Below are 72,089 nucleotides of genomic sequence, written 5' to 3' on the forward strand. Positions count from 1 at the left end.
TAATATTTTTACTATACAGTAGATATATTTATTCTTCAATTTCTATTTCTCATAAATGTATAAATGCCTCTGATGATTACATTCATATATTATTACTATTGTTGAACAATTAATTGTACTCCTCTCGGTTATACGAATTAATCATTAAATTGGTAATATTAAATAACCATAAATATATACTTGAACTAAAACATGCTCTTTTTAGTAGGTCTCTTTCTGTTACCCTACTTGTTATAACTGATTACTACAATATTCGCCTCATTCGATTAGAAATAAGTGTAGAGCCAATTTTAACATATAAGAGTTAGATGTCTTTTTTTTGGTAATGATAAGAGTTAGATGTCACTAAATAAAAGTTAACATCTATTAATACAAAAAATAACTATATTAATTCTCCCGCCTATTTTGATTACAGAATTAATAAGAAGTTAATATATAGTACGAAATAGATAGATGTTAACAAATTAAATAACACCTAACTATAAAGCAGATAAAATTTAAATGAAAAGCTTCCGCTCAAGTATGTGAAATTGAGGAATAATATCTACTATTATATAAAAATATTAAGATCCGTCATTCTCCCAACACAAGAAACGTTACTCCATAATGGAGTTAGTACTAACAACGGAAATATTCTTGCCCATTAAATAAGAAAATAGAAAGAAATATTCAACAAAATAATTCTCCCTATTTAATTAAAAATAGGAACTAGAGTAATTTCCAATACTACAATTTATTCGGAACTAGAAATGAAGCCAGAGTAATGGCTAAAAGATGAAAAAGAAGCGAAACTAAAGAACAAAGAGAAAGGGAAAGCTTACTACTCAATATTACACTTCTAATATTTCTTTTTCGCTCCCCCTAGATTTCACGATTGATGCCTTTTTTTATAGTTTAGCCATGAAAAACTTTTCAATACACTCTTGGATATGAACTTGTCATGGCTGATTGTAGCCTTGTTGTGCTTGGTTATGATCTTCTATTGTAGGTTAGTTATGGATCGGTTATAGTTTGTTGTAGCCGGTTGTGGGTCGGTTGTCCTTTGTCATGGAAGATCACTTTATACAATGTCTTTCTTTAGCACCAAATTTTACTTTAATTTAGCCTGTCTGTTTTTCTACTTTTTCCTCTGTAATCTTCTCGTTCTCGGACCAATCCTTCTTTAACTTTTCCTGCATAATTTAGACAAAAGTATGGAAGAAATATGATAGTTTTTGTGTTTTTACAAAGAAATTATATGTTTAAATATCAAGTAAAATGCACCTATCAAATTCTCCCAACTTGAACTTTGACTCGTCCTCGAGGAAATATATATATATATATATATATATACACACACACACACACACGCATTCACAACTTTGCAACAGTTAATGATTCCACCTGAAATTTCAAACCTTTTGAACTTTGTGGAACTTGCTTTGTATCTTCACTTTTACTCTGCAAGTATCACTGTTAGACATCTTTGAGTTTCAGAAAAAAAAAACAAGAACACTAAATCAGTTATTTACAATAAACCATAGGCTTGCCTTTCTTGTCAATCGCCACTAATGTAGATCAATGCTGGCTTTAGAATCTTTTAGGACTTTTATTAGCTTATAATATTAGGCTTTGGGCTGGTAGGATACAAAAAATATATATGAAGTGACTTCTTTTTCTTCTTCTTCTTTTTGGTGGCTTGATTTTCAAACATAGATGACTTTGTTCGAGAATTGGTGTTGATATGAGGATTTTAAATTTGTATAGCCCACTTGTCACGACCCCAAAACCGAACCCAGTCGTGATGACGCCTCTAGTGAAGACAAGGCCAGCCGACACTTCCCATTTTCCAATTTTTAGCAGTTAAGCATTAAGAAATAGTCTAAACATGATAAAATAATCCAATATAGCCATTAATATCATAAATACGCAGAAGAACAACCCAACACAGCCCTAACTGGGGTGTCACTAGTCATGAACATCTACAAGTTATAATACAAGTCTGCTAAGTCTATAAGCTAGTACAAATGTTTGGAAAGAGATAGAAAGGAGAAACACGGGACTGCAGACGTCAAACAGCTACCTCATGGACTCCGATATCTGCCCGGAGCTCTCAACTTGCACTAGCAGGATCCACAATGCCTGAATCTGCACATAAGGATGCAGGGAGTAAAGTGTGTACTCCAACTCAGTGAGTAACAAATATAAATAAAGACTGAAAGCAAGAAATCACGTAACGCACAAAGCATTGTATAATGAAGCCGTAAAACTAGTAAATCAGTGAAAGATAGGTAAAATTCTTTATCTCAAATGTAGTTTTATGAAAAGCCTTTTTCCAATGATTAAGTAGGTAATTGACAGTCAATTATGAAAAGTAAACACATAAAGACTCGCCCCTCGGGCATAATATCAACAAATTCGCCCCTCGGGCATAATCTCAGAATAGTACCAGCCCCTCGGGCTCAAATCTCATATCACAATACCAGCCCCTCGGGCTCAATCTCACATCATAATGGGTACAGACTCATAGAGGGGCCCCTTACGGCCCAAGCGCAATATCAAGCCACCTCATGGCGTATACATCTCAGGCCCTTGGCCTCATAATCAATATCAAATTTTTTCTCACAGCATAGGCCCTCGGCCTTACTCACAAGTGCATCGGGCAATAGTAAAACAGTGTTTCTCAGCCCAAACATCATTTAAAATATTATTTAAGTCTTAAAACTGAGTAAACATGGCTGAGTATGAAAATAGTGGAAAATAACATGACTGAGTTCAAGTATAAAGTCAAAATAGTGAGGAAATATCAATAGAAAGCGGTAAAGGGTTCAAATAGTTGGCACTAGGCCCAAATATGGCATTTAACCCAAATAATAATGATAGCAAATAGTTTTGAATCAAATACACTGTAAAATCATCAACCGGGACGGACCAAGTCACAATTCCCAATAGTGCACGACCCCACACTCGTCATCGAGCATGTGCCTCACCTTAATATAGCACTACGATGTGCAATCCGGGGTTTCAAACCCTCAGAACATCATTTACAATCATTACTCACCTCGAACCAGTCAAATCTCTAGCTCGCGACGCCTTTGCCCCTCGAATTGGCCTCCACTCGCATCGAATCTATCCAAAATCAGAAAAAGGACGTTAAAATAGGCTAAGGAAATAAAGCCCAAGCGAAAACAATTAGTAAATGACACAAATCCCGAAATTACCAAAACCCGACCCCCGGGCCCATATCTCGAAATTCAATAATTTTTGCATCAATAGATTCATTATCTTCCCACGAGTTCATACATATCAAAAGTTCTCAAATCCGACCCCAAATGGTCTTTCAAATCCTCAATTAAAGGTCTAAATTTCCAAGCCCTAGTTCTTCAAGTTTTTGATTAATTTCCATGATTTTCTAGGTGGAATTCACAAAATAATCGAGTTTTAATTCCAAGAATCTTACCTCCAAGTGATTCCCCTTGAATCCCTCTTCAATCTCTTTCAAAAAGCTCCAAAAACAACCAACTATGGAGGAAATAAACTTCACATTCGCAGACAAGACGACCTTGTAAACTTCTGCCCAGGCCTGAAAATCCTTATTCGCGAACGCGGTCAAAGCCTCGCGTTCGTGAAGCACAAAAATAACTTTGACCAAAATCCTCTTACGCGAACGTGACAAGACCCTCGCGAACGTGATGCTTTACCCAGACGAACCTTCACAAATGCGTTCCATCCATCGCGAACGCGATAGGTTAATTCCACTGAAGCTCAGCCTCTCAATTCCTTCTATGCGAACGCGACTACACGCCCGCGAAAGCGATGCACAATTTCGTAGCCCTTCGCGAATGCGTAACCTGCCTCACGATCATGAAGGATAATTTTCCACCTCCCTCAGCTGACCCTTCGTGAATGCGAGGGTCCACTCGCGAACGCGAAGAGTAAATACCTACAACTACTGAACCTGCAATTTTTGCAACTTTCTTAACTTCAAAATGATCCGGTTGACCACCCGAAACTCACCCGAGGCCCCGGGGACCTCAACCAAAGGCACAAACATATCCCAATACCTTATCCAAACTTGTTCCAATCTTCAAAATACCTCAAACAACATCAAATCACCAAAACACATCGGATTCAAGCCTAACTTTTTAAAATCTTCCGAATTCCGCTTTTGATAAAAAAAACCAACCAAACCACGTCCGAATGACCTGAAATTTTGCACACACATCCCAAATAACATAGCGTAACTACTGCAACTCTCGGAATTCCATTCCGACAAATATATCAAAATCCCACCTGCCAACCAAAAATCGCCAAAATATCCACTTCGCCAATTCAAGCCTAAATCTACTCCGAACCTCCAAAACTCATTCCAATCATACTCCTAAGTCCCAAATCACCTCCTGAAGATAACCAAACCACCGGAACTCACATCCGAGCCCTCAAACATAGAAGTCAACATCTGGTTGAGTTTTCCAACTTAAACTTCCTTAAAAGAGACTAAGTGTCTCAAACCTTACCAAAATCATTTCGGAATCGATCCGACCAACCCGATACCACAAAACACAGATGAACAAAACATAAAGAAGCAGAAATGGGGGAAACAAAGTGGTAACTCATGAGACGACTGGCCGGATCATCACATCTCTGCCCTCTTTATTTCTCTAGAGACTTCACATACACCAATTCACAAATCGTCATCCATTAAACATGAGGCAAGACAATGAAGAAATGGATTTATTTTTTTATTTTTTTATTTTTTATATATGTGATAACAAAATTTGTATACATATGTGTACAAGTAGGCTTGATGTTATAAGGTAAAGATGAACAAAAAGGATATTTAGGCTCAAAATGGGATACTAAGGATAAATTTCATTTGGTAGTTATAAAGAAAGGTTGAATCGATCCAAAGATCGCCTAATTCATTTTCCAAAATCAGCACTTTTCTAGGATTTCGCCTTGACTAACAATAGAAGCAAGTTCTAGTTATCGAATATATTGATTTGAGCATACCTTGATTTTATCTAAATAGTCAAAGTTTCATTACAGTAGAAAACTTACATCAACAAAAATGGAGGCATAAAAATAGAAGTCTTCAATGTTCTATGGACCTGAAATATTCAGATATGTTGCCAAGAAATGAGCAAAGCTTATTCATGTGCAAATTATTCTGAAAGTTCTTTTCTTTCCCCTTTTTAGTTTAAACAAAAGTGTACAAAAGTTTTTTTTTCATTTTATGTTTTTTGGCTTGGAAGTACAACTTTCTGGTACTACAATGGCATAAAGTTAATGACAATACTATTTTTAACGTTTCTTGCTTTAACTCACAATGTCCAAGTTATTTTGTTTTTCAAAAAAAAAGTACTAAAATAACGAAAGATAAGAAAATAAGACATTTTAGTTGTAAATGTTCCAAGTACTAAAATAGCTTACATTAAACATACATTCAAGGTTTCATTAGAACCAACAGGTTAGATTATGTACAAGTTATTACCATAGCTATCAAAATTATGTTACCTGTTGCAACCTTCTTCTTCATACTAACCTGAAAACATAAATCAACAGGTTAATCTCATGACTAATACAACAAAAATTTAGAACCTGTTGCTATAGAACCAAACTATCAACCTTAGATCTGCCATTTCATGACCTATTTACATACAAAAAAGCTACACTTATCAGCATTCCAAAGCACTCCATTCTATCTGCAACAAAAAGCATTAAAGAAGAAAGTTTTTTTTTCTAAGGTTTTGTTGAAAAAGAAAAAAACTTCTTCTTCCAGTGAACAAAAACACAAACATCCACCAACGGGTTTCTCCAAACAAGTAAGAGAAGCTAGTCAACAGCTCCAAAATTATTATAGAGAAAAGATAGCCAGAAAATTACCATCTCCCATACCTAAACCGTTCATTCTCCTGAATGAATAATTTGTTGTTTCGTTCTTAATTTTCAAGACCATTACCTTGAAAGAGATCAAGGTATGTATTGACTTCAAAGCCATTTTCTTGTTGAATAGGAACTGACAAACCTCTAGTTCTGGCAAATCCATGGTTAGATTCCATATTAGAGAAAACAGAAAAGGGCTGACTGCTAAATGTCATCGGCCTTGGTGTAGTTCCACTTCCCTGTAACGACCCGGCCGGTCGTTTCATGAGTTACCACTCTATTTTTTTTATTTCTGCTTTTTAGTGCATTGTTCAGCTGTATTTTGTGTTACTAGGTTAGTTGGATTGGGTTCAGAGAGGTTTTGGTAAGGTTTGAGACACTTAGTCTCTTTTGAGTAAGCTTAAGTTAGAAAAGTCAACCGGATAATTACTTATGTGTTAAAGGGATCGGATGTGAGTTTCAATGGTTTGGATAGCTTTGGGAGGTGCTTTGGGACTTAGGAGTGTGATCTGAAAGTATTTTGGAGGTCCGGAGTAGATTTAGGCTTGAATTGGCGAAATTGGATTTTTGGCGTTTTCCGGTTGATAGGTGAGATTTTGATATAGAGGCTAGAATGGAATTCCGGAAGTTGCAGTAGGTCCGTTGTGTCATTTGGGATGTGTTTGCAAAATTTAAGGTCATTTGGATGTGGTTTGGTAGACCTTTTGATCGAAAGCGGAATTTAGAAGATTTTAGAATTCTTAGGCTTGAATCCGATGCGAATTTGGTGTTTTGATATTGTTTTGAGTGTTTCAAAGGTTGGAAAAAGTTTGAATGATGTTATGGGATATATTGGTATGTTTGGTTGAGGCCCCGAGGGCCTCGGGTGAATTTTGGGTGGTTAAACGGACCATTTCATGTTGAAAAAGATTTCAAAATTCTGTTGTCGGGTGTTATAGACAATTGGCCTTCGCGTTTGTGAGTAGGTCCTCGTGTTTGCGAAGGGTTAGGCTGGGAGGCTGTGAAGTTGGCCTTCACATTTGCGAAGGAGGTCCCGCGATCGCGAAGGGTTTAGCTCATTGGTCATCACGTTCAAGAGGGTGATACCGCGTCCGCGAAGGGTTGAGTACTGAGGCATCGCGTTCGCGAGGGTGTCATCACGTTTGCGTAAGAGCAAATTCTGGTCAACCTAAGTTTGTGCTTCGCGAACGCGGGTGGTTGACCGCGTTCGCGAAAAAGGATTGAAATGTCTAGGCAGAATATTTTAAAAGCTCATTTCTGCGATTTTGAGCATAAGTTCCTCCATTTTTGGGCGATTTTAAAGCTTTTTGAAGGGGTTTGAAGAGGGAATCAAGGGGGAACACTTGGAGGTAAGATTTATGGACTTTATACTCAATCCTAATGTGTTTTATATCTAATTAATCATGGAATTTAAGCCTAATATTAAATAACTAGGGCTTGTAATTGGAGACCTAAAATTAGGTATTTGAGGGATTATTTGTGGTTGAATTTTGGTGGTTTTGATATGAATGAACTCGGTGAGTGATAAGGAGTCTATTGATGTAGTTTTTATCGGAATCCGAGACGTGGGCCTGGGGGTCGGGTTTGGCCAATTTCGGGATATGTGTTGTAATTTGATTTCATTCGAGTGGGCTTTATTCCCTTAGCATATTTTGATAATTTTGCACTGATTTTGGTTAGATTTGGAGCATTCAGAGGCCAATTCAAGAGGCAAAAGCATCGCGGGCTAGAGTTTGGTCCGGATAGAGGTGAGTAATGATTGTAAATGTTGTCATGAGGGTATAAAACCCCAGATTTCACATCGTTATGCTATATTGAGGTGACACACACGCTAGATGACGAGCGTGGGGTCGTACACCATTGGGGATTGTGACTTAGTCCATCCCGAATGACTGTTTTACCGTGCCAACTATTTGGACACTTAGGATTTTTACTCACTATTTTAATTTTATATTTGTACTCAGTCATGCTAAATTATACTGTTTTCATAACTCAGCCATATTTACTTTGTTTTAACCCTTTAAATGATATTTTGGGCTGAGCATCATATTTTACTGTTCCCGAGTGGTTTTTAGAGATTTCTGACTGAGTAGCGCCAAGGGCCTGTGTTGTGAGGACTATTATGGGATCGGGCTACACGCTGCAGCAATGTTGTACTGATTATGATTATGAGGCCGAGGGCCTGAGTTGTACGCCACAAGGTGGTTTTATATGAGGCCGATAGCCTATTTTATGCCACGAGATGGCTTGATATTGTGTGTGGGCCATAAGGGGCCCCTCCCGGAGTCTATACACTCCTAGTGAGCGCGGGTATTCATTGTGATATGAGATATAGTCCGAGGGGCTAATGTTGTTCCATGTTATTGCCCGAGGGGCTGATTCTGTTGACATTATGACCGAGGGGCAGATTTTATATGTTTATCTTTCCTAGTTGCTTTTCATTTACTTGTTAAATTGTTGAAAATGTGTTTTAAAGAAGCTTACTCTAAACCAAGGTGTTCTATAAGATTTCACTGTTTTATTGCGTTTATTTGGTTTTATTCTGCTTCTTTATAGCATGCTATTGTGTTTTCACGTGATTTCTTATCGCTCAGACTTCATTTATTGTTATTACTCACTGAGTTGGAGTACTCACTTTATTCCCTGCACCTTGTGTGCAGATTCCGGAGCTTCAGGTCCCGCCAATGAGGGTTGATTGCTCAGTAGGCTATTCGGAGGTCACTAGGTAGTTGCCCGACGTTCACAACCCAATGTTTCTCTCTCCTATTTTATTTCCCTTATCCTAGTTATATAATAGATTGTATAAACTCTTTCATACTCTTAGACTATATTAGATGCTCATGAATGGTGACACCCCGATGTAGGGCTGTATTTATTCCACAAATTGTACTATTTCAATGTTTCTTTGGGATTTAGTCATGTTAATGACTTAAATTATGTTATTTTAATTGCTTAAAAATGAATTGGGTGTTGTGTCGGCTGGCCTTGTCTTCACGAGAGGCGCCATCGAGGCCGGGTCTGGGTTTAGGGTCGTGACAAGTTGGTATCAGAGCCTAGGTTACATAGGTCTCACGAGTCATGAGCAGGTTTAGTAGAGTCTCGCGGATCAGTACGGAGACGTCTGTATGCATCCTCGAGAGACTGCAGACCCTTTAGGAAAAACTTCATGCTCATGAAATTCTTGTCGTGTGAATCTTTTGATCCAAGTACTTAACTTTTGTTATTCTATTCTCTCACAGATGGTGAGGACACGCGCTACCGGTCAGGATGGATGACCACCAGTTGTGGCAACTAAAGGCCGAGGATGCAGTAGTGGTCATGGTAGGGGTAAGGGTATGGTCCGCATAGTAGCTAGGGTAGAACCTGCAGATCCACTAGCTGCCCCAGTTCAGGATCAGGTCCTAGTTGTGGATGCTCCAGCAGCACCAGCTCAATCACCATCTGTGCCCATTGTGATTCTGGGTCTTCAAGAGTCCTTGGCTCAGATTCTATCAGCATGCACTGGCTTAGCTCAGGCGGTCTCAGTTACTATATCTGTATCTACTTCTCAGGCCGGGGAAGGCACTTAGACTCCCACCGCTTGCACACCTGAGCAGGTCATGCAGGTACTTCAGACACCGGGGGCACATCCAACCTAGCCGGTTATAACTGCTCAGGACTATGTAGCTCCTACCATGCTAGAGGACGAGCAGCATAGGTTGGAAAGGTTTGATAGACTTCATCCGACCTTTAGTGGTGTAGAGGGAGAGGATGCTTAGGGTTTTTCGGACAAGTGTTAGAGGATGATTCGACAACGGGTATTCTGGAGACCAGCAGGGTTGCTTTAACTACTTTTCAGTTTTCTGGAACCGCTTTCACTTGGTGGGAGGCTTATGAGAGGTGTAGGCTTGTTGGTGCAGCACCCTTTACCTGGCAGTAGTTCTCCATTCTCTTTTTGGAGAAGTATATACCGCAGTCTCGTAGAGAGGAGCTACATATGCAGTTCAAGTAGTTGCGTCAGAGAGAGATGACCATGACGTAGTATGAGATGAGGTTCTCAGAGTTATTTCGTCATGCTATTTGGTTGGTTCCGACAGATAGAGAGAGGATTAGGAGGTTTGTTGATGGCCTTACATATCAGCTTCATATTCTCATGACCAGGGAGAGGGTGTCTGGTGCTACTTTTGAGGAGGTTGTAGACATTGCTCGTGAGATTGAGTCAGTTCGTCGCCAGGAGCGAGATGAGAGGGAGGCCAAGAAGCCTCGAGGATCTGGTAGTTATGGTGGTGCTCCTTCGAGAGGTCAGTTTCAGCATGCAGAGGCCGTCCATTCAGGCATGCTCAGCCAATTCGCCCAGGTTATCGTGGGGCGTCATCGGTTCATGGTTCTCACAGTTCTCATCAGGGCCAGTCATCACTCAGTGCCCTTCTAGCTTAGAGTTCGTCTTGTGCTCTATCAGTTTAGGGCTCTTTTATGCCAGGTGCATCTGCTAGTCATTCCGGTGCTAGGGGTTCCCTTCAGTCCCTGTCTCCAACACCCGTGAGTTGCTATGAGTGTGGAGAGATGGGTCATATGTGGGGGCAGTGTCCTCATCATCTTGCGGGTTCATCTCAGAAGAGGAGTGAGCCATCGACTTTAGCACCAATTACTTTACCACCACCCACCCACCCAGCTAAAGTTGGAGGTTAGTCAGCTAGGGGTCGCCCTAGTGGGGGAGGTCGATTAGGTGGCGGTTGGGCCCATTTCTATGTACTTCCAACTAGACCCGATGCTTTCGATACTATTATTACAGGTATTGTCTCAGTCTGCACAGAGATGCCTCTACATTATTTGATCCCGATTCCACTTATTCTTATGTATCATCATACTTTGCTCGTTATTTGGATATGCCCCGTGAGACTCTTGTTTTACCTGTTCATGCTACTCTGGTGGGCGATACTATTGTTGTAGACATTGTGTACCGGTCATGTGTGGTGACTATTAGGGGTCTGGAGATCCGAGTGGATCTTTTGTTTTTGTATATGGTGGATTTCGATGCTATTTTGGGCATAGATTGGCTATCTCTGTATCGTGCTATTTTGGACTGTCATGCTAGACAGTGACATTGGCTATACCGGGTGTGCCACAGATTGAGTGGCGAGGTTTGACTGATTATGTTCCCAGTAGGGTAATTTTATTCTTGAAGGCCCGGCGTATGGTTGGGAAGGGTTGTCTTTCGTATTTAGCCTTTGTGAGGGATGTCAGTACAGAGACTCCCAGTATTGATTCTATTCTAGTTATGAGGGATTTTTCTGATATGTTTTTGTAGACCTGTCGGGCATGCCCCCGGACAGGGATATTGATTTTGGTATTGACCTAATGTCGGGCACTCAGCCCATTTCTATTCCAATGTATCTTATGGCACCAACAGAGTTGAAGGAGTTGAAGGAGCAGCTTCAGGAACTCCTTGATAAGGGGTTCATTCGGCCTAGTGTGTCGCCTTGGGGTTCTTCTATTTGTTAAGAAGAAGGATGGCACTATGAGGATATGCATTGATTATAGGCTGTTGAACAAAGTAACAATTAAGAACAAGTATCCTTTGCCTTGCATTGATGATTTATTCGATCATCTTCAGGGAGCGAGGGTGTTCTCCAAGATTGATCTCCGTTCAAGTTATCACCAGTTGAAGATCAGGGACTCGGATATTCTTAAGACGACTTTCAAGACCCGATATGGTCATTATGAGTTCTTGGTGATGTCTTATGGGCTGACCAATGCCCCAGCAGCGTTCATGCATTTGATGAATAGCGTGTTCCGACCTTATCTCGACTCATTTGTCATAGTTTTCATTAATGATATTCTGGTATATTTGCATAGTCAGGAGGAGTACACGGAGCATTTGAGATTGTGTTGCAGAGATTGAGGGAGGAGAAGCTCTATGTAAAGTTCTCCAAGTGTGAGTTTTGGCTTAGTTCAATGGATTTATTGGGGAACGTGGTGTCCAGTGAGGGTATTCAGGCTGATTTGAAGAAGATAGAGACGGTTTAAAGTTGGCCCAGACCGTCCTCAACCACAAAGATTCGCAGTTTTCTTAGTTTGGCAGGTTATTACCGTCGGTTTGTTCAGGGATTCTCATCTATCGCATCGCCCTTGACCAAGTTGACTCAAAAGGGTGCTCTATTCAGGTGGTCGGATGAGTATGAGGAGAGCGTTTAGAAGCTCAAGACTGCCTTGACCACAACTCCAGTATTAGTTTTGTCGTCAGCGTCAGGTTCATATACCGTGTATTGTGATGCTTAGAGAGTTGGTATTGGGTGTGGGTTGATGTAGAATGGTAGAGTTATTGCTTATGATACTCTCCAGTTGAAGTCACATGAGAAGAATTACCCTGTTCATAATTTGGAGTTGGCTACCATTGTTCATGCATTGAAGATTTGGAGGCATTATTTGTATGGTGTGTCTTCTGAGGTGTTTACTAATCATAGTAGCATCCAACACTTGTTCAAGCAAAATGATCTCTATTTGAGGCAGCGGAGATGGTTGGAGTTGCTAAAGGATTATGATATTACTATATTGTACCATCCGAGGAAGGCCAATGTGGTGGCCGATGCCTTGAGTATGAAGGTGGTGAGTATGGGGAGTTTGGCATATATTCCAGTTGGGGAGAGACCTCTTGCAGTTGATGTTCAAGCCTTGGCCAATCGGTTCGTGAGGATAGATATCTCGGAGCCCAGTCGGGTATTGGCTTGTGCGATTTCTCGGTCTTCTTTATATGATCGCATCAGAGAGTGCCAGTATGATGATCCCCATTTTCTTGTCCTTAAGGACAGAGTTCAGCACAATGATGCCAGAGATGTGACCATTGGTGATGATTGGGGTGTTGAGGATGCATGGCCGGATATGTGTGCCCAATGTAGATGGGCTTCAGGAGTTGATTCTGGAGGAGGCCCATAGCTCACAGTATTCCATTCATCCGGGTGCCGCGAAGATGTATACGGATTTGAGACAGTATTATTGGTAGAGGGGAATGAAGAAGGACATTGTGGGATTTGTAGCTCGGTGTTTCAATTGTCAGCAGGTGAAATATGAGCATCATAGACCGAGTAGCTTGCTTCAGCGGATGGATATTCTAGAGTAGAAGTGGGAGCGGATCACCATGGATTTTGTAGTTGGGCTCCCACGGACTTTGAACAAGTTCGATGCTATTTGGGTGATTGTGGATCGGCTGACCAACTCCGCGCACTTCATTCCTGTGTGTACTACCTATTCTTCAGAGCAGTTGGCAGAGATCTATATCCGGGAGATTGTTCGTTTGCATGGTGTCCCAGTTTCCATCATTTCAGATAGGGGCACTCAGTTTAATTTGCAGTTTTGGAGGTCTGTGCAGCGAGAGTTGTGTACTCAGGTTGAGTTGAGCACAACTTTTCACCCTCAGACGGACAGGCAGTCTGAGCGCACTATTTAGATATTGGAGGACATGTTATGTGCTTGTGTCATTGATTTTGCAGGGTCATGGGATCAATTTCTACTGCTCGCGGAGTTTTCTTATAACAACAACTACCAGTCGAGTATTCAGATGGCTCCATATGAGGCTTTGTATGAGAGGCGGTGTAGATCTCTAGTCGGTTGGTTTGAGCCGGGTGAGGTGATTTGGTGCAGGATGCTTTGGAGAAGGTGAAGGTGATTCAGGAGAGGCTTTGTATAGTGCAGTCGAGGAAAAAGAGATATGTTGACAGGAAGGTCCGAGATGTGTCCTACATGGATGGCGAGAAGGTTCTGTTGAAGGTTTCACCCATGAAGGGTGTTATGAGATTTGGAAAGAAAGGGAAATTGAGTCCTCGATTCATCGGGCCTTTTGAAGTGCTTCGGAGGATTGGGGAGATGAATTATAAACTTGCTTTGCCACCCAGCTTGTCGAGTGTGCATCCGGTATTTCATGTTTCTATGCTCCGGAAGTATATTGGAGATCCGTCTCATGTTCTAGATTTCAGTATGGTTCAGTTAGATGATGATTTGACTTATGATATGGAATCAGAAGCTATTTTGGAGTGTCAGGTTCGAAAGTTGAGATCAAAGGATATAGCTTCAGTGAAAGTGCAGTGGAGAGGTCGGCCCGTGGGGGAGGCTACCTGGGAGATTGAGCGGGAGATACGGAGTAGATATCCTCACCTAATTGAGGCTTCAAGTATGTTTCTTGACTTATTCGAGGACGAACGTTTGTTTAAGAGGGGGAGAATGTAACGACCCGGCCGGTCGTTTCATGAGTTACAGCTTTGTTTCCCCTATTTCTGCTTCTTATTGCCTTGTTTAGCTGTATTTTGTATTACCGGTTAGTTGGCTCGGGTTCTGAGAGGTTTTGGTAAGGTTTGAGACACTTAGTCTCTTTTGAGTAAGCTTAAGTTGGAAAAGTCAACTGGATATTGACTTATGTGTTAAAGGGCTTGGATGTGAGTTTCGAGGGTTTGGATAGCTTTGGGAGGTGATTTGGGGCATAGGAATGTGATCTGAAAGTGTTTTTGAGGTCCAGAGTAGATTTAGGTTTGAATTGGCGAAATTGGAATTTTGGCATTTTCCGGTTGATACGTGAGATTTTGATATAGAGGTCGGAATGGAATTCTGGAAGTTACAGTTGGTCCACTATGTCATTTGGGATGTGTGTGCAAAATTTCAGGTCATTCAGATATGGTTTGATAGACTTTTTGATCGAAAGCGGAATTTAGAAGATTTTGGAATTCTTAGTCTTGAATCCGATGCGAATTTGGTGTTTTGATGTTGTTTTGAGCGTTATGAAGGTTGGAACAAGTTTGAATGATATTATGGGATATGTTGACATGTTTGGTTGAGGCCTCGAGGGCCTCAAGTGAGTTTCGTGTGGTTAAACGGACCATTTCATGTTGAAAACGATTGCAGAAATTTGTTGTTGGGTGTTGCAGACAATTGGCCTTCGCATTCACGAAGGGTTAGGCTGGGAGGCTGTGAAGTTGATCTTCACATTCGCGAAGGAGGTCCCGCGATCATGAAGGGTTGAGCTCGTTGGTCATAGCGTTTGCGAGGGTGATATCGCGTCCGCGAAGGGTTGCGTATTGAGGCATCGCGTTCGCGAGGGTGTCGTCGCGTTCGCGTAAGAGGAAATTCTGGTCAACCTAAGTTTTTGCTTCGCGAACGCGAGGGGTTGACCGCGTTCGTGAAGAAGGATTGAAATGTCTGGGCAGAATGTTTTAAAAGCTCATTTTCGCGATATTGAGCATAAGTTCCTCCATTTTGGGCGATTTTGAAGCTTTTTGAAGGGGATTGAAGAGGGAATCAAGGGGGAACACTTAGAGGTAAGATTTATGGACTTTATACTCAATCTTAATGTGTTTTCCACCTAATTAATCATGGAATTTAAGCCTAATATTGAAGAACTAGGGCTTGTAATTGGAGACCTAAAATTAGGGATTTGAGGGAACATTTGTGGTTGGATTTTGGTGATTTTGATATGAATGAACTCGGGGAGTGATAAGGAGTCTATTGCTATAATTTTTATCGGAATTCGAGACGTGGTCCCGGGGGTCAGGTTTGGCCAATTTGGGGATTTGTATTGTAATTCGATTTTTTTCGAGTGGGCTTTGTTACCTTAGCATATTTTGATGGCTTTGCACTGATTTTGTTAGATTTGGAGCATCCAGATGCTGATTCGAGAGGAAAACGCATCGCGGACCAGAGTTTGGACCAGATAGAGGTGAGTCATGAGGGTATAAAACCCTGAATTTCACATCGTTGTGCTATATTGAGGTGACACACACGCTAGATGACGAGCGTGGGGACGTGCACCGTTGGGGATTGTGATTAGTCCATCTCGAATGACTGTTTTACTGTGTATTTGATTGAAAACTGCTTGCCATCATCATGCTTTGGGTTGAATGCCATATTTGGGGCTCGTGCCAACTATTTGGACCCTTAGGCGATTTTTACTATTATTTCCTCACTGTTTTGATTTTATATTTGTACTCAGTCATGCTAAATTATACTGTTTTCATAACTCAGCCATGTTTACTTTGTTTTAACACTTTAAATGATATTTTGGGCTGAGCATCATATTTTACTGTGCCCGAGTGGTTTTTAGAGATTTCTGACTGACTAGGGCCGAGGGCCTGTGTTGTGAGGACTATCATGTGATCGGGCTACCATTGTGATATGAGATATAGCCCGAGGGGCTAGTGTTGTTCCATGTTATTGCCCGGGGGGCTGATTCTGTTGACATTGTGCCCGAGGGGCGGATTTTAGTGTTTATCTTTCCTAGCTGCTTTTCATTTACTTTTTTTATTGTTGAAAAGGTGTTTTAAAGAAGCTTACTTTGAACCAAGGTATTTTATAAGATTTCACTATTTATTGCGTTTATTTGGTTTTACTCTGCTTCTTTATAGCATGTTGTTGTGTTTTCACGTGATGTCTTATCACTCACTCTTCATTTATTGTTATTACTCACTGAGTTGGAGTACTCACTTTAATCCCTGCACTCTGTGTGCAGATTCAGTAGCTTCAAGTCCCACCATTGAGGGTTGATTGCTCAGCAGGCTATTCGGAGTCCACTAGGTAGCTGTCCGGCGTTCGCAGCCCAGTGTTTCTCCCTCTTATTTTATTTCCCTTGTCCTAATTATTTAATAGTTCTATAAACTCTTTCATACTCTTAGACTATGTTAGACTCATGACTGGTGACACCCCGATGTCGGGCTATGTTTATTTCATAAATTGTACTATTTCACTATTTCTTTGGGATTTAATCATGTTAATGACTTTAATTATATTATTTTAATTGCTTAAAAATAAATTGGGTGTTGTGTCGGCTGGCCTTGTCTTCACGAGAGGCGCCATCACGACCGAGTCTAGGTATAGGGTTGTGACATTCCCCTGTTTAAATCTATCATTGTTGTGGGAAGTGGTGTTGGTACAAGTACATGTGTTCCCTGATAGAGATTTTCACCTGTAACATTAAGGCTACCACCACCTGGAACAGTAAAATGAGGGAAAAAACTTGGAATATTAGAACTTCTCATAGTGTTAGCAATATTGCACATCATAGTTCCCATTGTGTAGATCATGGGAGAGGTATATGCAAATTGATTTTGCAAAGTTTTGCATATGAGATATGAGTATTTCTAGCTTCTGTTAATTCTTTCATGATGTGTTCAACATGTAGTGACAATACTGCTTCACACACTACTTGTTCACTTATGAAAATCTCCCAATTGTTCATCAATTCTGTCTGCCTTTGTAACAATACTTGCATACTAACCAGAATATCAGGAACGAGGATGGTAGCCGTGGTTCCAATTTCTGAATTAAAAGGTTGTTTTGGCTCATTCTCCGCTTCGTTTCCACTATCAAAAAGCATTTATTCATGTTCAACTTGAGTTGGACCAGTAGGAGGTCTCAAACTATGGAGAAAGTCACTGCCGATGAAGTAAGAATTTTCAGTCTTCGGTAAATCACTCAAATCCACATCAAATAAGGAGACCAAACGAGTGATAGTTGAAGGAAAATACAAGCATTCATAATCAGACTTGATCCGACAACTAACCATACCGTTGTTAATCAATATCCCCACATTCACAGGTAATTCATGCATAATCGCATATATCGAAAGAACTCATTCTATATTGTAGTTCGAGGTATTCAACTACGGGATTAAGTGAGAACTAACGAATCTACCCCAGGCTCTTGCTAATTCAAGCATACATGAATAGTTAATACTCAAAGGACGTTCAACAGTTCTCAAGTAAACTTTAACACCATTAGGACACAAGTCGCCCAACACAAGTCTTACAAAATCTACATCTTGATCATCCATAAATTTCTTGGTTTCACTATCATCAGTGTTTCTCAAGTTAAAAATATCATTTATAAATTCAGCATCAAAGCGAATGATTTTACCTCTCACGGTTGAAGTACAACTTACTGGATTAAAATTGTTGTAGAACTCCAGAATTATGTTTCGATTTTAGTCTTCCGGGCACTGAACAAAAGACCTCTAACCAAAAGCATTGACTGTTTGTAAATTTTTTTGTGCCTTCAAACCATCAGAAGGGAAAAGCAACATCTCATATTCTTCAACCACTCTCTGATTTTCTGCTCTTAGTCTCCATGATTCCGAGTCAAGGATTTCCCTTTTAGAGTTATTTGAGTTATTTGAAAGAGTTACTTGTGCAATATTCATTATTTTTCTTTTTCAAGTGAAAATCAAGTGTCTAACCTGATTTGTGTATTTGGAAAATTGAACAGAGAAGAAACAAAGAGGTGTAAAGATAGTGAAATTTGTTGAAGATAAGAAAAAGAGAAGACAAAAATTCTTTTTTTTTCTTATGTGATAGCCATGGCTGAGAAATTACAGAGATGGGTGATGTCCTGTAAAATGGGGGCTGAAGCAAGAGAAAGGAAGGGTTTTCCTTTACTGTGGAATTGTTTGTTTGGTTTGTGGGAGAGATAAAAGTGAGGTTAAAACTTCTTATTTATTTACAATTCCCCTTTTTTTTGGTTAAAACCACGGTAACCAATTTTTAGGCGGTTATTTTGATAAGTTTTACCCCTGAACAACCTTTGCCAACTGAACGTGATCTTTCATTTGTTTTGAGCAATTTTTTTAAAATCTTTTTTTTTACCTTTGTTATTTAATTAATTTTTATTTTCTTTAACTATGTCATAGCAAACTGCTAAAAATTACGCAAACATACAAAAATAGAATTTTTTATTTTTTTATTTTTATAGTAAATTAAAATATATATATACTTAATTAAAATATTTATTGTTTAAGCAATAAGGATTGTTGAAACCTGTTTGTCAAATGTTCTGGTGGCATAAGGTTTCAGACGATGTCCGTTCACTTTGAATTTGTTTCCCCCATTCATGTGTTGTATTTCAATAGCACCACCATAAGGGGATACTTCAGTTATGACATACGGTCCAGTCCATCGTGACTTAAACTTTCCTGGAAATAATCTCAATCGACTATTGTATAACGGAACACTATCTCCAACTTTAAAGCTTTTATGGCGAATGAACTTGTCATGTCATTTTTTTGTTTTTTCTTTGTACAAATTAGTATTTCATATGTTGTAAGTCTAAACTCTTCTAACTCATCAAGCTATAGTAGATGATTTTCCCGGTAACTGGCAAGTTTAAATTTAATAATTTTATAGCCCAATATTCTTTATGTTCCAACTCTATAGGTAAATGACAAGATTTTCCAAAAACTAGTCTATAAGGAGATGTGCCTATTGGAGTTTTGAAAACAGTTCTGTAAGCCCACAAAGCGTCATCTAATTTTAGAGACCAGTCTTTTCGAGAAGAGCCAACAGTTTTTTCTAAAATTCTTTTTAATTCTCTGTAGGATACTTCTACTTGTTCGCTTGTTTGAGCATGATATGGAGTTCCTATTTTATAAGTATCTCCATATCTTGACAACAAAGCAGCAAATTGTCTATTTATAAAATGAGTTCCTTGATCACTTATGATAACTCGTGAAGTTCCAAATCTAGAAAAGATATTTTTCTTAAGAAAATCGCAAACAACTCGAGCATCATTTTTTTAGTAGCAATTGCTTCTACCCATTTTGAGACATAATCAACAGCAACTAAAATATATTCGCAACCATTTGAAAGAGTAAAAGGACCTATGAAGTCAATGCCCCAAACATCAAATATTTCACACACAATAATAGAGTTAAGAGATATTTCATCCCTTTTTGAAATGTTACCGGTTCTTTGACATTGGTCACAAGGGGCAACAAAATTTTTTGCATCTTTGAACAAAGTAGGTCAGAAAAAACCAACTTCAAGTACTTTAGTTGTTGTCCTTCTTCCTCCGTAGTGTCCTCCTATAGCTCCATCATGGCAGTGACTTAAAATGTTGTTCATTTCCATGATGGAGTACAAATTTTATTCATCTTTGAAGTGAATAATAGAGTTGGCCTTTTAGTAGTGAGTACAGATTTTATAGTACTATAATTTATCTTGTATTCCACTTCAAAGATGAATACAAGTCCCAGTGATTTTATAGTACTGGGAGTACAAATTTATCTACTCTAACGAGGACATTTTCAATTATTTCTTTGGGCCTTTTAGTACTTTGATCAGCTAATTAAAGAGACACACCAGTATCTTTCATTTCACTAAGTTTTAATTTCCTGAAAATTGAGAAAGACATTAGATTTATTGAAGCACCCGAATCACATAATGTCTTTTTAAAGTGAGCACCTCCCACAGTACAAGGAATTATAAAACTCCCTGGATCGCCAAGTTTTTGTGGAAGCTTCTTTTGAAGTATAGCACTACATTTCTCTGTAAGCTTAACAACTGAAACTTCTTCCAATTTTCTTTTACTTGACAAAATTTCTTTGAGAAATTTAGTATATAAAGTCATTTGTGTCAAAACTTCTATGAAAGGTATGTTAATATAAAGTTGCTTTAAAATATCTAGAAACTTTGAAAATTGTTTGTCAAGATTTCCTCTTTTCATTTTTTGGGAAAACGGGAGGGGTACAAAGTGAGGATGTCACGACCCAAAATCTAAACATGGTCGTGATGGCGCCTATCGTATTACAAGGAAAGCCTATTCCCAAAATATTACTATTAATTTGATTATAAGAATTTAATAAAACATTTGCAATAATTTAATTCCTGATAAACTAAACCAACTGTAAATATAAATAATATAAAATACGAAAACGAGCCCCAAACATCGGGGTGTCACTAAGTCATGAGCGTCTAAAACTATAAACTAAGATATATAAACTGTCTAACTGTCCAAAAGAAGAAATGACAAGAGGAGTAACAAGGTCCTGCGGACGCTGACAGCTGCCTTGCAATCTCTACAGATAGCCGGCCTGAAATCAACGATCATCACACTCTAACATACTTGGATCTACACATAAAGTGCAGGATGTAGTATGAGTACAAACAATTCAGTAGTAATAGAAATAACTAAGGAACTGAGTAGTAGTGACGAGCTAAGTAAAACAGTCCAATTATTTATTTTCACAATTTAGAATAAACATAAATAAACAGGTAAATTCCATAAAACCAACAAATGCCAGAAAGAAATTTAATAGATAAATGCAGCAACAACAAAAGTAAATGCAACCTCACAGCAATGTCACTCCATCACTCAGCACTCGCACTCAACACCCAACACTCAACACTTAATACACTCAACACTCTGCGCTCACTAGGGGTGTGTACAGACTTCGGAGGGGCTCCCAAAGCCCAAGCGCTAAGCACGGACAACTCACGTGCCATCATATCAATACATGGATCTGCACGGTCAACTCATGTGTTACGCGGACAACTTACGCGCTATGGTATCAATACCTGAACCCGCACGGTCAAATCACGTGCTACGCGGACAACTCACATGCTATGGTATCAATATCCTCACAACCAGGCACTCGGCCTCACTCAATCATGTATCACTAGCCTCACTATCATCAACAAATAAGGAGACACAACCCACATCAAATATCACAGCATATTAGCAAAAAATAGAGACTGAGGTAAATATGTAAAATAATTTCTATGACTGATTACAAATTATATGAGCATGAATAAAGCCTAAGCATGATCTCTAACATGGAGGTAGACAAGTTCAACAACAAGTAACTACGTAAATACAGATGATGGCCATGAGGCCTCACGGGACGGACCAACTCTCCATCCCTCGAGGTATGTACCCACACGCCCATCACCTAGCATGGGTATCACCTCTAAACAGTCACATGATGTCAAATTCTCCGGGTTTATATCCTCAAAGCCAGAGTTAAAATTGTTACTTACCTCAACTACATAAAATCCTACTCTGGGATGCCCTCGTCTCTAGAATCGATCTCCAAAAGCTCTGAATCTAACCATAATCAGATTAATACCATCATCATGTGCTAGAGAATCAAATTCCACAATAAAAATTACAATATAAGCAAGGAATCTGAAATCGGCCAAAATCTGGCCCCAAGGCCCACGTCTCGGAATCAGTCAAAAATGGCAGAATAATAAATCACATTCTCTCCCGAGTCTAACCATATAAAATTTATCAAAATCGGACTCCGTTTGGTCCCTCAAATCCCTACCTCAAACTCTCCAAAACTCAAGCCCTAACTCCCTCAATTTCACTTTGAAATCATCAATGAAATCCCAAAAAAGAAGATGAACTCATGAAATATAACCAAAATTGAGTAAAGAACACTTACCCCAATCCATATGGTGAAAATCGCCTCCAAAATCGCCCAAATCCGAGCTCCCCAACTCAAAATATGACCGAATGAACAAACCCTAGTGTTATATATTTTTTTGCCAGCTATTCTACCTCGTTTCTCATACCAAATGATCCCAAAACTCGTATTTTATTCCTCCAATGGATTTCTTGTGAAATTCTAGTCAAGTTAGGCTTTTGAATCACCTAATTTGATCTTGTAATGAATGAGATATGTAGGTTTTAATATTTGCAAATAGTGCAGATTTTTAAATATGCTGCTAGTGGCAATTTCATAATTACTCTGAAAAATCTGGCAACTTAATTCTTAGTAAAATGACCATAAAATTCTCATACGATGTCCAAGTTCGACAATTCTTTTTTCTACGGGTTCAGAATTACGATACAGATCTAATGCTTCAATCAAAAAAGAAATAGGAGATCATTTATTCAATATGATATCATTTATGCTTGAAGATCTTCTAGTAAAATGATATGAAATGATATTGAAAATGAGTTGTACGCTGTGAAACATACTGTGTTGAAACTTAGGATCAGGTTGTACGCCGCAACAGGTTTGAAGTGTTGTAGTTGTTTGTGGTTGTAGAGTTTATTCTCAATATTGTGATATGAGATTATGTTATTCTGAGGCCCTCTGGTAGTTGACCTTCAGGTCCGTTTATATGAGTTTATTGCTTTATTTTTGTTACTATTTTTGTTATTATTACTTCGTATAGGTTTATTGTAAGTGACTTTCCATAGCCTCATCACTACTTCATCGAGGTTTGGCTTAGCACTTACAGAGTACATAAGATCGATTATACTCATGCCACACTTCTGCACTTGTTGTGCAGATGTTGGTGTTTGTCCCAGTGGTGCGTAGCGGAGGATTTGATAGCTACATGAGACTTGAGGTAGAGCTTCTAGCATTTGCAGTCCCTGAAGTCCCCTTTTACCAGGTTAGACTGTTTATTTAGTTTCAGATAGTTGTACTTTATTTCATATTGTATTTATAGTATTCTAGACACTCATGTACTTGTGCCTCCGAATTTCAAACAATGTTACTTGTTGATACCCAATTTTTTCCTTCAATATTTTGAAATGCATATATACCTTTAAAACTATGCATTAGCATCAATTGATATTTTTTCATAATTTTTACATTTTTAAATTAATTTATCCAGTATTTTATTCATATAAATTATTACAAAATTGCATTAGAGATGATTTTAAAACATTTCTTGATTTAATATTACCATTTATGGTCCTATTAAGTCCAAATTATTTCATAAATGGCCAGATTGCCACTTTTGGTTACAATTGCAATAACACATACATTATAGCATTATTTTACCAAGAACTGGTCCATTGTATTTTTAAAATACTAAATAATTATTTTTATCATTTTTAAAACCATTGATTTATGCAAAGGTTGCTTAAACCCTAGTCGATTTATGTGAAAACTCTAACTTTCTGATTTTTTTTTTGCTTCAATTATGAGTTTTTCAATGTTACCAGTTGTGTTGATTCACTCTGTATTTTTTACTTACGTGATTTTCCTTAATCAAATTCATTGCTTTGTGATTTTTACCCTAATTTATCTCTATTAGGGTTTCTGAATCAATTTTCCGTTGAACTTTTTTGTGTTTATAAAGTTTTACTTAGTGAATTTTATTTATGGGAATCGATATATTCTTTCCAGCATTGCTGTTAATCTGGTTTTTTGATTTGCTGTTAAGAATCTGTACGCATGAGTCCTGCCTGTTTCTATGATTAGGACCCTAATTAGTTGTTCTTGCCTTATTTGATTGTTGTATATTTACTGATTTCTTTACATGATTCTTCCCTTAAGTAAACCCCTGATTATTTTATTCTGAAGTTCTTTATTTGGTTTAATTTGAACTCCTTTCCTTAATTAAACTTCTGATTCTTTACTCCTTTATTTAGTCTGATTTGAACCTCTTGTCTTTGTTAGTTTCTGTCATTACCGTTGGCTAGTTGCCCTTAATTAAGGGGAAGATTATGTTGAACCTCTTTGTGTGATTGATTCTGTGATCCCTTAATTGCTGACTATTGATTCCTTTACTTATTTGCTCTACTCTTGAACTACTATATAAACTCCCCTATTTCACTACTTAACACACGAACACAAGTTCAAAGAACGCACACTCACACTGTCTTTTGTTTCTCTGCTACTTGTGATAACTCTTGATCTGGCCGCCTGAAAGCCAAGGCTAGATATTGGAACTACACCTGCTTTATATTCTGCACTCTTTTCTTCAACTAGTATGCCTCTAGTTAAATTTTGAAACCCAAATTCTATGTGTTTCTTTCCTGCACTAGTTCATTGACTATGAATTCAACATGTCTTCATGTTTACTTCATTTCTTAGCATGTCTAAATTCTATCATATTCAATGTATAACTAGTATGTCTACACTTCACCTGGTTATCTAATGCTTGATCAGCCTATTTGTCAATTTTTGTTTGATCCCTTAATTATGTTATCATGTTGGTTACTTAGTGCATGTGATTGACTCTACTTGTATGTCTGATTCTGTCCACTGCATCCTTGCCCCATGTCTTAATTGCCTATTATCTTGGTTAACTTGTTAAGGATGTGAAGCTCCTAAGTGTTCTATGCATTTGTTGTTCCCCTATACCCTGTTCATGTACCCTTAATGTGATTCTTATATGTTCTCAATCTCTTTCACCCCTATGTGCAAACCTGCTTGCTAAGTGCATGTGAATCTGAGTATTTTATGACTGATTGGTTGTTTACTGAATCTGCTCTCTTCAGAACTGATTTCAAAAACTATTCTTAGTATTCTTCTAAAATTGGTTTTTACTCTTAGCATCTCCTTAAAACTGGTATATTTCAGAAAACCTTCTTTTTCACACATAAAAGTCATCTCCACACTATTTGTCACTAAGTCTTTCAAAACTATGTCAAGCACTCTCTCTTATATCATTAGGTTCTGCCCCTCCAGTGTGTGTACTGCCTTGGAATCCCCTGAGATTCCTTTAAACTCTGGCACACTGGGGCTGGCCTTTCCAAACTGCACATAACCAGTCCGTATTGTGAGAAGGTCTTGGTGTGAGCACTGCCCGAGATCCTTGAGGTCCTTAGGAAACTCTGACACACCTGGACATTTATTGGATATGCGGATCTTGGCATTTGAGACTAACATTGAAGGCCTGATACTCCCAGGATTATTTTGGACCTGCATCAGGCTCCTGATAGTCTAATTTATATTTCATTTATGTAATTTATGCAGTCCTGGTCTTTAATAATTCTTTGTAAACAGATATTTGGCAAATAGTGAAAAGGGAGGGTAGCTATATGATTCGGTGGGATAAAACTAGGTATAAATCATGTTTTCTAGGCTTTGTCATACGATGACTTGCTGTAGAAATCATGTTTCTAGGTTGTGCTACATGTTGACCTACTGTAGAAATCATGTTTAGATCTGTGTGATGCACCAGATACCATGCTTAGGATTGATATGGTTGTTTGCATTAAATCATGCTAAATCTGTGCATTAGATATTCTGTTTTAGAGCACTCATGTTTACTGCTTTGCATACTAGAAACATGAGGTAGATCATAAATCTATTTCTAATTCTGTATAATTCGTGATCACTTAGAAATTCAGTCACTAGATTATTAAAATTGCTTAATAAACAACTTTCTCTTTATGCATTAGAGATCCTGTTTTTAGGACTATACGTGCATTTGTTTCATGTCGCTCAAGTAAAACGGGTTAAAACAGTTTCACACATAGGTATCATGTTCCAGCAGCAATCTATATAAAATCACCTGTTAACTTAGATCAGTATGCCTATAGGTTGAAACAATTTCAAATTGTTTAAACATCCCCTATAACTATGGTTGCATATATCCCCATGCCTAGGCAAACCTTAGGTGATTAATGTCCTTTTAAAAACTGAGAAACTATGCTATAATTATTATATACTGCTCAGATTTAACAAGTTTTTAAAATTAGTAGGCAAACTGGTTAAGGTTATGCCACTTCATTTTAAGAACAATATTACATGTTCTGTGTTTAATGCCCACCTAGATACCCTGTTCTAGGATTTCTCTGAAATTACCTAAAAATCTGTGTTTGAGACGTGCTGCTTATTTGCCTATGTATATGTGGAGGTAAACATGATCCTTCTATCTGCTTCCCATTTGATAGTCCTATGTGTTATTTGTTGTCACCTAGATTTTTACCTTGTAAACACCTTAGGATTGTCTTGAACTGCCTAAGTCTAAAGGTCCTAAACTCCTCCGGGACCACAAGGAAGGGGCGGTTAATAGCACACTTAGAGTTTGTTAATCAAACTCGCTTATATAACCACTAAGCGGAGGGTAATGGGTAGTAAAAGGATATGATGACCTGCGCGGTAATGTCACGTGTAGCCCCTCTAGTTGAGGAAGATTACCGGGCATTGGACAGATTGATCCTATAGGCTAATCTACTTAGGACTTCCCTTTTCCCCAAATCACATATTTGCACTCAGACCTCCTAAAATTACTTGGTTTATGTATGCTCGGACGGTTCAAACCCCCTTGCTTCCTGTGTAAACTCCTTTATTTGCAAATATGTGCTTAGACCGCTTACTTGTTAAATGACTAATTCACATAGTTTATGTTCGGCCGGGACCCCACCGTTGTGTACCGCGAGGGGTTCCTAACACCTTCCACTCAAGGTTATTTCGAGCCCTTACTCTAATCTCTAGTAATGCAAACTGGTTAATTGATTTAATTGTTCTTGGTTCCCTAGCACACCTTAATCCGTTAGGCGGCGACTCTTCAAATACCCAATTCCCAAAAAGAAATGAGTTGTTCCCCCATGAATGTCGAAACCCGGACTCCGCAAAGGAAAAAAGGGGTGCGACAGCATGGCGACTCTGATGGGATATTTTTAGGCTCTTACCATAACGAACTTATTTTTGTGAATTAGTATTAAGCTTGCCTTATCCCGTGCACCCTTCCTCTTTATTTGGATTTAACTGTTTATTTTCAAGCATTTATGATTTCCCTTATTTCCTGAAACTGACTTGTCTCTTTGTTTTCTTTTTCCGTAATTGTCTTTCAATTATTTAAATGCTGCATTTATCGTTTCTTATGTGCAAATACTTGACAACATGCTATTTATTATTGCATAAATCATGCTCAACATCTTATTCCACTCGTGCGTAATCAATACTATAGCAACGATTGATGAGTGTTTGCGCTAAAATTTAAAAAGGCATATTTGCAGTAAAACTAGTCGATCAGCGGTGCGTTCGACGGTTTCGTGCCTTTCCCCCTCGGTCCCGATCTAGACTTCTATAGCAACCTTACTCTGATTAATTGTGCATGCATCATGGTTAAACCTAGCCGGGTTAATATGTTGTCCTCATAATAACCCTTTAAGACAAGCGTCGTCCAAAAGTCCATCGGGTTTTCCGTAATCCCAATGGACGCAACCACGATTGTGCGCATTAATTTTGGAGAAATAAGTTCCAATATGCTAATCATTATTATATAAATAGACGAACTTGAAGGGGGAAAGGGCCTAACCATCCTTTGTTTTGCAGAAAATAAGGCATGAAGTCCCTAGATTCGGTATGGTGGGTAGCATACCTCCACTTTTCCTAGATTGGTGGAGGGATCTTCCATCAAGTGACCAACATCATGTGAAAAGAGTCTTAGGGAATTTGCCTTCACTGTTAGATCTTCAACCAAACAAAATGTTGATCGAGACCGCCACTCTATTTTGGGATAAGGAAAGGGCTGTGTTCCGCTTTGGGGATATAGAAATGACTCCCCTCCTAGAAGAAATAGGACGATTTGTTGGGTTGCCTTGGGATAGCTCTGGTATGTTAGCATCTAAAAATTGCAGCAGTAGAGGGTTTCTTAAGATGATGGGACTGAAGAAAATAATAATTTAGAGTTCCTGAAGAACTCCTACGTACATTTTGACTTCCTCTATGAAAGATACGATCACATTAGCTCTTACCGTATTTTTGATAATGAATTCTCAATCACCTCCTTCGGCTGGGTTCATTGTAGGGTCTTCGTGTTCATTGTGTGCTTCTTGGGCATGATAATATTCCCAATCCAAGGGGATAGAATCCATACTAGGCTGGCCATAGTGGCCAAAACTTTGATGGACGGGATCGAGGGGCAGACATATACTATTGTCCCTATGATCGTTGCGAATATGTACCGGGCCTTGGAACGCTGTCATAAGGGATCCAGAATTTTTGACGGTTGCAATTTGTTGTTACAAGTTTGCCTATTAGAATATCTCCAAAGGTGTCAATACCGCCAAGAGTATCCACGAAGGTCGTGGAATGACCACATAGCCTTCCATCACCCTAAGAGAATGATTTACTGATGAGTGGTGATTTTACCACTCATTCTAATCTCTTTTCTTTAGCTTTTATGTTCTTTAACTATAATATGAGGTCGTTTATGGTGTGTATTGTTAGATTTTCAGGTAAATGATGTCATAAAGTGATTTGAATTCAAATGGAGTGGAATTGAGCACAAAAGGGTGAAAACATGCAAAAACTCCCTAGTGATTCCGCATCTACGGAAGGATGGTCGCAGAAGCGACCCCGCTTCTGTGTGAAAAGTTCTGCATCTGCGAAGTTGTCTGAGATTGCAAGGAACCATATCTGCGGTTAGATTACCGCTTCTACGGTGACGCATCTGCAACTGGTGAACCGTATCTGGGGTAATAGAGTTTTAGCTGGCAAATCGCTTCTGCGATGGGATCTCTGGATCTGCGGAGCCGCACCTGCGAGGATTCTTCCGCAGGTGCGGTAAACGGGCATCAGATCTGGGCAAATTAGGCATTTCACATGTTCTCATTTCCAAAACCATAAATACTCGACCTAGCAGATCTTTGGCAGATCTTTGGCTTATTTTTTCAGTTCCATATACTAGTGAAGAAAAAGTCTTGAAGCTAGGGTTTGCACACACACTTGGGTTTTGAGGATTTCAAGCTTGTGGTTAAGGATTTCTTACCCATTTATGTTTATTTCTTCATTTCCTTGCTTTGTATTGAATATTTAAGTGTGTAGTATTTTTTCCAACACTTGAATCTTGTTTATGGAAATACTCATATTTAAGGTGTGGATTAAATACCTTGTTGTGCTTATGTATTGAACGATTTTTATTTATTATGAAGCGAGTTATTATTTCTTTAATTATTCTTGCTCTTGAATGTTTCCAAAGGGATTAGCTAACCCTAGGACTCGCCCATTAACTCCGAATTAATTTTGGAAAAGATAATTTGGGGTTGGGAAAGATTAATTAACAAGAACTTGAGGTTTTAACCCTCATTTTATAGATTCTACCTAGGGATAGGATTGAACTACTTGTAGCCATTCCAGGTGTGCTTAATCTATTAATTATTTTAGGGATAATTCAATTAGGAAGTCTTGTTAGTCTTCGGAAAAAGCTAACATAGAATTATTATCCATGACTAATTAACATAAACTCACTCATATTTGTAAAATCGTGAAATACATTGGATCGTTACTTGAGTGTAATTCCCGATGCATTCATACTTGTAGCCATTGATCATTTTACTCGCTTTCTAGTTTAGTTTACATTTTCACATTTAGGTAGAGACATTTTCTCAAACCAATTCTAAGTGTTTGGAATTGCATCTCAAGTGATAATTCTCTTACATTCCTAATCGCCTACATATTGTTCTCTGTGGGATTCGATCCCGACTCATAGTTGGGTAAATTATATTGCATGCGACCGTGTCCATTTACTTTTTAGTAGTGGATTTGGACGTCATCAAAATTGTCGTCGTCGCCGTTGTTTGAGAAATAAGCGTAAGTGATTTGGTCCAAACTTGTGAATATTTGTGTTATTAATTTTTCGTACCTTGGTCTATTTTTCTTGTTTGTTTCTTGTTTATTTTCTTATTTTTGAAAAATGGCATCATTTAATGAAAATTGGTCGGATGGTAGTTGTTCATACTTTGATGACCCTTGTCCTTATTGTGGAGGACCACACTCGTGGCAAAATTGTTTAAATTCTCCCGGGGGAGGATTGTGCGCACAATCTTAAACCCATGAGTGGAGTATTTGTGATAAGTGTGGTTTCCAAAATGGTCATTGGGAGTATTGTGTTTATTTGTCCTTCCCTTCCCCAAGCCCCCGCTATGATGATCCTATTTTTTTTGATGAAAATGATAGGGCTATGGAAATGGAAGAAGTTGAGCATGGCCGAAATGGAGGGTTCAAGCTCATGTTGGAGGAAATGAAGAACAAAGTGCCTTGGAGGAGCTTTTGAAAAATAGTCTCCAAAATGACTTGGCACTTGAAAGGTTGACCTTGCAAATGGAGGAAATGCTTGAAGCTTTAGAGGTCCAAAGAGCCTCGGAAGTTAATGAGAGCCAAGAATTTTCCTTAGATGAGGAAGCCAAAAATCCTCCCTTGGCACTTGATCAAAATCAAGAAGAACTCTCAATTGCTCAAAATGAGAAAAAGATGCTCATGTTGGAGACCATTCTTGAAAATGTGGAGAAGCACAACTTTGTACTCGAGGACTTGAAATAAGGCTTGGTTCACAATGATGAACATATTCACACTTTGGAAGATCAAATGAAAATATTGGTTGAGGCTCACTATGCCCACCAACTTGAGAGTGTGGAAGGAAGCCAAGAAGAGTCCAATTCCGAGGAAGAAAGTGAGCTTTACTTTGAGGATTCAAGAATTGAACATCCTCCAACCGACTCTATGAGTGTTAGTGATGCCAAGAAAAATATGGAATTAGATTCAACTGGTGTAAAGGAAAATTCGGTTGAGATTGACTCTAGTCCGGGGGAAAAAGAGGATGTCAAAATCCGAGAAAAATTGCAAGTTGGAGGTTTGAAGTCACTTTCCAAGCATTTTTCAACATTGGAATTGTGTGGTGATATGGAAGTTGAACTACACGAATCAATGAAGGACTGCGAGGAGGACAACTCATACCATACATCCTACAATTTGAGGGAACAAAAAAGCAAAATGACATTCCTCACATAAGAGCCAAGAAGTGCAAAATAAAGAATTTAAAGCTTGGCTTGATTATCGACTTAGCACCCCCCATTGCTCATGGTCACAAGCTTGATTCCAAGCTAGGTGCCCATCTCATATAATCCAAGTGGTGAGAAAAGTGGTAAAGTTGAGTTGCGTCGTGCCACGACGTTAAATGCGGCGCTTGGTGGGAGGCAACCCATCGTTTTCAAAAATTTTGGTCGTTTTTGAAATTTTCTTTTTTAGAATAGCTTAGTATATTATTTTTCACTAATCTGCCATGTTTCAAATTTTTTGGAGTTGAATTAAGGAGTTCAGGATGTTGGAAGTGCACAAAAATAGGGGCTGAAAATCTGTGCATCAATCTTCTGATGCAACTGCATCTGCGGATTTTTGATCACAGATGTGGTCACGCAGAAGCAGTTTTGACACCGTAGTAGCGGTAATTTCCGCAGAAGCATTCCATTGGCCACATATGTGGCTCCACAGAAATGGTAAAATACCGCAGATGAAGAAATCGAGTAGGTTTTAAAAAAAATTAGAAGTCTCATTCCCTCAGGTATATTCTGCATTTGCTCCCCCAGCCCTAACTCCCCTAGCTCTAACAATCTCGAAAACATCCCCTGCTCTTGATTTCCATTACACTCACACGAGACTCAGGTAATTTCTTTTAGTTCTCATCGACTTCTCTCTCCCTTTGTCTTCTCTTTTCTCCTTCTTCTTTTCTTAACCCAAACAGTGGTTGTGCCCCCTATTTCCCCATTCCCCTCTGATTTGTGTGAAAATAGGGTGAGGAAAATTGGTTGAGAGTGCATTTGTGTGTGCTATGTATCATGAAACAAATTTGTGGGAAATCTGAGTACCCAAATTGTGTAAATAAGAGGCGATTTTAAACCGCTTGCAAGGTGTTCTACAAAGTGTTCAAAAGAAAATTTCTTGCTAAGTACCACAAAATTGGTCTCAATAGAATCAGAGTTTCATGTAGTGCACTATTTTAGAAGTCTTGAGTATAAATTAGGTGCCAAAATTGGGTTTAAGAATAAAAGAAATTCTGGGCAGTTGAACAACTTGACGAACACCGCAGATGCGATTAGTGTTCCGCAGATGCGGTATCGCCCCTGCGATGATTTTTCTGTAGGTGCGATTGTGGCCAAATTGGGTAAAACCGCAGATGCGGTCAAAATTTCACAGAAGCAGAACCACTCATGCGGTTACTGTTCCACAGATGCGAAAACTGGGCAGAACTGCCAATTCTAGTGGCTTTGCAATAGGGCCTTCCCGGGCCCGTTCAACTTGATTCTTTGGCCTAATTGTAGTGTTTTGAATTTCTTAACATGATTCTATTGCCCGACTAACTTTGTTTTGATTTTATGAAGGTACTTTGAGCTAAAATAGACCCGAACTTGAGGGAAAATACCCCAATTAAGGAGGAGGCTGAGGAACCGTTTGATGAAACTTGCTTCATGTCGGTTGACTGTCAGCGCAGATATTATGACAACCTCGTGAACAAAAAGATAGTGCTTAAAAAGGGGATCAACGAGGAAAAATTGGCCAAGAAGCTACCATATTTCTATGCCTGTCTCCATACCTCCGTATGGTCTTGCTTCATTCCCACTCCATGCAAAGCTAATGAGGAGTGGGTACGTGAATTCTATGCCAAACTTAAGCGCACAGACTTTGCCAACCCACAACTCATCATTAGAGGAAAATTGGTAAGGTTTGGGATAGAACTGATAAATGACACTATTGGGATTCACAACTATCCAATGGACCCTGTGCAAAAGAAAGATCAGTGTGACAATGGGGAATGGCAGGTCTCCAAACTCTACCCTTCAAGCATGAGAGCCAAATCGGGAACGGGAGAAAACGTTTGAGGTCAATTGACTTCATAGCTGAAGCAAAAATGTGGTTGTACATCCTATGCAATAGGGCGTCTCCTTGTGGAAATGTCTCAGATGTCTCCTATACCAGGGCATTGATCATTGCATGCCTTCTAGACAACATTCTTGTGAATGTCGGTTACTATATCCTGCGGGAGATGAGGGAGTATTTGCGAGACAAGGACGCAGAGATGATGTTCCCTTCGTTGATCACATAGCTATGCACGAGAGCAGAGGTTGAAGAGTGTAGCACCGATCGATGGTTACCAGCTGATAAACCTTTTCATCCACTGAGAGTGACAGGAGAGGGTAGTGCAGTCAAAAGTAAAAAAAGGAAGGTCACTACCACGACTGTTGGTTCAGAGTCATCTTCACAAGCAGCTGCACTTGGGGGACCATTTGGGGTGCTAAACTCCGAGCTGTCATCCATTCGGGAGTTAGTGTCACAACTTCCGAGTGGGCCTTCATCCTCCCAGCCTGGGCCCTCGTACTTCTCTATGGAAGAAATGAAGAGTTAGTTAGATGCGCAAAAGATTCAGAAAGAGTCTCATGAGAAGATGGAAACATCGGTGACAAGACTTGAGTCAGCCTACGGCAACTTGGCTAAGGCGCATGCAGATCTCCAGTCATACTTCAAGAAGGAAAAGGAGAGGAACAAGAAGAAGAACAAATTCATGATAAAAAAGTGGAGAGGCATAAAGGCCATCTTCAAATGGGGAAACCCAGGCAAGAAGATACTAGTGGCAGACAAAGATGATAGCGAGGAGTATTCCTTCATGTCAGAAGTTGTTGGTGATAGTGGTGATGATGATGATGATGATACTGATGATGTTGAGGCTACGAGTTCAGCACAACATTTATTAGCCGTCCTCCCGCAGTCTGCTAGTCTGATGCAGACCTCAGGGAGACCCTCAAACTACTGTTCTTTACTTTCGATATTGTGCAGTGGGGACACTGCAAATGTTTTTAGTTGGGGGTGGCTTTAGGAGTATACTGTATTCATGTTATGATATTACGTGCTCTTGCCGGGCTTATTTTATTGCTATAGATATTGTGTGCCCTTGCCGGGCTTATTGTGTTGTTATGGATAGTATGTGCCCTTGCCGGGATTATTGTGTTGTTATGGATAGTATGTGCCCTTGCCGGGCTATTTTGTGTAATAGGTGCTCTTGCTGAGGTTGTTGTGATTAGTCTATTTTTAGCTTTCTTTCGTTATTTTTTTAATAGCTTGTTGTTATTTGTATTAGTCGCTTTTATTTTAGCATCCTTTCTAGTAGTTTTGTTCTTTGAGTTTTTCTTTTTTGATTATTTCCTTGGGTTTTCTTCATGCTACGGTTCTTTCCCAAGGAATATTTTTGAAGTGAACCGGGTGAGTTTTCCATATGATAGATGGTGTGACAACTTTCTTAAGGGAATTAGTCTTGTTTTACTAAGAGGAGACTTTTGGATTATTTGGTACTAATAAAATTAGTCTCTTGTATGTGAAATGTGAATTAAGAATACCCCTTCGAATTTTGGTTTTGAACTAAAACAAGTAAGTTGCATGGTGAAGAATGATTTTTGTGATAAAGTTTTGGCTCTTTTAGTGACTCTTTGCCCACTAGTTTAAATAATATTGCTCTAGATGCTCTTATTAGAAAATGAAATTGATCCATCTTGATTAATTTATGTGCCATGTGTCTTAGTGTTTGTACAAATAAATCTTGTATTTACTTCTATCATCTAGAACTTTCCCGGTTGGTCTTTCAACGCCAATGATAGTATGTTTGGTTGGAGGGATGATTTTAGGCATTCTTTGTGTTATTTGCAAAACCTCTTTAGCCTTTCAAGCCTACCATTGCATAAATAATATCACTAGTACCCTATTTGAGCCTTTAAACTTTTTTTTTGGCCACCTCATTACAAACCTTTCCCCTTTTTTGTAAAATAATTCCCTCTTTTGAACCCGTCCCTCCTTGAACATTGAGAATGAGGCAAAAAGCCTAAGTTGGGGATGTGGTGTCAAAGTGGAAATTGGTAAGGTTGTACATTGAGTGTAGTAACATATACCTCAAAGTGATCATATTAAATTATTCAAGCTCCAAAAGAAAAATATGTATATAAAAAAAGAGAAATATATGATGTATATAAATATGGAGCCTTGAAAAAAATTAGAGAGGTATGTAATGTGGTTCTATGTTGGTAACTAGATGCCAATGAGGCTAAGTAGTTTGAAAAGAAACAAAGTGCAAAAAGAAAGACAAATGTGAGTAGTGTTCAAGGAGGGTAAAATCACTTATATCCAAATGCTTATCCGACCCTTTCCTAAACCTGCATTACAAGCTTAAAAAGTCCTTATGGGATCTCCAACCGAATATTCTTGATTAGGCGGTGAATTAAAATAGGGGCAAGCTTATGGTATGAGATGTCGTAACACTTGAAATTCTTTGTGAGAGCGAGTGTCTTTGTAAATTTGTCCCTTATGTTGTAGTGTAAATATAGTGATTTTAGGACTTTCTTTCTTGTGAGGGCACATGAATTAGGAAGGATAGGTAAAATTGAGTAAGTTATATGTAGTGGAATAGTGCTTTTGAGTCACTTCTTGAGGCTTATTCTTGTCACTTGATTATTTTGAAACTCCCTTGCACATTCTTGAAGTGGTTTTTAAATGAGGGAGTTATTCGGAAAAGATACACATACTTGAGCCTCATTATTAGTATCAACCAAATCCATAAGTATGGTGCTTAATTGGAGAATGTGATTTGTAAATAATAGCAATACCACTTGTGCTTTAAATGATAAATCCTCATTGAATTGTTGGTTTTGATTTGCTTGAGGACAAGCAAAAGCTTTAAGTTAGGGGCGTTGATGAGTGGTGATTTTACCACTCATTCTAGTCTCTTTTCTTTAGCTTTTATGTTCTTTAACTATAATATGAGGTCGTTCATTGTGTGTATTGTTAGATTTTCAGATAAATGATGCCATGACGTTATTTGAATTCAAATGGAGTGGAATTGAGCAAAAAAGGGTGAAAGCATACAAAAACTCCCCAGTAATTCCGCAGCTGCAGAAGGATGGTCACAGAAGCGACCCCACTTCTATGTGAAAAGTTCTGCATCTGCGAAGTTGTCTGAGATTGCAAGGAACCACATCTACGGTTAGATTACCACTTCTGCGGTGGCGCATCTGCGCCTGGTGAACCGCATCTGATGTAATAGAGTTTTAGCTGGCAAATCGCTTCTGTGATGGGATCTCCGCATCTGCGGAGCTGCACCTACGAGGATTCTTCCGCAGGTGTGGTAAACGGGCATTAGATCTAGGAAAATTAGGCATTTCACATGTTCTCATTTCCAAACCCACAAATACTCGACCTAACAGATATTTGGCAGATCTTTGGCTTATTTTTTCAGTTCCATATACTAGAGAAGAACAAGTCTTGAAGCTAGAGTTTGCACACACACTTGGGTTTTGAAGATTTCAAGCTTGTGGTTAAGGATGTCTTACCCATTTATGTTTATTTCTTCATTTCCTTGCTTTGTATTGAATATTTAAGTGTGTAATATTTTATCCAACATTTGAATCTTGTTTATGGAAATATTCTTGCTTAAAGTGTGGATTAAATACCTTGTTGTGCTTATGTATTGAATGATTTTTATTTATTTGTGAAGTGAGTCATTATTTTTTTTGTTATTATTTGTTCTTTAATGTTTCCAAAGGGATTAGCGAACCCTAGGACTCGCCCATTAACTCCGAATTAACCTTGGAAAAGATAATTTGGGGTTGGGAAAGATTAATTAACAAGAACTTAATGTTTTAACCATTATTTTATAGATTCTACCTTGGGATAGTATTGAACTACTTGTAGCCATTCCGGGTGTGCTTTATCTCTTAATTGTTTTAGGGATAATTCAATTAGGAAGTCTAGTTAGTCTTCGGAAGAAGCTAATATAGAATTATTATCCGTGGCTAATTAACATAAACTCGTTCATATTTGTAAAATTGTGAAATACATTGGATCTTTACTTGAGTGTAATTCCCGATGCATTCATATTTGTAGCCATTGATCATTTTACTCGCTTACTAGGTTAGTTTACATTTCCGCATTTAGGTAGAAACATTTTCTCAAACCAATTCTAAGTGTTTGGTATTGCATCACAAGTGATAATTCTCTTACATTCCTAATCGCCTATATATTGTTCTCTGTGGGATTCGACCCCGACTCATAGTTGGGTAAATTATATTGCATGCGACCGTGTCCATTTACTTTTTAATAGTGGATTTGGACGTCATCACTTACATTCCGGACATGTTTGCTTAACCTAAGGAGGCTATAGGATGGGTTCAATTCTTCAACAAGTTGACTAAGGACCAGGTTCAATGGATGTTCGAGTGGTTCCCACCGATGAGTTCATCATCAGATCCAGAGACGTCCCATATTTAGTACTGATTGGGTTAAGGGGGATATACCCTTATGCTCCCCTCAGGGTTATGAGACATGCAGGCGGGAGACAGGTCATACTACGGGTCGCTAAAATGAGTCATTTCATAGCTGATTTCCAGGGTGACGCCATCCCATATAAGAATGAAGAACAACATATATGGACTTTGAAGATTATTGTGGAGAAGGATACTATCAAGCCGGACCGATATCATGCGGGCCATTCATACTTTTACCACTCATGGTTGAATAATAATCTATCAGGAATCTTTGAGCCAAGGGTTGGTCCAGGAAACAGGGTCATAGATGAGTTTGTCGAAGCAGATGTGAAATATAACAAGCTGCGCAAAAGAGTTTGAGAATCTAAAACTGAGCATATGGCGCAACATAAGGCCGATATGGAAATGATTAATGAGTGGAAAGAGAGAGATGTTAAATCCAGCGAAAGGCTGGAGTATCTGGAGTACAGTTTAATGGAATTAGAAGGGAAAATAAGAAAGAGAGTTACCGACTCCAAGAACGCTGAGGGAAACGAAGGAGGGCATTAGCAAGGGCATTCTTACTGCTAAACCTGCGCGAGCTAGGAGAGTTGATCGACAACAACATACGGTCTGGAGAGGGTCCTTCTGGGACCAAGTAGATTATATTTACTTGCCTTTGTTTTAAATGTAGTAAGGCCAAGTTCCATTAGCAACATTATCTTTTTTAGTGTCATTTTGGGTCGTTTATTCTTACATTAATGAAATGAGACAACTATTGGCACTGAATTTCTCCAAATCTATTTGTCGCTAGGCCTACCTCGGGCACAACAAGGCTCCCAAATTAGGACATGAATTTACATTCCCGCAATATGTGTTTAAATATTGCAAACATTTCAGAACCCTTACTGACTTGTTTACCTTTTGTTTTTCTTTATTCTTTATTCCCACCCCCTAAGGTTGTTTTGCACATATTGGCATCATCATCATATCACACCAGATCTAGAGGCTCTCCACCTCCTCCTCCTCCAAGTAATACGAGAATAAAAGGGAAGGCTAAATGGATGACTTAAGTGGTATTGGAAAGGAAAATGCCGAGAATGTAGAGACTTCAGACGGTCGGAGTACTCCGACACCAAATGATTTAGTTTTGAGGTTGGAACAAAAGATACTAGATTTACAAGGATAGCTTGAGCAGGTCTGCAACTTGGTAAATGTATCCCTCACCTTGAATGTCCCCGATATCAACCAACAAAATACCAAAAACCCAGCGCCTCCCCAAAATACACCAAACCAGCATCCACAAAACCCTCTCGCACCGCATCAATATGCAACTCCACCTAAAAATCTCAATCCCCTACCGATACCAACTCCGCCACAACACCACCATCAACCAATCCAGTACCCACCAACCTCTACTTTTCACACTCCCCAGAACACACCATAACCCATTCCCGATCCTCAAAACTCAACCAATGATCACCACTACACCTAGGTTCCTGGCACTTACCAAAACAACCTTATATATGTGGAAACCGTACCTTACTCTACTCAACCAACCTCATATACACCATAATCCGCTAAGAAGGACCTGATCATCAAGAACATGGCTGACGAACTCAAGAAATTGACAAGTCGGGTTTAGGGTGTCGAAGGAGGTAAAGGGATAGAAGGTTTGAATTATGAAGACCTATGCATATAGGCAGATGTAGAACTGCCAGAGTGTTACAAAACTCCCAAGTTCGAGATGTTTGATGGTACGGGTAATCCCAAGGTTCATCTATGGACCTATTGTGACAAATTCGTCGGGGTCGTAAAGGATGAAAAGATCCGGATGAAGCTTTCCATGAGGAGTCTTACGGGAGATGCTTTTTCTTGATACATCAGCCAGGATCCTAAGAAATGGTCCAATTGGGTGAATATGGCGTCTGATTTCATGGGCCGATTCAGGTTCAAAACAGAAAATGCACCGGATGTTTTCTACATTCAGAACCTCAAGAAGAAGCCCACCGAGACTTTTCGCGAGTATGCTACTTGATGGAGGTCGGAAGAGGCCAAGGTTAGGCCAGCATTGGATGAAGAAAAAATGAACAAGTTCTTCGTCAGAGCACAGGATCCGCAATACTATGAAAGGTTGATGGTTATTGAAAACCATAAATTCTCTTATATCATCAAACTTGGTGAAATGATCGAAGAAGGCATCAAGAGCGGGATGGTAACAAACTTTGAGGCATTACAGGCCACAAACAAAGCACTACAATCAGGTGACATATCGAAAAAGAAAGACGCCGGTGCAGTAATGGTGGCTCAAGGCCCAAAATCTCCACTCACATACCAAGCACCTCTACCCACATACCAAACACCTCAACCTACATATCAACCCTCATCTCCCAGATATCCCCACCAACCACTGTCTATCACACCTATAATTCCCAACTATCTCATTTCCAGTCACCTCCAACTCCCCAAAATTATCCAAGACCACGACCCAATTTTTACCGCAAACCAATTTTGACCGCAAACCACCCAGACAATACACCGTTATTGCTGAACCCATTGACCAGCTATATGAAAGGTTGAAAGATGCTGGTATGTCACTCTTATTCCCGCTGTAGTAGTAGAGAACCCATCCCAATGGGTCAACCCAAACAAAACCTGTGCATACCATTCTGGTATGAAGGGGCACAACATTGACGAGTGCCGAACATTGAAAGATAAAATCTAGACATTGATTGACAAAAGGTCATACAGGCTAAAGAAGTTGCACCCAATGTCTGCAACAATCCTTTCCCGGATCATAGGGGTGGTGGGATACATGTGATAAAGATGGATGAAACATGGGATCTTGAGGGGTCAATCGGGCTTATTCGAGAAGGCGACGATTTTAAACCCACAGTCACACTTACTCTTATTGTAGTACAAACTCAGTTATCAAGGTTGAGGTAGCTACATCGGTTCCATTTGAGGTTGAAGTAGCTCCACCTACGGCCACCCCTGTTCCATTTGAAGTAGAAGTGGCCACACCTTTCACAGTGACAATATCAACCACACCTCCTTTCGATTCAAAAGCAATACCCTGGGATTACGTTGCCGAAGCTAGGCAAAAAAAGAAAGGCAAAGATGGAGGAATCCGATGCTGCACAAGATATGACTAGGACTGGAAGAATCTATACACCTGAACACTTGGAGAACCAAGTAAGGATGTCACTACCAAGCAGCCTGTCATTGAAACGGGACCATATGACCTTTGTAGGAAAGTACAAACGAGAGAATACTCCATCATTGATCATTTGAAAAAAACCCCAGCTCAGATATCCATGCTATTGCTGTTGCAAAATTTAGAGGCACAAAAGAATGCTTTGATGAAGATGTTGAGTGAAGCTTACGTACCCAACAATATCACCTGCGGAGAGATGGACAACATGGTAGTGCAGGTGCTAGAATGTCATAAGATAATCTTCCACAAGGATGAGCTACCGCCTGAAGGGTTGAATTATAACCGAGCATTGCATATCATGGTACAATTTCAAGACAAATTCATCGCCAGAGTTCTGATCGATGGAGGTTTAAGTCTCAATATTTGTCCGTTGGATACTCAAAAAAGATTGGGCAAAGGTTTCCACGAAATACAGGCAGCAAGAATGAATGTGAAAGCCTTTGATGGGTCTCAAAGGGTCGCGATTAGGGAGATTAATCTTTGTCTGCAGATGGGGCCAACTTGGTTCGACATCGAATTCCAAGTGCTTGACTTATCAGCTTCATACAATCTTCTATTGGGCCGACCTTGGATACATGCCGTTGGGGCTATGGCTTCCACACTACACCAGGTCGTGAAGTTAGAATGGAACCATTAGGAAGTGATCATTCACGGGGACGGGAGTGACCCCATTTAAACAAGTCAAACCATCCCAGTTATCGGGAACAGAAGAAGGTTAGGAGGGGAAACCTATCATCACATCAAACGTGTCAATGCCGTTAAGAAAGACAAATGGTATAGTAACATAAAAGAAAGCATACTAGCATGGTCTGGGTACAAAACCAGCAAAGAGCTTGGGAAGAATCTCCAAGGCATCACCAAACAAATACAGCTGAAATGCCATGGCACTACTTTCGGGCTCGGATACCAATATACATAGCAGGAGTATGATGATTGGTCGCCTCTATGGTGTGGAACTTATTACCCTTTCGAGCAAACAGTGCCACATATGGGTCAGACTTTTTACCAAGCTGATACAATATGGGGAACTGTAGAAGAAGAAGCATTAGCTAGGCTGAGGAATCTGTTCCTAGAGGATAAAGACATGGATTGCAGTGCAATAGTTGAGGAGGAGGAAGAAGGCCTCAATTCAGACTATGGATAAGGGAGCTGTTCTCAAAAATTGGACCTCCACACCACCCCGGGCCCATCGAGTCCCTGGCATTATTATTACTTTTCCTAATAAACCGGTGACTGTGACATGTAATGAGGCAATACAATATAAGGATAGTCACACAGATGAAGAAGATGAAATATATGAGGAAGTTGTCAGAGAGGTTGAGTACTTTGAGAATAAGCCTAAGTCCAACCTGGACGAAACCAAAGCAGTAAATTTGGGAGACGCTGAAACCGTCAAGGAGATTCGCATGAGCATTCACTTATCACCGACAGAGAAGGAGGAGTACATTCAATTCTTGAAGGAGTATGAGGATATATTTGCATGGTCATATGATGATATGATCGGTTTGAGCACGTCCATAGTGGCTCACAAGTTTCCTACCAATCCCATCAGTCCGCTGGTGAAGCAGAAACTCAAAAAATTCAAACCAGATATTAGCCTGAAAATCAAGGAGGAAGTTATTAAGCAGATCAAAGCCAAAGTCCTCAAGGTAGTTGAATACCCAGCCTGGTTATCCAAAATTGTACCAGTTCCAAAGAAACATAGGAAAGTTAGAGTATATGTTGACTATCGAGACTTAAACAGAGCAAGTCCCAAGGACGACTTTCCACTGCCAAATATACACATCCTGATCGACAATTGCGCCAAGCATGAGCTCCAATCTTTTGTAGATTTCTATGTAGGTTATCACTAAATCTGGATGGATGAAGAAGACATAGAGAAAACAACTTCTATTACACCATGGGGGTATACTACTACAAGATGATGTCATTTGGTATAAAGAATGTTGGGGCTACTTATATGAGAGCCATGAAACCATCTTCCATGATATGATACACAAAGAAATAAAGGTGTATGTGGACGACGTCATTATCAAATCCAAGAGGGCTGCAGATCACATAGCGGACTTGAGAAAATTCTTTGACAGGTTTAGGAGGTACAACTTAAAACTGAACCCCGCAAAGTATGCATTCGGGGTTCCCGCAGGAAAGTTACTGGGATTCATTGTCAGTCATTGAGGGATCGAGCTGGAGCCGTCTAAAGTTAAGGCTATTCAGGAGTTACCACTGCCTAGGAGTAAAAAGGACGTGATGAGCTTCCTAGGATGGTTCAACTATATCAGTCGCTTCATAGAACAATCATAGTTATATGTGAACCCATCTTCAAGATGTTGAGGAAAGATGCCGAAACAAGTTGGACCGAAGATTGTTAGAAGGCTTTCGATAAAATCAAGGAGTACTCATCCACACCACCAGTCCTAGTCCTGCCGGAACCAGGGTGGCCTTTGCCACTCTATCTATCTGTATTAGATGGGGCTTTCGAATATGTTTTGAGACAACATGACGAGACATGAAGAAAGGAGCAAGCAATATAATACTTGAGTAAGAAATTCACATCTTACGAGGCACGATACTCTCTGTTAGAACGCACTTGTTGTGCTTTAACCTGGACAACTCAGAAATTGAGGCATTACTTATGTGCCTACACTACATACCTTATATCCAGGATGGACCCTCTGAAGTACATATTTTAGAAACCCATGCTGATTGGGAAGTTAGCCAAGTGGCAGATATTATTAAGTGAGTTCGATATCGTCTATGTAACTCAAAAGGCATTTAAAGGACAAGCATTGGCAGACCGTCTTGCTGAAAATCCTGTGGGAGGAGAATATGAACCCTTGAAAATGTATTTTCCTGATGAATAAGTGTCATTTGTAGGAGAGGATATTACTGAAGCATACGACGGTTGGAGGATTTTCTTTGATGGAGTTATAAATTTCAAAGGAGGGGGAATTGGAGCGGTTTTGGTATCAAAAACTGGCCCTGCACCAACAACATGGTAGAGTATGAAGCCTGCGTACTAGGGCTCAACATGGCAATCAACATGAATTCAGGAGCTGCTGGTAATCGGTGATTCAGATATGCTTGTGCACCAGGTACAAGGATAATGGGCCACCAAGAATTCCAAGATATTGACATATCTGCACCGTGTACAGGAATTGAGAAAGAGGTTCACAAAGATGGAGTTTTGGCATGTTGCCAGAATTCAGAACGAGTTTGTCGATGCTTTGGCCACCTTGTCATCCATGATATAGCATCTAGATAAGAATTTCATTGATCCCATCCTAGTGAGAATCCATAATCAATCGGCTTACTGTGCTCATGTCGAGAAAGAGACGAATGGAAAACCTTGGTTCCATGACATCAAGGAGTATTTGGCAAAAGGAGAATATTCGGAGCATGCGAACCATACTCAGAAACGCACACTTCGGAAATTGTCCAATCACTTCTTCCACAGCGGGGGAAGCTTGTAGAGAAAAACTCCTAATTTGGGATTGCTAAGATGTGTCGACACAAAAGAGGATTCTAAGCTACTTGAGGAGATACATGTCGGGACCTGCGACCCGCATATGAATGGTTTTTTTCTTGGCCAAGGAGATACTTAGGGCCGGTTACTTTTGGATGACTATGGAGATATATTGCGTTCAGTATGTTTGAAAATGCTACAGATGTCAAGTGCATGCCGATATGATAAAAGTGCTGCCAAATGAACTCAATGCAACAAGCTCACCTTGGCAATTGCCGCTTGTGCAATGGATGTCATCGGTCTGATCGAAGCCATTGCTTCAAAAGGGCATAGGTTTATTCTAGTGGCCATTGACTACTTCACAAAATGGGTAGAAGTCGCATCCTACAAAGTTGTAACCAAGAAAGTCATCGCAGACTTTGTCAGGGATCGTATTGTTTGTTGATTCGGAGTTCCCGAGTCCATTGTCACTGATAATGCTGCCAATCTCAACAGTGATATGATGAAAGTCATGTATGAAACTTTCAAAATCAAGCACAAGAACTCCGTGGCGTATAGACCTCAAATGAATGGAGCCGTAGAAGACGCCAACAAAAACATCAAGAAGATACTAAGGAAGATGGTAGAAAACCAAAAACAATGAAATGAGAAGCTACCCTTTGCTTTATTGAGATACCGCACTACAGTTCACACATCAACCGGGGCAACTCCCTACATGCTGGTTTATGGTACCGAAGTTGTCATCCCAACCGAAGTAGAGGTTCCTTCTTTAAGGATCATATAGGAAGCAGAACTTAGTGATGCAGAATGGATAAGGAGCTGCTATGAGCAATTGTCCCTTATAGATGGAAAAAGAATGAACGTGGTATGTCATGGTCAGATTTATTAGAACAAAATGTCCATAGCTTTCAACAAAAGGGTCAAACCAAGACAGTTTGCACCAGGACAGCTGGTGCTGAAGAAGATCTTCCCACATCAAGATGAAGCCAAAGGGAAATTCTCTCCCAATTGGCAAGGTCGTTACATGGTTCACAGGGTGCTAACAGGATGAGCACTCATACTTGCAGAAATGGATGGAGAAGTCTGGCCAAAACTGATCATTTCACACGCAATCAAGAGATACTATGTTTAGACTATTTACATTTCTTCATCTGATGTAATTGAACTACGTTTGGCCCGATTCCCATTTAAGAGGGGATACGTAGGCAGCCCTGTGGGTTCAGTCATATTATAATAAAATTTATTTCCCCCAGAATCAGAAACTGGGGCAGAATTTTGAGGAATTCCCTCAAAATTCCGGAGCAAGTCCAGCCAATGCCATTGCATTCTAGACAATCAGAAATTAGGGCAAAATTTTAAGAGGGGTTCTCAAAATTCCGAAGAAGGTTCAACGAGTTCGTTGCTCGCAAACGACTGAAGGATCATTTACCAAACTGGGGTAGAATTTTGATGACCCTCAAAATTCTAGCACGAGAAAGTTGCAATGTCTCTGAAATATGTTACAGTCACTAGTTCATCTAAAATTATTGGATATTTCACCATGTTTCTAAAATAACTCTATTTTTATCAATAATTGCATATTTTTGAAAACTCTAGTTCCGTAACAGCCAGGTGTTACCCAGGGAAACTCAAACAAGGAATCCAATTCGGAGAAGCAAGGCTAGCAGACAAAGTCACGAACCAACCTCCCCTTACACAAGTTTTCTTTGAGCACAGGCACATCTGACGTAGCAGTAGCATTTGCAATCAAAAACACTAAGCACAACCAAACACGATCGATACACACGGTCAAAAATAATAGAATCTCCCACAAGTGTAGACACAAAAACATGAGAACTCAAAGAATCATGAGATACACCCAAATACGTAGCAAAATAAGATGACACATATGAATAAGTGGAGCCTAGATCAAGTAAGACTAACACATCTCTATGACAAATCAGAACAATACCTGTAATGATAGAGTAGGATGCAACTACCTCTGTACGAGTAGGAAGGGCATAATATCTGGCATGACCTCCCCCTCTTCGGCGACCTCTACCTGTCCAACCTCCACCTCGAGTCGGCTGAGTAGGTGGAGTGGTAGCTAGTGCTATAATCATAGCCTATGCACCCAGTGGAGCTCGCAGTGCCTTAGTAGTCTATGGAGGTGCACCCCTCCTAAGTCTAGGGCAATCCCTCACCATATGGCGACTGTCACCACACTAAGAAGAAGCATTTAGAGGGCATGGCTGTTATGGCTGGCTCGGGCCAAGTCAGCTGGACTGACCACTGAAAGCACCCCGTGTAGGAGGTGCACTAGACACTGGCAGTGTATAATAAGGATCTTGGGTCTTAGGAGTGGCTAGAAAACCACTAGCGGCTGGAAGTGTTGAATGAACATGGAGACTCACATAGCCCCTACCACAACGAACTCTAGTTGGGGCACGGGAACCGCTATTAGTGCCAGACTCTCGAGACCTCTTTATATTCCTCTCCTCTCTCTCACAAGCAAGCATGCCCTCCAATCTCATAGCAATCCCCACAACCTGCTGGTATGAAATATTCATCTCGGACTTCGGGGCAATGCTAAGCCTGATAATTAGGTTGATCCCCTCGATAAATCGACGGACCCTCTCTCTAACTATAGAAACCAAGGCTGGTGCATGTCTAGCCAAATCACTAAAGTGAACCGCATACTATGACACAGTCATAGAACCCAGGCATAACTTCTCAAAGTCTGTGCACCATGCATCCTTGAGACTCTGGGAACATACTCCCTGATAGGTCGCTCCTCTAAAACATTAGAACGCCACCACTAATAGGTCGTTCCTCTAAGCTAGAACGTGGTGACAGAAACCCCAATCGACTCTGCTACACCTATAGTATGAAGAATACGATAGCACTCCTCAATAAAACCCTGGACATCCTCTGACGACAGGCAACTGAAAGTAGGAGGGTGGTACTTCTTATACCTCTCAAGCTTGAGCTCCTCCTCCTCAGAAACTGCTACCCTACCCTTGAGCCAAACTGGGGCTACCGACGGCTAAACTGGTATGAACTTTGGAACCTGGTCGACCTAAACCCGCTGCTCTAGGGTGCGGGCAGCATGAGTCTATGCTTCTCCCTAGGCCTGAGATGTGGCAGGAGCAAGTGGGATCAACCTTGCCTGAGCTAAAGTGCCAAACATGCTCCGAAACTATGCAAGGGTCTCCTGAAGTGCTGGTGCAGAACAGGCGTCTCAGGTGTCTGTGCTCCAACTGAAGCTACTGGTGTCTCCTTTATAGCAGCTCGTGCAGGTGCCCAAGCTGCATCACATGGACGTTCTCAGCCTCCACCCCGTCCCCGGCCTCTTGCGACTCTAGTAGGGGGCGCGGGTACCTGGCCATCTATTCCAGCTGTACGTGTCCTCACCATCTATTAAACCTGCTTGTGACTCACAACACCTTTAAACCTAAAGCTCTGATACCAACTTGTCACGACCCAAATCTCCCTCTATAAGATATCGTGACGGCACCTAGTCTATACGACTAGGTAAGCCTAACAATTGCGGAATAGCTAAAATATTAACAAAATTTAAGCACTAAACTCCAATAGATAACTCTATAGCTAAAAATGTCACTCGGCATGTACAAGTAAAACCAGCAATTCTAGTATAACAATATCCCCAAAATCGGTAGTCACAAGTCACAAGCTTTGAAATGAAAACTAAGTGTCTCTATACATCAGAGTCTAAGGAAAATACGGAAAAAGAAAACAATATAGGAGGGGATAGAGGGGGACTCCGAGGTCTGCGAACGCTGGCAGATGTACCTTGAAGTCTTCGTAAGCCGCAGCAAATACTCTTGACTAACAGCAGGGATGGTAGGATATACTTGGTTCTGCATACAAAACATGTGCAGAAGAGTACCATGAGTACATCACAACGGTACCTAGTAAGTGCCAAGCCTAACCTCGGTAGAGTAGAGACGAGGTCAAGGTCAAGGCCCTACTGGTATATAATAATTCAAGCTAGAAAAATATAGCAATATAATAAGAGACTGGAAATTTAACAAGGAGAAACTACAGAAAGATAACAGCACAACATATAGGGATAAACAACAGGGGCGCTCCTGAGATACCGTCTCGTAGTCCCAAAAGTAAATGCTTAACAGGGGATCTCCCGAGGTACCACCTCGTAGTACCAAAAGTAAATATACAAATAGGGGATCTCCCAAGGTATCGTCTCATAGTACCAATAGTAAGTAAATAATAGGGGATCTCCTGAGATACCACCTCATAGTCCCAAAAGTAAACACACAGCTCAAACCGATGGAAACAACAATTACAACAAGAAATCCTATAGTTCAAGAAAAAATACAAGTTAGGAAAAAACAGGGAGTCAACTAAGCATGCTACACAGATTTCAAATAAGCAATTAAGACACATAGACATGCTATATTAGGCTAAACAAGATAACAGTGTCATGACCCAAACCAATGGACCGCGACGAGCACCCGGTACCTTACTCAACCGAGTACCAACATAACTTATCTTTTCATGTAATAATATCATAAATAACTAAGCCAGAGAGGCTGTCGTAACATATGTATAATACAACAGGTAATGACAACTTATACATAAAACATATGGGCCTCTAAGACCAAAATAACTGCTTGAACAATAAACAAAGGCCTACAAGTCCATACGATCTTTTAGGTACATGACATCTCTCTATAAGCCTCTAAGAATACATAATTTTCATAAAGGTCAGGACAGAGTCCCGCCATACCAAAAAATACACATCTAACTCATACTAACAGGGGATAACAGTGTCACGACCCAAATCGATGGACTGCGATTGGCACCCGGTACCATACTCAATCGAGTACCAATATAACTTATCTTTTCATGTCATAATATCATAAATAACTGAGCCAGAGTGGCTATCGTGAAATATGTAAAATACAACAGGTAATGCCAACTAATACATAAAACATATGGCCTCTAAGACCAAAATAACCGCTTGAACACTGAACATAGGCCTACAAAGCCATACGATCTTTTACGTACATGACATATGTCTACAAGCCTCTAAGAATACATCATTTTCATAAAGGTCGGGACAAAGTCCCGCCATACCAAACAATACATATCTAAATCATACTAACCAAACAAGCAAATCTGAAGCAAATGGAGCGCACCAACATCTTTTACTGAGTTGATAGCCTACTTGGAGGGCTCGTGACCGGTCTATTGGGACTTGCGGGCATGAAACGCAGCGTCCCCAGGCAAAAGGGACGTTAGTACAAATAATGTACTGAGTATGTAAGGCACATAAATAAGTACATTACAGACATTGAGGAAATATAGAGTAAAGGACTCCACCTGTAAGTTTGGATAACTTTATAAATCATGAAATAATTATAGTTTCATGCATATGCATATGATTGTCATGTCGTGTATAGGTACATGTTTCATAACATCATCAGCCTCTAAGGGCGTCCCATCATATCATCTCGGCCACTGTGGGCAAATTCATTAACGTATACCAGCTGATCAGGTGGTGGTACATATATAACGCCATAACCTTTTTCATATCCCATATACATATATATACATACATATATATGCGTATATAATGCCATCTGGTCATGGGTCAATGTACATGAATGCAATGCATGAAAAGTACGTTAATAAAATATTTTGTAATGTTATAAGACCATTTTGCCTTTGAGTAATATCATAAAATAAACTCTTTTCAACTTTCATATTCTTCTGAGACCCATGAACAGATGGTAGAATATTATGACAAATAGAAATTCAAGAACATAGATATCTCTAATACTTCTATGAATAGAGTCATTTATGGAATTTGTGCATTTGCTCGTTTCGTTTGTGTCATATAGATCATGCTAAAAGGAAAAAAGGGATAGCCTTAACATACTTGGGGTAGGAAAAATTCGTATAATATTCTTGGAAAAGGTTGCACCGTACTCCTTTAGAATCGTAAAATTTTACGTTTCTAGGTTCTAACAATTCTCGTTGGAATTGTTTGGTAGCAAGAAGTTTGGTTGAAATCTTGTAAGAATTGCTTGAAAAAATCACGTTGTTAAGGTAATGCTTTAGAATCTCATTGTAGAGTTTTTGGTAATGAATTTTGTAGGAATCTGATGTAGTATTTTTTGAGAATGAAAATATTGTTTTTGTTATTCAAAACCCAAGAACTTTGCTGAAGCTTTCCTTCTTATTGTAGATGTTTGAAATAATTTTAGGTAGTCTTTTTAAGTCCTTGGGTGTGGGTCCCAGTTATGTGGTGACTAAGCCATCATTCTTTTTTCATTTGCGACCTTATAACCCAAATTTAAGAGTCATCAAATGGACTTTGACATGTTGCCACATTGGGAGATTTAAATCCTTATCCAAAATGTCTTAATTTACTCAATTAGCTTAGTTACATAATTAATCTCCCACTAAAAATCCATAATTACCCAATTTTCCATGTAATTAAGAATTATCTTAAATTACTTAAAATACTACTCACTTTAAATACACCTTATACATCTTACTATCATGGTCATGTGCTACCTTGTATGGCACTAGTCCATAAATACCGGGTATTTTATCCAACATGTCAAACTTGAACGAAAATTCATTTTCCTTGACTTGCTTCCCCTCTCACCTTCACGAATTTACTCATCACTTGCTTGAAATGGCACTATCCTTATAATATCCAAATAATCTTTTACTTGGACTGATGTCAATTACCTTACGACAAATTCAACGTACAATACTACAGGGTGCAACATCGTCGTAACTTAACACCAGGAAGTGTAACATCACCGTAATGTAATACTACAGGTTGCAACATTGTCATAACTTAATACGGCGAAGCGTAACATCATCGTAATGTAATACTGCAGGACATAACATCACCATAATATTGTGGGGTGTTACATCATTCCCCCCTTTGGAACATTCGTCCTCGAATGTTGACTGTAGCTCTTATCATTTTCATAACTTATAGCTCTTGTGAATACCTTAATACTCTCCTTGACATTTAAGTAGTTGCTCTGTGAATAAATCCAAAGTCTAGGGCATTCCCCCTTTAGTCTTTTTGCTCTTATCATGAGTTGTGGTCAAAATCTTTCTAATCTCGCAATTGCTGCTACCTCCTGTCATGCAGCCTGTATGACCCTGGCTTTGTATGTGCGCTTATGCGATTCATTTTCCCTTTTTCCTTTTATCTTTTAGTCAATCTCTAGGCCTTACTTTGTAAACATATACAAGGCTTAATAGGATGCCTCTCTCGGTTACTTTGTACTTAAGTTCTTCGCTTGATACTTTGTAGAACTTGCGAATATGGCTATATCTTATTTCATAGATTCGGTTATCCATTCGTATGGCTTTACTGCATCTACATGGGTCATACAATACCATAATTTTTTTACTTCAATTTATCGTTCTTGAGGTATGCTTACCAAACTCTCAGTTACTTTTGTTGCCTATCCTTTAGGTATAAATCTTAATCCTTTAAATCTCCTTCATTACCGTTCGTCTTAAGAAGGATGGCGTAATCTCATGTTATACTTTGTAACTTGTATCTGTCCATTGTTGATTCACCTCAATGTTGATCTACAAACCTCCACTTGAAGATTTGAAACTTCTTACGTAATACATTGTTGCTAGGGCTTACGTTGCATTGAGGAATATTTGAAGTGATTTCCATAATCGTATTTCATAGTGTCTCAATGTAATTCACCTTATGGGGGTGTATCCTAATCTCGTGCTGTTAGTGAAATATTTTCTCCTTTTTTTTTTCTTTTTTCAAAATCATTATTCAAACGAAGGTCCAAATGTCATTCTTTATCTACCACAATTACACCCTCATGTTTTTCAAATGATATTAGTCTTAGACTTCTTTGAGTTCATTCAGGCTATACTGAGCTTTTTATGACTTAGAGAAACCATTAGCTCGCTTGTTTTCATGGGTTTAGTCCTGAGGACTTATCCATTCTCGTCACCTTCTCACTAGCCCTTTCGTATCCTTACTCTTGCCTTCCTAAAACCTTTCCGCTTTGCCATACTTAAGCTCACAACCTACCCATATTTATTTATATTACTCGCAACCTTTCTTCAACTTGCTTGTATCATAGGTTTCCTTATGTCACTCTGGAATATCAAGCGAGACATCACATCATTTCTAACTCTTCTGTACTATCTTAATTAGCCTCTTCGATACCCGGGAAACCATACGCTATGAGATATGCCACTAATGATGCCGCTATCATTTCTGGATATTGAATCCCTGCGCTTCTAGCCTTCTATCCGAAGTATGGACTACTCACAACTTTCTGCATTTGAGTATCTTTTACGTTGTTCACTTTTACCTTACTTACTTAAAATCTCTCATCATATCTTCCATCTCCTTCATAACCTCGCTTGCACATAGGTATTTTTTTAACTGGCTTTATCATAGAGTCGTTATAGAGTTACATTACCCAAGTAAATCAAAAGTTTGATTATTGGACCCAAGTAAATCAAAAGTTTGATTTGGGTCCAATAATCAAACTTTTGATTTACTTGGGTAATGTAACTCTTTAGTTTCCTCCTTCTTCTGATTGGCCTTTACGTCGGCTTAAGGTATCTTCCGATCGGTGGTTCTTGGTATTAGTTATGCCGTTTAGCCTTTGATGGGTGCTGAGGAATATGCACGATACAATACTTTAATAATTTAATCCTTCGTTTATTACCTGGGCTCAATTCTTTCTTTTAACGTATTCCAGAATCTTCTACGGCTGTATATGCTGCATGTATAAAACTCCAAGCCCTTAAGTGCATTCAGAACATAACCAACTATGGATCATTGATCGAATAATTTCTTTCGTTCCATTTTAGCTTTCTTTCAACGTAAGCTATTACTTTTTCTGGTTTTTCTTCCCCATTTTTTGCGTCCATACATAGATTATCTTAGTGCCCACACATGCTAGAGTTTCCATGCAACTCATATGATCTCGAATATTACATTTAATTTTACTTCTCATTCATTAGCCACGGTAGGTGCCACTTTCCTTTGGAGTGCTTACAATATTGTTGTGAGACTGTTGTTATACGACCATTTCCTCTTTAGGTCGTTGTGCTTAAGTTGAAGCCTTCTTTCTTATTTCCTCAGCTAGTCTTTCGTTGTAGTACTTAGGGAGAACCCTTGACCCTCATAAAGTTGTAAGCTCATTACAGACCTTTTGATGTCCTTCCTTGCTTATAATTATCCGTATTTGCTTACCTCCGTGCCCTTGTACTTGTAGGGTTGCTTCTGAACTGACATTTTGATTGCCTTCCGAGTGGCACTTTCTTGCTTCCCCATAACAATCATACAGTACCTTCAACTACCCCAACTTCTATTTGAATATATCTCAAGTATTATAATGACATTACTGCGAGTCTGAATTCTCTATGTTGGGGTTTAATACATTCATCTTGCATGATCTGCTGATTTGTCCGTAACTTCTTATCTAGTCATGACTAGGCTCTTCCTAAATCAACTGCTAATTACTCATCGGCCCATTCTCATATCCATATTCTGCATAATCTTTCTTGGGTTATTTCCTTATCTTAACTTACCTTACGTATTGTCTCCTTATCTATCAGTAACATCCCGGGCAGGAACCGTTACTTTCCTTTTTTTGGCTTCATGCTTATATAACGTCCTAGAATCATAGCATATCTGTAACATTTGGATAAGTGCAATCTCATCCCTTTCTTATTTTTATCGCACTCTTCCTTTATCATTCCATATTCCCCCCTTTAGGGGAGTACTAAGACTTGGAGTTATGACAACCTGCCTATAGATGTTTTTCCTCTTCATCTTTGGCATCCTTTCATATCATCGATGATCCTTACTCACTTGCGGTAATTTTTTGTACCAAGGATAACAAAATTCCTCACTCGCGATGGTGATATTTAGCGTAACTGGCACATACAGTCGCTTAAGCTTAACTTTTCTCACATTGCTTGCTTTATGGAAGCGTCTTCCTGAATGACCATTCTCTTAATTTTTCATGAATCTTCTTCTGTTGTCCATTCTATTATTGCCAGCACAAAATCTGAAATTCTGATGATGTCGACCATTATCAAATCACTAAATCCCTAATTCATGTTTACTTTACCTTGTTCACTAGCCCATACTGATCTCTATTATTCTGGGGTCTAGCTTTTCCTATTGGTAATCACGTTAGAGTCATGAACTTACTTCTTAAAATGAGGATATGACTTCATGGCCCATACTCTTTTGTTGTCCTAAGGCATGTCACCTCTCGTCTCTTCATTAACTTGACTAGACTCTGTAATACTGGCATTTCTTTTTTTTTTCCTACTGCATTATCCATGTATCACACCTTATTCATAATGTTTCTTTATCTCTCTTCTGCTAATATTTTTGCATATCCCTTTTCTTGTGAAAACTTTAACACGACATTCTTTCGCTTTTAGCTCTCCTTGCTTCATTCATTGACTCTTCTATTTGCTCAATGTCCTCACTCTACTAGGGATTAGAGTCACACTAAGGTAATATTTATCCCATCCAGGCTTTCAGTGACTATCTTCTGTTTTTTTTTCATGCTAGTATTCATATCTAATCGTAATATTCTAGAGTGCACCATCTGGATGTCTCACAAGAAGATCTATTGCCACATTTGTAATACCCTTCAGAAATGTCAACTAACACAAACAATCCATTCACCATTTTAGGTTACTCTAACCCCAGCCGGATCTTGATGTTCCGTCCTTTTCTTAAACTACACATGTTAGCCCCCGTAAGGCATGATTGAGATGGGTACGACTAATTATACATACCTCTATTACTGTTGAATATAACTCAAAAAGCTTATATTCCTCTGCCTAAATTATAAACATTGTTAACCTTCACTAATTGGGCGCCTCGTACTCTTCTTCATCTTGCTTCTTTTGCTTGTTGAAACTTGTATTTATCTTCTTAATCTCTCATTGTCTTTCACCATTAAACTGGATAGGTATTCTTGCCTTAAGGCTTCTTATCAGGAAGCTTACACATTTTAGTAAACCCATGATCCGCCAAAGACCTCACATTTACTTATCTTAGGCATCATACAAAAATCCAATTCTTCTGACTCGACTCTTCCACAACTATCTCTCTTTCCAACCTTTTTTCCGGATATAGGTATCGTTTTATTACGTATAAAATAGAATTTTGGAATTTGAATTCTTATAAGTGAGGTCTACCACACGATCTAGAGTAAGAAGAGAGCGTGACAGTCCTAAATGTCCTGGAGCCTCCTACTTATAAGTGTGGTGCACGACACACCCATAAACAAGACTCTACTAGACACGGCTTGTAGACTCCCTAGGACAGAATTGCTCTGATACCACTTTTGTCGCGACCCAAACCAATGGACCGTGACGGGCACTCGGTAGCTTACTCAATCGAGTACCAACATAACATATCTTTTCATGTCATAATATCATAAATAACTGATTCGGAGAGGCTGTCGTGAAATATATAGAATACAACAGGTAATGCCAACTTATATATAAAACCTATGGGCCTCTAAGACCAAAATAACCACTTGAACACTGAACATAGGCCGACAAGGCCATACGATCTTTCAAATACACGACATATGTCTACAATCCTCTAAGAGTATATAAATGTCATAAAGGTCGGGACAAAGTTCGGCCATATCAAACAATACACGTCTAAATAATACTAACCAAACAAGCAACTCCGAAGCAAATGGAGCGCACCAACATCTTCCGCTGAGCTGATGGACAACTTGGAGAGCTCTCGACCTATCTAGCGGGACCTGCAAGCATGAAACACAGTGTCTCCAGGTAAAAGAGACTTCAGTATGAATAATGTACTGAGTATGTAAGGCACATAAATAAGTACATAACAAACATGGAGGAAATATAGAGTAAAGGACTCCACCTGTAAGTCTGGATAACTTTGTAAATCATGAAATAATTATAGTGTCATGCATATGCATATGATTGTCATGTCGTGCATAGGTACATGTTTTATAACATCATCGGCCTTTGAGGGCGTCCCATCATATCATCTCGGCCACTGTGGGCAAATTCATCAACGTATACCAGCTGATTAAGTGGTGGTGCTTATATAATGCCATAACCTTTCCCATATCCCATATACATATATATACATACATATATACACATATATAACGTCATCTTGTCATGGGTCAATGTACATGAATGCAATGTATGAAAAATATGTTAATAAAATCTAATGTCATAAGACCATTTTGCCTTTGAGTAATATCGTAAAGTAAACTCTTTTCAACTTTCGTATTCTTATGAGACCCATAAACAGATGATAGAATATTATGACACATGGAAATTTAAGAACATAGATATCTCTAATACTTGTATGAATAGAGTCATTTATGGAATTTGTGCATTTGCTCGTTTCGTTTGTGTTGTATAGATCATGCCAAAAGAAAATAAGGGATAGCCTTAACATACCCGGGGTAGGAAAAAATCCGTATAATATTCTTGGAAAAGGTTCCACCGTACTCCTTTAGAATCGCAAAATTTTACGTTGCTACAGTTCTAACAATTCTCGTTGGAATTGTTTGGTTGAACGAAGTTTGGTTGAAATCTTGTAAGAATTGCTTGAAAGAATCACGTCGTTAAGGTAATGTTTTAGAATCTCATTGTAGAGTTTTGGTAAGGAATTTTGTAGGAATCTGATGTAGTTTTTTTTTAGAATGAAAATGTTATTTTTGTTATTCAAAATCCAAGAACTTTGCTGAAGCTTTCCTTGTGATTGTAGAGGTTTAAAATGATTTTAGATTGTCTTTTTAAGTCCTTGGGTGTGGGTCCCACTCAGCCATCATTCTTTCTTCATTTGCCACCTTATAACCCAAATTTAAGAGTCATCAAATGGACTTTGACGTGCTGCCACATTGGGAGATTTAATTCCTTATCCAAAATGTCTTAATTTACTCAATTAGCTTAGTTACATAATTAATCTCCCACTAAAAATCCATAATTACCCAATTTTCCATGTAATAAAGAATTATCTCAAATTACTTAAAATACTATTCACTTTAAATACACCTTATAGACCTTACTATCATGGTCATGTACTACCTTGTATGGCACTAGTCCATAAATACCGGGTATTTTATCTCGAGACGTATTTTATCCAACATGTCAAACTTGGACAAAAATTTATTTTTCTTGGCTTACTTCCCCTCTCACCTTCACGAATTTACTCATCACTCGCTTGAAATAGCATAATTTATAATCTCCAAATATTCTTTTACTTGGACTGATGTCAATTACCTTACGACAAATTCAACGTACAATACTACAAGGTGCAACATCGTCGTAACTTAATACTACGAAGCGTAACATCACCGTAATGTAATAATGCAGGGTGCAGCATTGTCGTAACTTAATACGGCGAAGTGTAACATCATCGTAATGTAATACTGCCGGACGTAACATCATCGTAATATTGCGGGGTGTTACAAATTGCTTATGTTGATATAACTCAATTAAGATGTAAGAGGAAACTGCACGGTAACAACCGAATTTTACATCAATTAACCCGTGTACGCACTCATCACCTCGCGTACACGACACTCACATATTACAGAATTATCACAACAGTACCAAATCCTAAGGGGATTTCTCCCACAGAAGGTAAGGCAAGCCACTTACCTCGAACCAAGCTCAATCGATCAGTAAGAATGCCTTTTCCACGACTTTTTGACTCCGAATGGTCCAAATCTAGCCAAAAGCAATTACATACCATAAATATAACCATAGGAAACTAGTCTAATTAATGAAATCAAGATTTTAGAAAGAAATTAGAAATTCGCCCCAAAAAGTCAACCCGGGCCCACGTCTCGGAATCGGGTAAAAATAACAAAATATGAACACCCATTCAACCACGAGTTCACTTATACCAGAATTACTCAAATCCGATGCCAAAATCTCAATCAAAACCCAAAACATTTGTTGAAGAACTTTTCAACTTTTTCTCCAAATTTCTCAACCCAAATCTTAAATTAGAAGATGAAATTAACTATAGATTAGTGTAGTATAACCAAAAACAAGTCAAGAATCATTACCCAATCATTGAATCTGAATATTCCTCAAAATATCTCCTATATCCCAGTTCTCTATCTCAAGATATGATAAAAATGGCAAACCCTCGATTTTGAAATATTTATATCTATCGAGGTCTTTTCTTCATCGTGAACGCGAAAGATTCCTCGTGTTCGCGAAGCATCAGAAACTCTATAGCCAAAAATCCTCCTTCATGAACATGAGTGACATCTCACGAACGTGTATCTTACACAGCCTGACTCTTCGCGAACGCAGGATCCGCATCGGAAACGCGTAGGCTAAATGCCTAATGACCCCATGGACCAGCTTCTCTATGAAAATGTGAGGTCCCTATCGCAAATGCATAGACCTAATACCTCAGAGCTTCACAAACGTGGGACCTACATTGCGAACGCGAAGGCCAAATTCTAGCAGCACTCAAACTCCCTCTACGCGAATGCGGGAGAACCTTCGCGGATGCGTAGAAGGAAACCAGACACCACCAAAATCTGATGTTTTATCTATAACACTAAGTCTAATTCTAGTCCGTTAACCATCCAGAATCCACCCGAGGCCCCCCGGGACCTCAACCAAACATACCAACAAGCCCTAAAATATCATGCGAACTTAGTCGAGCCTTCAAATCATATCAAACAATGGTAAAAATACAAATCGCACTCCATTTCAAACTTAATAAACTTTGAAACTTCAAACTTCTACAACTGATGCTGAAACTTATGAAATTACGTCTGATCGACCTCAATTTTGCCACACAAGTCTTATTTGACATTACAGATATCAATAAGTCCACTCCTCGTCAAACTTCCCAAAAACTCAATTTTCACCATTTCAAGCCCAATTCAGCTACGGTCTTTCAAATCTCAATTTGGACACGCTCCTAAGTCCAAAATCATCCAATAGAGCTAACAGAACCGACGCAACTCCATTCCGGAGTCGTATTCCAACTACGGTCAAATTCCTAGAACTTAAGCTTCCATTTTAGGGACTAAGTAACTCCAACCGCTCTGAAACCAAAAACAAAACCTTCATGTAAGTCACATAAGCTTAAAATGATACGGGGAAAGCAGTAAATAGGAAATCGAGGCTAATATTCCCAAAACGACCGGTCAGATCGTTACATCCTTCCTCATGATCTAAACTTCAAACCTTGAAGGGATTCTGACGAATGAAGTATTTTTTCGACCAAGAAGTCGAACAAGTAATCCTTAGCCATAGATCTTTGATCAAATTTGAAGTAGACATATTCTTGGAGCCCGAATTTTCTCCATTACTTCTAATTTTAATACCGGCGATTTGGACTCCTTCTGGTAATTTCTTTCCTATGCTTGTCTAGTTTACATGTTTGTTTTATTTTGTTTATCTTTTGTATTTGGTTCAAATTATTGAATGACATGATAGTTAAATTCAATAATATTAAGTTTGTTTAGATTTTTATTTTATTTACTCTTTTCAGTTCATAGAAATAGTGGACAAAATTGGTTGTCTTTCTAAATGGTGATTTGTTTGATATAATTCCAATGATATTAGGCGTGTTATGCTGGTAACCAGGTACGATGGGTAGAAGTCCAATAGGGATATGGGTGCCATGCATGTTGTTTTAATCCAGGCCTTTCAATGCCAAAAAATATAAAAATAAGGAGTTTAAAAGGGAGCAGTTCAGGAAATTAACTTGGAGAATCTTTTTGCTAATTGATTGGGAAGGTTGTAAAGAGGAAAAAAAGGGAATTAAGGGCAATAAAGCAGTAAAACAGGTCAGGTATTTTTGGAGTGAAGGAGTAATAAATACAAAGAAAAAGGAGCTAAAAAAGAAAAATAAAATCTGAAGATTGTCCTAAATTTTCTGTTATAAAAGGACACACATTCTCACTAACACACACCGAGACTCACGCCAAAAACCACAGTAGCAACTGATAATCCTAGAATTATATATTTGAAAACCAAAAGAAAATCCCTAATAAAAAAGCAAAAAAAAAAAGAAAAGAAAGAGATTAAAAGCTATTTCTGGGTTCTACTTAGTTGTTGCATATTCTCTGAAATTCTCAAGGTGTTTAGGCATAAGAAGTTGTTGTTTCTGCTGTTCCTGAACTTGCTAAGCTTTCTTCTTCATTTCTTTGCTTTTATTTCACCTTCTAAACTGTTTTCCTGCGCAATCAGGTACTGATTCCTGAATTTAAGTCCTTGATTTATCAGAGTGTTTGAGTTCTTGTGCTTGGTAATAAATTTTAAAATAACTGTTGTCATATGTATTTAATTTCCTCCGTGATTTCACTTGCTTATCTTGAATTAGATTCTGATACAACCATGTTCATAACAAATCAAACAAAGGTTTATTTATGGAATAATGGACTAAGTGAGTAATGAACCTATAATAATATATTTCTTGCTATTATTAATGCAGATATGGGAACGTTGAGTTAGAGACTGCCTATTGCTGGAATTTGTTCATTTTTCTTTTTGTAAATGGTGAGGATGGAAGATGAATAAAGAGTTTAGGTCTTTTGAAAGCAAAAACAAGAGGAACATGAACTATTAATTGAGATCTAGTCATTATAGTACTATTTGATTTTAAAAGAATAGGATGCTAGTTTACAAATTTATTTTTTGTTGTAAAATTTGAATTACTATCTTTGTAAGTAAATCAGAATTATGATGTTGAATTCATTGATCATGTATTCATATACTTTAGATAGTCTGTAGCTGAATTTACACCTTTGATGTATGGTAATCCATTTGAAATTGGGCCTTGCATGAGCCCCAGATTTGTTACATGAGTCTGGAACTAGCAAGCTCTTTTTTAAAGGGAACGTTTACATTCCTATACCATATAGGAAACCTTATTACCATCAATGTTTAAGGTTTGATATAATTACATGTAGTATACCAAATTATCAATTCTATACCATAGTATTTAAGGGTACAATTAATGCAGCGTATATCCCTCCTTAATTCAAGGTACCGTATATCCCACCCTTCCCACGTTTCTCTCTCCCAAACCCTCACTCTCACCCACGTTTATGTACTGTTGTTAAACATAAAGTATTGAGCAATGGCGAAAAGTATGATGATTATGATGATAAGTATCCGAATTTGACACATTCGTTGTTCGATGAAGAGGATGGATATTTAGGTAATCCAAATGCATCAGCTATAGATATGGTGAGGATTTTCAAAGAGGAAGAAGGACAGAATTTCGTACAAGAGGACGAGATCGATAATGTGACTGATTTGTTTATCAGGAAATTCCATAAAAAGATGAGGTTGTAACATGGTCTATTAATACTAAAATTAGAACTGTTTCACTAGGTGTTCGGTTCTTCGAAATCTATGTAGCTTATCAGTTCAGAAATTGATTCCTGAGCTTCCAGAAAATGCATTGCTTTACGTTACGGTTGTGTAGAATATCCAGAACGCAATTCTTTCGGGTTGGAATTAAAGAATGTTTTAGTTAAATTCATTCAGATCTGCAAAATCTATTGTTCCCAGGCTTCCACTAGCTAGACACACTTCTTATGCATTGGAGATTTTTGCACATTATATGTACAAGTTGTCACAAGCTTTAACTTAGCTCAATGTGTTATTTCAATATTTATTCTTCTTAAATCATAAAGATTCGTCCAATCTCATAAATGAAATTTTCGACATAATTGCATTTTTTGCAGAAGATTTGTAGAAGTTTTAGTCGTTTTTGATTTGTGAAAACAGAAAACAAAGCATCTACAATCAGAATACAAATAATCTACAATTTATCTACAAAATATCTACAAAGTGGGTACATTGAATTTTTATATCCCAATTCTCATTCAATTGTAGATTAATTGGTATTGTCGACATAATTGCATTTTTTACAGAAGATTTTGTAGAAGTTTTAGTCATTTTGGATTTGTGAAAACAGAAAACAATGCATCTACAATCAGAATACAAATAATCTACAATTCATCTACAAAACATCTACAAATTGGGTATATTGAATTTTAATATCCCAATTCTCATTGGATTGTAGTTTAATTGGGATTTTTGGCATAATTGCATTTTTCGCAGAAGATTTGTAGAAGTTTTAGTCGTTTTTGATTTGTGAAAACAGAAAACAAAGTATCTACAATTAGAATATAAATAATCTACAATTTATCTACAAACTGGGTACATTGAATTTTTATATCCCAATTCCCATTCAATTGTAGCATAATTGAGATTTTTGACATAATTGCGTTTTTTCAGAAGATTTGTAGAAGTTTTAGCCATTTTTTATTTGTGAAAACAAAAAATAAAGCATCTACAATTAGAATACAAATAATCTATAATTTATCTACAATTTCTGCAATATGTCTTCTTCTTCTTCTTCTTCTTCGTCGAGTTTCAATCTGAAATTCAGTCAAAACCACGTCTAATCTTCACCAAAACTCCTCAAAATTGAGATATAAACTCCAAACCATATTCCTAATTATTTTCAACAACACTCAATCCAAACAAATAATGATTTTTGAAAACCCAAATTTGAATTCAAAGCTTTCAAGCTTTTTAATGGCTGTCAATGGCGGAATTGCTGCTCTCTTTTCATTTGCTTTGTATTACTGAATTTTGCGATTGAAAAATAGAGAGAGATGTAGAGAGAATGTCGAAGAACTAAGCTTTTTGCAGAACTGATTTCTACAATTTGATTCGAATTTGTTGACGATTTTGTCTTTTTTTGATTTGTGGCTTAAGGAAAAATATCGAAGAACAGAACTTTTATAGAAAAGAGTCTATGCAATTTGATTTTAAATTGAAGATATAAGATTTGCGTTCCAAATTTGATCTGAAGGTCGCTAAATTAATTAGAATATTCTGTTCCTGATTTGTAGCGCGCCTAATTAGAAAGATTCAGCTACTAATAATTTGTATTTAATGAATAATATAATAATGTAGAAAAATTGTGAACATAGCAGATAAATTAGAAACTATGCACATATTTAATAATAAAGTTTCATATCTAGTATAGGAAGAAAAAAATCTCTTTTTAAAGTCATGTTTTACTTTGAGGTTTCAGGCTCCATCAATGTTTGGCCCATACGGAGTCTGGTTGTTCCAGTTGCACTAGGACTTCTTCGTTGCATATGGTTTTAGACAAGGCATATTCCTTAAGTCCCACTTTCCGTACAATGAATATGGGTTTATATTTCGGAAACTAACAGTTATGTCCATTTATAAGTAGCTTATTGTAAAAATTGGCCAATTCATAAAATATTACTAATTTTAGCCAAATATTACTAATATTAGTCAATTAGCTATTTGTAGCAAAAAAAAAAAGAAGAGTCAATTTTTTTTCTTTTTTTTGAGAGGGTGTTATTAGAATAGATTGTGTACATCTTAAGGAGCTTGAATCTCAGATTTGGGATGATTTGGTGAAGTTTTGAGATAGTTTGAATTGAAAATTCAAAGTAAAAACTGAACATGAAAAAAAAATGATATGTGTATCACATTGTGTATCATTTGTGTGTCACATATGTATCAATTATGTATCACGTGTATACCTGTGTGTGAGATACATGCACGATACATGTTTAATACATGTGTCGCAGAAGAATATTTTGAACTCGATTAATTACGAATTTTGATACAAAACATGTCCAAATCACCTCCAATCTTCCTCAAATTTTGTATGATTTATCTATATGTTTTCAATTAATTTCAACTATACCCATTGAAAAAGTTCCTTTTTTGCTTAGATTTTTGGAATATTGTATATTTTTTTGTATTTTATCACTTTATTTTCTACCTCATCCATGAAATTTCCTTTCCGTCTTGCATCTAATGTTGCTAATCACGCTTAAAAATATGGAAGGAGATTTTTGCATGATATTCTTTGAAAGAAAGAACCTTTTTTTATTTGGTTTTTCAATTTTTATATGTGCTTGACTAGTTTTGATAAGTCTACGACTAATGATTAGAAATTGGTAAGTTGAAAGTTATTTGGGACATTTGTGTAAGTTTCCCTTTATATTTCACTGCTCTTACGCTTAAGTATTAGTTTAAATGCACAACCGTTAGCAATCAAACTTGATTGGATTTGCCCTCCCTTGTATTTAGTTAATTTTGGTAGTACCCACAATAAGACAAAATTCATCTGAACCTTTACTTTGGCTCTTAGCAATCCTCGAATTCTTTCGAATAAGAAATAGAAACTTTTAATTCTTTATCAAATTAAGTAACGTGAATGCATATTTGTCCAACAAATGACTTCATAACCCCGAACCTTTACAATCAACCTCAAACCTTTTTATGTAATTCCTAAAATATTCGTAGTTGTTTTATGCACGTTTCAATTGATATACTAATTGTCATAGTTATGGTATAGTTCCCGTGGGATAACTGTGACCCTAATCCCAAATTCGACTGCTCTTTTATGCGACTTGATCCCTCAACTAATAATAATAATAATAATAATAATAATAATAATAATAATAATAATAATAGTAATAATAATAATAATAATAATAATAATAATAAGTATTTGTGACATGGTCTTTCGACACAAATAAACAATAAGTGCGTGAAAACCCGACTTGTTCAAGATAAGTTCTATAACTTTTTAAAAATAGGCAATAAAAGTGGTCCAAAATGTAAAAATGCACATATGATCTAAACATGCAATAATCAGATTAAGTAAGCCAAGCGTAATTGTAAATCTATCGTGCTAAAAGCACGGAATCCGGGAGTGGCCCACACATTCTCTCGGGTTAACAAAATTTCTTACCCAGGTCTTCTGTATTTCGTAGACTTATATGGAATCAAACTTCCCTTGATTTAGGATTTAAAAATAATTGGTGACTCGGAACACCGTTAATTAAATAATTTTTAGTGGCGGCTCTAAAGTAAAATAAATAATCACATTTCAATGATGTCACATAAACCGGAAAAACTCCTTATCCCCGTAAAAGGGAGGTGTGAGAAGGAACATTATTGATAGTCAAGTTTCTTAACATAATTTCAACCTACGAAATGCTCTCTACTGCTTTCTACTACTTCCAAATAACCTGTCTTCCTCCGTCGGCACTCATCAACCAGCATCCAATACCATGACTTCCCACAGTAATCTTGATCCAATGCAACCTACAGATCCTCCTGACCCCTTAGCCATGCAGCCAGACGACCTGGTTAAAACTTCTTCTAAATCTTCATTCCTAGATACCTTATTAACATATGCACCTGGTGACCTATTACCACCACATATTCAATATCTACCTCTGGCAATCGATCTGCACGATGAAGCGGATAATCCATACGATATAGATGATTTTTGTAACGAACCAACTGGTCGTTTTTCTTTTCAGAACTCCGTTCCCCTAAATAAGACTTTTCGTACGTACTTTTACTATTTTATGACTTTCGGGGATGGTTAGTTCGGGTTAAAATCGGAACACGTGGTTCCTTAAGGTTGACTAAAAAGGCTAAGTTTAACTTCGGTCAATATTTTGAGCAAACGGCCTCGGAATCAGGATTTGACGGTTCTAGTAGGTTCGTATGATGATTTTGGACCCGGGCATATGTTCGGATCGAGTTTTGGATGACCCGAAAGTGTTTTGGCGCCTAATAGTGAAAATTGATTCTTTGAAGGTTTTTGAAGTTCTTCAAAGTTGGTTTGGAGGAGGTTTTTATGATATCGAGGTCCAAATGTCATTTAAGACTTGCACGCAAAATTTGGTATCATTCTGAGTAGTCTAAGCATGATTCAGCGCGTTCGGAGCGATTTGGAAACTTGAAGTTCATAGTTTGATTCAATTTGGTTTTATGGTGTGATTCTTGGTCTCATTGTTGTTTTACGCATTTTGAGAGTTCGAGCAGGTCCGTATCATAATTACAGACTTGTTGGTATAGTTGGACGGGGTCCCGAGGGGCTCGGCTGTTTTTCGAACCGCTCAGAGCTAAATCTGAGAAACCAAATTTTCCAGTTCTGGTTTCCTTATTCGCGAACGCGGGAGAGCCATCGCGTTCACGAAGAAGGATTTGGGGCAGCGGGCAAATTGCCCTTTGCGTTTGCGGTCAGGCTTCAGGCTCATGCATTCGCGAAGCTTTGTGAGCCTAGCCTTCGCGTTCACGAACACCCATCGCGTTCGCATAGAAGTAAGGGACCTAGGGAGGGGTCAAGGTCAGTGCCATTCGTGTTCACGAAGGTGCCCTAGCGTTCGCGTAGGGCAAGGCCAGGTAAGCCTTCGCATTCACGAGGCTCTTGTCGCGTTTGCATAGGCCAAATCCCCATGGGCCTGGGCCGTTGCCTTCGCTATCGCAAGGCCTGTTTTGCGTTCACGAAGAAGAAGGCAGTTGGGCAGAGAGTTTTAAAAATCAGGACTTAGCCATTTTTGGGTTCATTTATTGCACACTTTAAGACAAGAGGGGTTGCTCTAATGGTAAGCAACCTCCACTTCCAACCAAGAGGTTGTGAGTTCGAGTCTCCCCAAGAGCAAGGTGGGAAGTTCTTGGAAGGAAGGCTGGCGGGGGGCTATTTGAAACAGTCTCTATACCTCAGGGTAGGGGTAAGGTATGCGTACACACTACCCTCCCCAGACCCCACTAAGTGGGATTATACTGGGTTGTTGTTGTTGTTGTTGTTGTTGTTGTTATTGCACACTTGGGCGAATTTGGAGCTTCAAAAAGTGGGATTTCAACCTAGCTATTGAGGATAAGTAATTACTACCTAATATGAGTTTAATACATAGATTATGGGTAGATTTTAACATGTAAATTTGTGGAATTCATAGGTTAGATAGAAAACCTAGGTTTTTGATAAAAATGGGATTTAACAACGAAATTAGTTATGGAATTTAGTGAAAATCATATATTTGAGTTCATGAGGTTATGGGTAACAACTTTCTTTAAAATATTTTTGGAATCCTGGTACGTGGGCCCGGGGGTGAATTTTTGGAATCTTACATTTAGTTTGGGTAATCACTACAATTGTTGGAATATGGACTTTTGAACATGTATTGATTAATTTATATACCATTTGATTAGTTTTGGATTGTTCGACACAAAATTTGAGGGTTGAGCTCAATCTTGGACCGGAATGAAGGCTTTGAGACGAGGTAAGTCTCTTTTCTAACCTTGTAAGAGGGAAGTAACCCCATAGGCGAATTAATTAATATGTACTCCTATTTATGGGGGCTACGTACGTACGAGGTGACGAGATCCTGTATGTAGCTACTAATTATGCTATTGTACGGGCAGTCTAGGACCCATATCATGCTATACTTGAAATGTTTGCACTCTACTTGTTAACTTAAATTGCCTAAGTTATATTAAAAATTGATAAAAGAATTGTAAAAGGTTAAATATTACCCTCTTATAAATCTTGAATCGGCTATTATAAAGTATTTTGCTCTTTTCAAGAAGCGGGCCAAACGCCTCGATAGCAGATAGATGCATTTATGGTTTACATCGTTCGACCCTCAACAATGCACAGTTTAAATATTTTATGTTGGATCGGGTCATATGACCTCGGCGTAAATTGCGCATAATAAATCTTTGCAACCGTCATATGTGAGGGACCCTTTGTCCCTACCAAGTGTGAGCACGTGATTTTTGCCCTATATGAAATACTCCTACAAAATTGAAGAAATGGATTTTTCCCAATTATTTGCAATTTTATAGGATTTTTTGTTAATTGTTTGCATTTCTGTGCATGTTTACTTTTATTTAAATCATGAAACATACCAGAAAATACCATGCATTGCATTGAGATTTTGTTTTCTCATTTTATAATTAATTAATTAATTAGTTGCTTTATTAAAAATGAAAATCATAAAAAATGGCTCATTTTACATTCTTAGATTTTAATTTTGGATTATTAATTTTTCTTTAATTTAGGATCAACTAATTTTTATAAATATTATAATTAGATAATTATCTTAATTTAAATCAATTTAAGAATTTAATTTGTGCTTTTAATTAATTAAAGAAAGAAAAGAAAACAAAAACAAAAAGGAAATTGAAAAAGGCTGGTTTTAAATTCAATTGCGCCAAAAATGATGCTAAGCCCAAATCTCACCCCAAGTCAGCCTTAAACCCAAACCCAATACTCTTTACCCGGTCCGTTTTTCCCTAATAAATAAAACGACCCCGTTTTTGTCGTCCTTTGATCACAGCCGTTGGATCCTTGTGATCTAACAGCTTGGAACTGATGGCCTAAACCCATATTACTGTCTGAATGACCCCCCAACCCCCAAAACACCTCCCATTTCACCCTCATCTCTGTCTCTAAACCAAACCCTAGCCAGCCCCATACCCCTCGCCGGCTCTGCCGTCAACCATCCACCGAAAATCGCCTCACCACGGATCCGGTACTCCAAACTCCCCCAAATTAACACCACATAATCTTCTTTCCCTTCCCTTTCCAAATCCACAAACCGTTTCCCTCAAACTCTTACCAAATTGCTCAAATCTTAGATCTGAAAGTTCAACCCCAAAACCCTAAATCACCCAAATGGCCCCAAAATCACACCCCACAGTCCTCACATCCCTCTGAACCCTAAACTACAATCAATTTCCCAAAAATCCCAGCCAATTTCTTCGAATTTCAAATATGAGGTCATCTGAACCCTAATCTTGTACCCTTTTCTGGTTTCCGGTCAGAGTTTGATCATTTGAACCCCCAAACTTTCATTAGTCGACTGTTCTTGTTGAGGACAGTTGATTAATGTTAGTTCAATGTTCATTTTACCCTTTCGAAACTTGGTCAAGATTCGTTAGCTGGTCCAGTTTGGTTTAAAAACTAATATAGGTAACTTCTTCCACCTTCTCTTTATTTTTTCCTTTTTCTTTGTTGATTCCTTTTTGTGTTTAATTGTTTCTGTTTAACTGCATGATTTTAGGTTTTTTCTTCTTTTAAGCTGTTAGTTGTTTGTTTACACGTTGTTCATCAGATTAATCAAATCATGTTAAGACTTCATTTCAATTTTCCATAGGTTTAGCTTAAATAGGGTTCTGGTGAATTGTTTATTCTGTCTTTGTTTCCATTTCTCTTGTTTAACTGTTGCTCTCCTATATTCTGTAATTAAATTTCAACATGTTAATTCGTAAATTGAGTAGTTTAACTTCTAGGATTTCTTTGTGGTTTTCCTGATGATTTTGGTTTGGTTAGTGAGTAGATGCATTTGGCTGTTTAAGTCTAGTTTTGTTTAGATTTAATTAGATAAAATACATTTATTTACTGATTAGGTTCTTAGTCTAAATTGCATCATTTACAATTTTGTTTGCCATTTTGATTTGCATTCTAATCCTTTACAGTCTTATCTTTGTTTATCTAAATTTGTAAATTAGTAGAAACTTCTCAGGGACTGATTGAACAAAAGGAAACTTAAGGGGTCATAAAGGGGGTGGATAATTCTGAAATAGGATAAAATCCATGCTGGAATGTTCTAGAATAAGGGGCAATTGACCTTATTTGGTTAGTACAAAGTACTGAAACCAATGAGGGACATTCAACTGTCCAATTCTGTCAGAATATGCTCTTTGTGGCTGATGGAATAATTCCTCCAGCACATGGCATCTTTGGTGCTTATATATAGTACCTTTTCTATACAGAAAATCAGATTTTCTAACCATAATTTTTTTTTTGAAAAGTTCATATTTATTGTTTCATTAACAGTGGATCAAATCTTTTTTTTTTAAAAGAAAGTTCGAGCAAAACTTTCCTGAGATCTTTGATAATCTAAGTTAAAAACATGGTTTAAGTTTTGGAGCTGTATGGTTTGCTGTTGTATGCTGCTGATTCCTTGAAGTTTTCCTTGCTGATTTCTGTTGTTTCTCAGAGATTTTCTCATTTTATTCTTTGATGTATCCAGGTATCCTCATGAGCCTTGAAATGAAAAAATGAAGCTGTAATATGTTGGCTTGAAAGAGAACTTCAGATCTTCTTATTTGCATAATGTCTTCTATTTTCTTTCTTTTATTTCGTAGCTTTTTTCAGTTGTTTAAGTCTGATGTCCTACTCTATAACTTAGTCATAATGTTTAGGTGTTTGAAGATTTGAATTAGTTTTAGTTGTTTCATGAATGGTTGGACAGATTGTTATGCCTAATAGTTGTAATTTAATGGGACTTTTTGATAAAAATGCTGACTGTATATGAGTATTATCAGTTGAGTCATCTCGAAGTTCGATATTATAGATTAATGACATGTTTGAGTTTAGGATAATGTATGAATGAGCTCAGGAATTGAGCATTCTGATGTACTGATCTACTGATTTTAGTGATGTGGAGTATGCACTCATATTGAATCACGCCATGCTTGTCTATAGTCATAAATTTCATCATGTTTCTTGAGTTATAGCATTATTAAAGTGATTGCATGTTTATGTTTGATGTGGCTCGTGAATAAATAGGGTTTAAATTTTATTTGTTAACACTAATAGCATGTTAATGGTTAGACTTAAAATATGCCCTTGATTTGTGCTAAAATTCTTAATACTCTGGGCTGCAATTGATTTAAAGGAAGTTGAATTTCAATTGGACCTAACATTGGCCTAGATGAGACAGCACAGTCAAGTTTCGAACTAGGGCATTTTCGCCATGACCCAGCTTCTGTTTTGGGCTCAATTGAGGTCCCCAATCAGCTTCAATAATTTATTTTATTAAGTGTACTCCCAATGTAATCAGAACAGGTTTCAAACACTGAGAACTCGTCTTTGAAGAGTTGGGCCTGGTATTGGCCCAATTGAAATTGCCAAGTTTATCAGGCCGTCTGTCCCCTTCCTTTTTGGCTCCAATTTTGAGCCCAGTTCTCACCAGCCCTTCTGCCTTTAGAGATTTTCTTAGATAACAAACTGGGCATGTTGTTAGCCCACTCCTTCTCAAATAATTAAAGGCCTAGTGTATTGCCCTAAGCATGTATATAATTAATAGCCTTATGGAAACATCAAATTAGTTTTAAATATGAATATCTTTAGTTTGTTTTAGTAGAGGACAATCCTTTAAAAGTAATTTGAGGTGTGTCATACACAAATAAAATCCATAACTTGTTGCCCTCACATTAATGAAAACCTAATGCTTTGAACTTTCGTAGCTTGCTTTAGGCGCGTTTTATAATAAACCATCGTGACTATGGGTACGGTTCCCATGGCATAGTCATGATACCTAATTCCCAAATTCGCGGGTGCATTTCATGTAACCCGATCATAACAACTTCGAAGATTAATAAAATACATATGTCCTGAATCACGGGTGAATTTCATATAGCGTGGTTCGTGGCATGTTCCAAAACAAACAAGTGTACGACAATCGTAACTTATTTAAGAAATAATTCCATAAATCCTAAAAACGGTTAAAATAATTAAAAAACGGTTATAAAGCTAAAATGCACAATAGGTTTAAAACATGTAATTAATCAGATAATTAGGCCAATTTTAATAGTTTAAGCGACCGTGCTCGAACCACGAAACTCGAAATGCCTAACACCTTCTCTCGGGTTAACAAAATTTCTTATCTAGAATTCTGGTTCGCAGACTTTTAAATAAAGTCAAAAATTTTCTCGACTTGGGATTTTAAAAAAACCGGTGACTTGATAATCCCATTTCGATTAATGTCACTTTAATTGGAAAAAACTCCCTTATATCCCCCTTGGGTGGTACAAAAGGAGGTGTGACAGTGACATAAATTGTTAAATGATGGAAAGTAAACTTGAGATATATTCTTAGCGCAAAAAGTGCTTATGATTACTATTTTTTTTAGTTCTCGGTTATATTTATGTAACCCATGCTTAGTTATTACTTTGACATCTTATTGTTAGCCCACAGTAAGTGTCAAAGTTGACCCCTTTTCACTACTTCTTCGAGGTTAGACTGGATACTTACTGGGTACATGTTGTTTATGTACACACGCTATACTTCTGCACTTAAATGTCCAGGATCTGAGGCAGGTGCATTTGGATATCAGTCCGGCGCGCATACTTAATACATGTTACGAGACTACACGGTGACCAGTCCTTCCGAGCCGTTCT

General features: G+C 38.4%; 1 long non-coding RNA gene across 4 annotated transcripts; it reads right to left on the bottom strand.

Moving 5' to 3' along the window:
- Window positions 1-1,884: 1,884 nt before the first annotated feature.
- LOC107795217 (uncharacterized) lies at window positions 1,885-18,273 on the bottom strand. Of its 4 annotated transcripts, XR_012709669.1 has the most exons (6): window positions 17,737-18,273; window positions 17,099-17,255; window positions 5,608-5,684; window positions 5,497-5,524; window positions 3,041-3,108; window positions 1,885-2,127 (listed from the first exon to the last, which is right to left on the bottom strand). It is a non-coding gene; the product is annotated as an uncharacterized LOC107795217 (long non-coding RNA). The 4 variants fall into 4 exon arrangements; XR_012709671.1 differs by lacking the exon at window positions 17,099-17,255; XR_012709670.1 differs by lacking the exons at window positions 5,608-5,684; window positions 17,099-17,255 and having other exon boundaries at window positions 17,762-18,273.
- Window positions 18,274-72,089: the final 53,816 nt, after the last annotated feature.

The sequence above is a fragment of the Nicotiana tabacum genome, chromosome 5 (assembly GCF_000715075.1).
Source record: "Nicotiana tabacum cultivar K326 chromosome 5, ASM71507v2, whole genome shotgun sequence".
Taxonomy (NCBI): domain Eukaryota; kingdom Viridiplantae; phylum Streptophyta; class Magnoliopsida; order Solanales; family Solanaceae; genus Nicotiana; species Nicotiana tabacum.